General features: G+C 38.3%; 2 protein-coding genes and 1 pseudogene across 2 annotated transcripts; 1 reads left to right on the top strand and 2 right to left on the bottom strand.

The window, feature by feature from the left end:
* Positions 1-35,967: 35,967 nt before the first annotated feature.
* Positions 35,968-42,035, bottom strand: LOC145805679 (uncharacterized). The gene is made up of 7 exons (XM_082900854.1): positions 41,718-42,035; positions 40,998-41,166; positions 37,184-37,422; positions 36,886-37,107; positions 36,706-36,798; positions 36,498-36,605; positions 35,968-36,411 (listed from the first exon to the last, which is right to left on the bottom strand). The coding sequence occupies exons 1-7, from the start codon at positions 42,027-42,029 to the stop codon at positions 35,968-35,970; spliced, it is 1,587 nt and encodes a 528-aa protein (XP_082756980.1). The 5' UTR covers positions 42,030-42,035.
* Positions 42,036-44,426: 2,391 nt separating this feature from the next.
* LOC145805678 (ubiquitin carboxyl-terminal hydrolase 10 pseudogene) lies at positions 44,427-45,800 on the top strand (annotated as a pseudogene).
* A 13,850-nt stretch (positions 45,801-59,650) lies between these two features.
* LOC145805677 (uncharacterized) lies at positions 59,651-61,014 on the bottom strand. The gene is made up of 3 exons (XM_082900853.1): positions 60,787-61,014; positions 59,973-60,678; positions 59,651-59,841 (listed from the first exon to the last, which is right to left on the bottom strand). The coding sequence occupies exons 1-3, from the start codon at positions 61,012-61,014 to the stop codon at positions 59,651-59,653; spliced, it is 1,125 nt and encodes a 374-aa protein (XP_082756979.1).
* Positions 61,015-72,089: the final 11,075 nt, after the last annotated feature.

Genomic DNA, 72,089 nt, shown 5'->3' with positions numbered 1-72,089 from the left:
TTTGGTTCTGCCTAAAAGGCACGTGCAGGACCTCAAGGCCGCACGTGCAAGGCCAACTGCCGCACATGCGGCTCATGCTGAAAAATATTGTTTGCTCCGTTTGCCGTGTAGAATCCTCTAATATTGTCGGAATATGTATTTGAGGCCTTTTGATATTGATACACTCCTTCAAAGTGAAATGAAACAGAAAGTAAAGTGATAAGGAAAATGAACTAATGAGCAAGTTTTGAATGTGTGCAGGACACACCCCGGGAGGAAGTAACACGTCATCTCAACACTGTGAGTAGTAGTACTGTTGTAGTACGCTTTATTTACAGCTAATGGTCACCATGAACACTATGTTAATTGCAGGTTAACTATGTTAACGCACACGAACGATGATGAAATAAATGTGTATGCTTTTGATTAATAGTTAATATTAATATTCTATCCTCCGTAAGTGAACTATGTCGTGCTTAATGAATAAAAGGAACTTAGGTTCATTCTTGAACAACGGTTTCGATGTGAACATTGAAAGATTTTGGCGTACATCGGTACGACTCTGAACCTAACTTGCATTTTGGTTAAGGTCCATGATCATCGTTAATGTATCAACTTGTAAGTTACCTATGATTCCGTATAAGAATTGCATACAAACTCTTAACACTGTGAAGATGGTTGTTCTGACCTATTAATGTAATGGTATCTTTACCTTCAGATCGTCATTAGAATGAACGTTCTCCTAATTACAGGACAAGTATGTCGATTTGCAATGAACCATGAGGAAATCTAAACACATCATTGGGTCATACGTTGTTTACTGTTGATAGTTAATGTTAACATTCTGTTATCTGCGAGTTAGCAGTATTGGTTCATGACAAGAAAATGGAATGTAGGTGCACTATGGTATAATGGTATTCTTAGGAACTGAGAATGACCTGTTTCTATTTATCCGTTCTGTTTCTGCTATGTTATGACATGATATGAGTGATTCGGGAAACAGTGTGAAGTTATGGAAACATCAAAAGAATTTGTGAAGTTACGAATCTATGAGGCTAAAGCCCAACTTGTGGAACTATGAATCTATGTGAATGTGTGAATGTGTGAACCCATCAGGCCAAGAGCCACTCTTTGAATGTGTGAACCTATCGGGTATGGAACAAAGTGTTGTACGGAACTGAGTGCTGCAATGCGAGTCACCTCTAGAATCCGTACGAGCCATCTCTTGAGTCCATACATATGTGAACTAGGCTTAAAGCCGATGTGAAAGTCATGAGGCCTATGGCCGTTCTGTGAAAGTTATGAGGCTTATAGCTGTTCTGTAACATCTATGAGGCCTATGGCCAATTTGTGATATCCGGGCCTATGGCCATTCTGTATGATCCGTTAGTATGAAACAAAGTGCAGCACGGAACTAAGTGCTGCCATGCGAGTCACCTCTAGAATCCGTGCGAGCCACCTCTTGAGTTCATACATACATGATAAGAGCTTTATGCCATTCTGATAAGGGCTTTATGCCACTCTGTTCAAGGGCTTGAAGCCATTCTGTTTAAAGTTTAGGCCTAAGGCCACACTGGAAATAATTGCAGGATAAGTTAACTATATGTTCTCTGCACTTATACATGTCCATTGCCATTCACGTTAAATGTTAAATTGTTTATGTATTACTATTCACTGAGCTTGGCTCACTTTATGTTATGTCTGTTTCTGTAGGCGCTCCACCTGGAGGTCAGTCTTAACCCATGGCGTCCATTCCTCTTTTGTCAACCTCAGAGTGTCCAAGCACCAAAATGAAGGCAGCTCATTTTATGGAGTTTTGTTAAGCTTTTAGTTTTGTACCCTGATGGTCTATTTAAGGTTAAAGTGTATATAATTCTTTTACCCTTCAATGTTTCTGTTATACACCCAATCTTGAGGGCTGGGTCTGTATATGTATGTGTACATAGCTAAATTCTTCGATGCATGTCACTGTATGTCTATTTGCCTTATGTTCTGTTTGTGATCCTGGCATAGTAGTGATAGCTCAATGGATGTTTTGTACGTTATTATATAAGATTAAATGCTTCCGTTCAGGCCCCATTTCTTATGTACATCGAGTTAAGTGTCCGTTTTTGAAGTGGTCATGCCCGAACTTTTAGGGGTGGGTTCGGGGCATGACAGTGACGATGCTGCGGACTTTGAGGCAGAGAGCGGAGGCGATTCTGGCTTGGGTTCAAAGACTAATTTAGACAGCGGCGCTAATGGAGATAGTGCCCTAGAGTCTTCTCCTTTGAGGAAGAGGATGAAGAGGACCTCTCGGGCCTGAGGCGACTGGTGCTGATTTTTTTGTACTTTTGCTTAGTTTCTTTTTTTGGGGTAGCATTAGCACATGTATAGTTTCAGATAGGTTTTATTTGTATTGAAAACTTGTACTTCTCTTTTTTTCAAAACCATGATCGGAATAAAATCTCGCGGTTTTTTTATAAAAAGTGTTGTTATTTTTGCATCATAAGCACCATATTTGCATGAAAATAGACATGGAATTGAATTGGCCAAGAGAACGCTTGATTGAAACAATGTTGTTAATCGAGTAATGAACCAACCAACAACCGAAATGCAAAATACAACATACAACTTGATAAACAACACAACGACTCAAATACAAATAAAGAAACTTGCTAAAACCAAAAAAGACTCAAAACAAGACCTTAAAATACTCAAAGATCAAGACAAAACACATGCTTTCAACACTGCCCAACAGACAGGTGGATAGTAGGCCTAAAAAGAAGGCTGCTGGCCACAAGAGGTAATGTGGCCTGCCAGCCACAAAATGTGAGAATTGCTAGATTGTTGACAGCTGGCTTCCACTCACTGTCGTATCTTCTACAAAAGGTCCAGCTTCGTGAATTCTTCTCCAAGACTTCATTTTAGCTGCAATTTCTTCACAAATAGAGCCATTTTTTACCGTAAAGCTCTCGGATTGGATAGCGACTTTAGACGGCTTGGAAAAGGTAATTTTTTGGGGTTTCGGCATAAATACACTTTTTTCTTTGAGCCGAGCTCCACTTTGTATTCTGTTCCTTCATACTGTAGCACGATGTTGGGACCCAATTACACATGTCTTTAACTTCGAGGGACAAGAAATATGCCCAATAATTGAAGAATTCCAGGCACTAATGGAATCTCGGCACAATGAGGAAATCATACCTCAGCCTCGTTTTGGCAACGCCCAAGCTTTGGGACGGATATGTGGGCTCACTCTGCACGAGGCTCGATCTTTGGCCCACAATGGAGAGTTGAACATACCCAGCTTAATTCATCAATTTTCCAACATCGGTGATAGAGGCAACTTTCTTTGGCAAGGTTTTCAGCAACATGCCCTCTGTTTGTGTATGCTTGCCCATTTCCTTCTTGCCCCTAGTTTTGGTGGGTCCAATATTCGGTTGATCGAAGTGGCCTAAGGTTTGAAAGAAGGCAAGAGTTGCATTGGTTTGGCACTGGCTAAGACTTTCATGGGGTTAGACGCCTTTCATCTGCTAGAGTATACCAGATTCGCAGGGAGCTCACTACTTCTTCAGGTATTGTTTCCCACCATTTTGTATATGTGTTTCTCACATCACTCGGCACTCATGCTCTATTTTTCTCTCAAAGCACTTTTCTCATTTTTTTCTCAATATACATCTCTGTGTTCTTTCATCTCTCTTTTCTTTCATCCCTTCCCAGGTGTGGCTTATTGATAAACTGAAGATAGTGGACTCTTGCCTTGAGTACTCAGCTTGAGGCTATTTCTTCCGCCACCGACTAGTGGATTTCCCGAATGAGGGATAGTGGTGCAACTAGATGTGCAACAGGTCTGCTACTAACATATCTTGGCGTTGCCCTTGGCTTCATCTGATCGAGATAAGTTATAGCATAGCTCGATAGCCTGGCATACAGTTGATCGGTCTTACACACTGTATGTTCTACTTCCCTTTCCGATTCAGACGTCAATTTAGGCATGATCAGATATGCCCAGAATAGGGAGTAACGTACTCGGTTTCATTTCCCATCCGTGGTTCACACTTTGCTAGGTACCTCACTGCTTGGAGAATGAGAGAGCTTCTGGCCCTTGTCCCTAGTTTCAATTGCGTCCTTTCTGGCAAATGCTTGGCTTGGCTCAAGGATGAGGCACAAATCGAGCCCATTTTGGCTTCAAAAGCTTCCACAAGCACGAGCGGAGAACGCAAGAGCACCTGACTCATCCATGCCCCTAGTTTATTTCTTTGACCTTTGTTTTCAAGTTTTCTCGATGTAATGAAAGCAACTTTGATTTGTATCAGAGATTTGGAGAACTTTAATGTTGAAATTAATGAAACTAAAGTTGTAAGCATTGAAAATTTTCCTTTTGGTCCGAAAATGGTCTAAGTTGTAAAAGTAAAATTTGAACAAAATTCTACTTTTATTAAAACTTTTCAAAACCATTTTCAAAAAGGATCACCACTTGACATGCACAGAATCAATTGTCAAGATGTACAACCCAAATCAAAAGATCATAAATTGCCCCTTGATTGAATAGCACTGCTCAGCATTATAACCAGCTCTTCTCTCAGAGTAAAGATCAAAACCGAACCCTCAGGTAAAGAATAGACAAAAATGACTTGATCGGTCACATGGATAGGACAGTTGAGCTGGAGATGATTACGGCCAAACCTCAAGATGAAGTTGCCTACCTATTCCAAAAATGGGAATCAAGCCTTACGTAGTTCGGTTCAAGTTCACTTGAGTATTAACTCTCTCCTTTTGAGTTCTAACTTTTGCCAAAGTTGCCCTTTAGGGTTTTCAACCTTGCGAGCTCAGTTTTTCTTTATTTCTAATTTTTCATGCTCTAACTTTTGCCTAGGTCGACCTTCCAGATTTTTGGCTTAGCGAGCCTCTTAGGGATAGTATTTCTTCAACTTGTCCATGTTTATCGGTTGGGAAAATTCCAGGCCATCCAGGTCCATGTGAATAACAGCTCCACCCAACCGAATAGTTTTGATGATGTAAGGACAAGTCCAATTGGGTCTGAACTTGCCCCTAGGGTCAGGAATGGGAGCTTGGTTGTCTTTCAGCACCATATCTCCCTCATTGAGATTCCAGGACTTAACCTTCTTATTAAAAGCCCTAGTAATTCTGCATTGATAGCCCTGAACATGATACAATGCTTTCAGCCTTCTTTCATCAAATAGCATCATCTCTTTAAATCTGCTCTGTTGCTAGTCCACCTCTGCTATCTGACACACAGCCATAACTCGCTGTGACGGGAGTTCTATTTCAATCGGTAGAACAGCTTCTATCCCGTAGACAAGAGAATAAGGAGTTTCCCCTGTAGACGCCCGGATTGAAGTTCTATAGCCCTAGAGTGTGAATGGCAATTTATCTGGCTAGTCCCTGTAGGTCTCAACCATCTTCTGCAAAATATTCTTAATGTTCTTGTTTGCGGCCTCAACAACTCCATTGGTTTGTGGCCAGTATGTAGACGACTTATGAAAAACCACATTGTATTTCTCTAACAAGTCTATCACCTCTTTCTTGAAGTGAGCCATTATCTGATATGATCTCGTTTAAGACTTCGTATCGACAAATGATGTTGTTTCTGATGAACTTAGCCACATGCGATGCTTTCAACGCTGCATAGGACTGAGCTTCTACCTATTTTGTAAAGTAATCAATTGCCACCAGAATGTATTCATGCCCATTCGACCCTTTTGGTGTGACTACGACGATGACGTCAATTCCCCAGACTGAGAAAGGCCATGGTGAAGTCATGTTGTACAGTTTTGACAACAAGATGTTCATGCGATTAGCATGAATTTGGCATTTGTGGCATTGTCGAACAAAACCAATAAAATCCTCCTTTATAGTGGACCAGTAGTAACCTTGCTTGAGAATCTTCCGGGCTAACATTACTCCATTCATGTGTGATCCGTACTCTCCTCCATGGATGGCCTCCATCGGGCGCTTTGATTCTTTCTCTTCAACACACACCTTGTGCAATCCCAGATGACCCCTTTTGTACAGTTTACCTCCGCATATGATAAATTGGATGGTGATTCACCATATTCCCCTTTTGTCATTGGCATTTTCCCTTGGTAGATAAATCTCCTTTTCCAAGAAGTTCCAAATATCATAGTACCAAGGGTTTTTGTCTTGCGCTTCATCTACCATGGCGATAGTTTCATAGGCCAGCATGTATCTCTGCTCAATGATAATCGAACGCATCTAGACTCCTAGTGGGATATCTACCATGGATGATAGAGTTACTAAAGCATCAACAAACATGTTGTTCTCTCTCAGTAGATGCGTGAAAGTTAATTTTTCAAACCTGGAAATCAGAACGTCCAGGGTCTGGTGATAAACCTTCATATTTTCTTCTTTGACTTTCCAGTCTCCATTTGCTTGAGAAACAACTAGGTTTGAGTCCCTGATAACATCCAATCTTTTTACCTCTAGTTCTAGGGCTACTTTTAAACCAGTGTTACATGCTTCATATTTTGCTTTGTTGTTAGAGACCTTGAACCAAAGTTTGAAGGCTAAAGGTATATGGGAGTCATCGGGTGCTATCAGCAACACACCTATCCCATAACCGTATTGATTGGACGCTCTGTCAAAGTACATCATCCAAGTCTCCTCTTCAACTTGCAGAATGGCTTCATTCGGGAATAGGTATTCCACTGCTTCATCTCTCTCTACTGGATGATCTACCAAGAACTCCACTACAGCTCTTCCCTTGACCGACTTGTGGGTAACATACTTGAGACCAAATTCAGAGAGAAAAAGCAACCAACGTGCTAGCCTACTAGTAAGCGCTGGTTTCTCAAAGAGATATTTGACAGGATCTAATCTCGAAACCAGAATTATGGAGTGAGCTAACAAGTAGTGCCTCAACTTCCAAGTAGCCCATACCAAGGCTAGACAAGCTCTCTCCAATGGAGTGTAGCGGGTCTCGTAATCCAGCATTTTCTTGCTCAAATAGTAGATGGCTTTTTCCACTCTATCGTCAGATTCCTGAGCAAGCATGCATCCCATAGTCATGTCTGTCACTAACAGATACAGAATCAAAGGCTTCCCCGGCTCTGGCAGTGACAATATAGACGGATTCTGAAGGTACTGCTTAATCTGCTCAAAGGCGATTTGACATCGATTATCCCATTGAAATTTCTTTCCTTTTTTCAGAAGACCAAATTGTGGTTCACAAGTCAAGGTCAATTTGAAAACAAACCATCTTATGAATTGCACTTTACCCAGAAAGCCTCGCACCTCATTTTTAGTCCTTGGTGGTGGCATTTCTAGGATGGCCTTAATTTTGGAAAGATCTACTTCGATGCCCCTCTGTGTGATCAAAAAGCCCAGCATTTTCCCTTCTATTATGCCAAAAGTATAGTTCTACGGATTCAACCTGAACCTGTATTCTCTGATCTTTTGAAAGCATTTCTTCAAGGTGGTGTAGTGGCCTCTTCTTTCTTTGGACTTGACAATCATGTCGTCTACGTACACCTTGACCTCTTTGTGGATCATATCATGCAGAATAGTGGTCGCAGCCCTTTGATAGGTAGCCCCGGTATTCTTCAGCCCAAAAGACATAACTCGATAGTAGTAGGTACCCCATGGCGTAGTAAATGCAGTTTTCTCTCTGTCCTCGGGCACCATCAGAATCTGGTTGTACCTAAAAAACCCGTCCATGAAGGATAGCAATGCATGGGCCGCAGTTAAGTCCACTAATTCATCGATGTGTGGCAGAGGAAAGTCGTCCTTTGGACTGGCTCTATTCAAATCTCGGAAGTCCATACACACTTGGATTCTACCATCCTTTTTCAGTACTGGGACGATGTTGGCCAACCAAGTCGGATATTCAGTTACTAACAAGAAACTTGCTTCGATCTGCTTGGTGATCTCTTTTTTGTTCTTCAATGCCCAATCTGGACAGATTCTTTCCAACTTCTGCTTGACGGGTCGGGCCTCGGGGTCAAAAGGGATCTGATGCTGCACAATCTCAGGATCGATTCCAGGCATGTATTCGTAGGACCACGTGAAAAAATCTTTGAAATCTTTTAATAAAGTGACTAAGCACTCGTGCTCCCCCGAAGACAATATGGACCTGATCTAGACCAGACGTGGATCCTTCTCAGTACCCACATTAAAAGCAATGATTTCATTAGCATAGGGTTTTGCAAACCTAGCTTCCTCTCGATTAATCAAGTTTTTCAAAACCAGAGGAATTCCTTCCTCTTTGTTTTCATGAAAATTTTGAAAATCTTCGTCAATGCAATAAACAAGTGGTATAGAGAAATACTCAAAATTAGCAACGTTCTCATTCTTAAGGTCCAGCTCTTCGGTTACAACCGACTCAAAAGCAAAAGAAAAAGAGGACCTAGACAAGACCTTGGCATCCTGGTTATCACCCCTATGAATATCGGACTTGGACACAGAAGAACCGGAATTTGATTCTGACTCCATAGACTCTGTGGAATCAGATTCTAGCTCATTACTCGACTCAGAACTAGACAAGTAGCCCTCCTCCAGCTGCCAGACAAGAGATGATGCTTCAGATTCGTCCAAAATTCTGCTGGATGGGTTCGTACGTGGTTGGTCCCCGATCATGGAGATGGTAAGGTTATCCCCCAAGTTCTCTGAATTAGCTAGAGGGTCTATAATGAGACATGCCAGTGCTGCCCCTACTCTAAGCTTGCTATTGTCCGAGTCGCATTCCATTCTCTTTTCAGCTTCAGCACTCAGTTAATCCTTTTTCTCAGCATCACTATCTTGCAATTGCAGGTCAAAGAAGATTTCAAAGCCAGGAACATGCTGCTTCGTAGAATTCATCCAAGGCTCGGGAAAGCCGCAAAAGGGGAAGTCTTCTCCCTCCCGAACAAAGCAGCCATTCAGCGTTCCCTGGATTGGTTTGTGAATGAGCTCATAGTGTTTCCCAGCCTGCTTGGCTCTAGAGTTACCTGCCATCTCTTCTCTTTTCTTAATCCAATCCTCTTTGGTGGGTACATATCACAAACCAAAGACATGCGAATTATGCGGCACATTGGCTAATGCTGTGACACTTTTCCGACCACTTCTTCCAAGACCCATTCCTAGCATATGCTGCAGTTTGTTCATGAAATAAACAGACTGGGCGCTAACATACATGCCCTCATCTGTTGCCAAAATGGTCTACACTACCCAGGCCTCGTCTAGTGTAAACCCTGAGAGGAATACATCATTCTTGCCATGAACGATCTCCAACACCGGTGTAGTTACCTCTGGCAGGGGATGGATAGAATTCTCGAAAACAATTGTTACTCCCTTTTCGTGAGGGTATTTCAGCATTTGTTCGAGGGTAGAGGAGACTGCTTTCACAAGGTGTAACCAGGGCCTTCCTAGCAGTAAGTTGAAGGTGGCCAGGACATCTAAGACATGGAACTCGACATCCTGCTGAGCTAGACCTACTTCGACTCTAATTTGTATCGTGCCCACAAACTCCCTACTGGTATTATCATGTGCCCGGATTACTTGGGCTGTAGGCACAAAATCTACCAGTCTAAGGCCGATTGCATAAGTTGTGCGGGAAGGACATACATTGATAGCCGAACCGGTGTCGACCAACACCACCGGTACTCATTTTTCTCTACACTCAACAGATATTTATAGGGGTTTGTTATGAGCTGAGCGTTCCGGTGGGAATTCTTTATCATAAAAGGTTAGGGTTGGCACGGCACCACCTAGGAAGACCAGTGTCACAAGCTGTTCAGGGGTGGTGTCAATGGATAATTTAGCTTTGTCCATTGCTGATAATATAGCCTGTCGATGCACTTGAGAGGCCATAAGAAGACCCCAGATTGAGATGTCGACTTGGATTTTCTTTTGTTGCTTCAACACTACTTCTTCTTCCAGCTATTTCTCTTTCTGTTTTTCAATATCTCTATCTTTCCTAGAGGCCTCAGTTTGGTCTAAATGCGGTGGCTTGAAATACCGCCCACTTCTTGTCATGCGGTCAATCTCTTCCGCATACCACGTGTTGTCTGGAAGGCACTCACCATAGTCCTCGTCGGTGTGAGCCAGAAGTAGATCGTCATCCTTCTACCATACACCTTCGGTAGTCGACAAACAGTTGTTTGGCTCCGTTTGTATCATTTTCACCTCACAAGTTTCCCCCACAAGGTGTTGAGCCATTACAGCTTTCTGGTTGTCTTCACTCCTTTCTTGGGCAAACTGTTTCAATGCAGTTTCCTATTCTGTGTCCACAGTACTCACAGTGCCCAGTTCCTACGCTAAATTTTCCATGCCGGTGTTCTCTGGCAGTTTCCCATTTTCATCAACCATTCTGGCCACTATAGCAATTCTTGCTTTCTTTTCCTCTGGTTTTGTTTCAGTTTCTTCCTCCCTATCCGATTCATCACTCAACTATCCAAAGTTGTCCTTTGACCCATTCAAATCAAACCAGTCAATTTGCACGTCCCCTTAATCTTGTTCATGAAAGAACTGTAGGTTGTCTAAGTCCTCCTCAAGTTCTGCCAAATCATCTAAACCTTGGCTCGGGCCATCCTCTCTAACCGCATTGACCTCCAGTGCAATTGGCAATACCACTTCAGGCTTGACTTGATCAATCGGCACAATGTAGCAGCTTGGATCATACTTCTCCTTAGACAAGTCCTTAGAGTACTCTAGTAATGGACTTGTACTCTCCTCCAAGGCGAGCCTTCCTTCTTCTGCCACTGTCACCACCACAGGTTTAGGTTGAAGTGTGGATGTGTCCATCATGCACAAATCTGTGCTTTCAAGAATGAACACCGTCAGTCTGGGTAGGTGGGAAGGGGTAATATATATGTTGGGGTCGTAAGGAAGGGCTAGTTTATGGATTAGGTTTAGATTGTGAGGTGAGGGAACTTGATTGTGGGCTAGGAGGGTTGGTGGTTACATTTGCTTTTTGGGGTGGTACAATCACCTTATTGTCAATGAGGTCTTGAATCTCATGACGCAACTTGAAGCATTGATCGGTATCATGACCGTGCTGCTGGTGAAATGCACAGTACTTGGCTGGATTGTGTTCTGGTAGGAGAGGGTCAAGTGGAGGACGAGGCTCTAATGGGTTGAGGTGCCCCTTTTTGATCAACACCTTTATGGCTTGAGATAAAGGCATGTAGAGTTGGGTAAAGGTCCTCTGGGATCTGGCAGGGTTGTTTGAAGTTTGTGGAGTTGTGTTGGCAAAGGGATTGGTGGTCTTGGTTGTGATGGTGACAAAGCTCACATCCGACAGCCGCGCTGTTGTGCTACCACTAGTTGTTGCATTGGAACTACGCACAAAAGGCCTCTTAGCCTGCTCTTTCTCATCAGTAATCAGCCCTTGTTTCATGGCGTCTTCAATCTGAACCCCCATCTCATGGAACTCGGTGAATGTGAACAGAGGTAGGACGATCATCTTCTGCAACAATTTTCCGTGTAGATTGCGGACTACCATCCTTATCTGGTCTTTCTCATAAGGCCGTGTGGTCATCATTAAAGCTTTGGCCCTCCACCTCGTCACAAATTTTGAAAAGCCCTCCTTTGGCTCCTAGCACGTTGTCTTAAGATCATGAGTTGTGATCTCGATTTGCGTGTTGTATGAGTACTGTGAAACAAAGGCCTCAGCCATTTCTTCCCAACTCTGCTTCACAGAATCCTCCAACTTTGCATACCATATGGCTGCTATTCCCGGTATAGTCCGGCCAAAGAGGAAGAGCTTCTGTAGTTTGGTCAGGCCCATCGGCCACAGCATGTCTGAAAATAGCCAAAGATAAACCATGGGGTCTCCAGAGCCGTCGAATCGATTGATGTGTGGCATTTTGAACCGGCCTGGCAATGTCACTATAGAGTCAGTATACCTATCTTCTATGTCAGGGATAGAATTCACACCATGCGCTCTCTTGAAGAGCTTCTCTAGCTTGTTGACTTGAAGCATGGTCGGGTCAACCTCGAACTCAAATGGAGCCTCGGTTTGATAAATAGGTGCTTTGGAGGCTTGTGGTGGGATTAACTTTACTGGATTGCCCTGATTCTCGACATAGGAAGTGGCTGTGGGTGCTGGGATACCCGTAGAAGGTGGATGAGATACCGAAGCTGCTGTCAACTGTGGTTGTTGTTGTTATAGCCTGTATATTACCTTAGTCTGACGTACTGTGACCTCGGCTTGACGAGAAGTGTCTTGCTGCATGGTTTCAGCTATTTGCTAAAGGTGGTGGATTAGGCTCTCCATGCTGTCTGGGGGATACTGTGCCATCAAAATTGGTGAGTGATCTCGTACTGGACTAGATATAGAAGATTGAGCCTAACAAGATACAGGTGAAGTGAGGGGTGACTGTTGTAGAAATTGATCCAGCGAACTCTGCCTTACTCTCCTCCGTCTAGTAACCGGTGGGAGCGAAGTAAACACGAGTTGTCCCCTAACAAGATCTTTGGCTTTGTAAAGCCTTCTAACACGGGTCCAGAGCGCCTAGGGGATATCCGAACTGTCCGAAGCTATGGTGTTATACTACCTAGCAAAAAGAAATAAAGCAGAAACCACATAGCACCTCAGCTCAGATGTTAACAACACACGGATGTAATCAAAGCTGTAAGACTGCACTCAACACTGAATTCTGCCCCCAAAACTCATACCTAACTAGCAACTAATACACACATTCCTATATAGTTTTACTTTGAAGTGCATACCAATTAAGTGAGAGCCAAAACACCCCCATGAGGGGGTACGGTTACCTTGTCCTAGTTTCGTCAAGAACTAGGGTTCACTACTCAAACAAAGCTGTTTCACGCAATCCTACATTCGGGTAAGCATCATGTCCTAGTTTGGAACAGTCTCTATGGCTTTTCGATATGCAACTAGGATGAATGGTCAAAAGGATGCCTCAACAAAACTATCTAATATACCTCTCACACCTAACACCAAGAAATGAAAGGAGGATCAAATGGTACAGCGACAATCCAGATCCAAGGGTTGTGTTCCCATCATAGCAAAGCCCGTGACCGGTCAGCCTTTTGGCAAGCTCTTAGGCAAGCCTCCGGCAAACCATCCAGGAATAGCAGATGGCAAACACAGTGACTTAAACGTACCAATGCAAATGCAATGCAAAGAAACAATGTAGATAAAATCTCACGTTATGAAGTTCAAGTCAAGTTCTATAATTTCCCCAGTAGAGTCCCCAGAAACTGTAGCTCGACTTTTTCGCTCCCCATTTTGGAAGGCGAAATAAGCCCTACAGTATTAGACTCGTGTGGTTCTGAATCTGATTCCACAAGTGTAATGTGAAATAGATAATCACCAAAGAGACCTAATCTAGCAAATCTTTTGAAAATTGATTTTGAATCAAATTGCCAAAAATGGACTACTTTGCCAGATACAAAGTCATCACCTAAATATTTTGTTTTAGGAAATTTAGGAAACCCATGACTCGTGCCAAAGGCCACGTGTTCGTCATCACCAAGATTGTCTCGACTCGAGAACTTAGGTATGAGAGGGGAAGGTCAAGAATGAATTGAGCACCCCCGCTTGCCCGATCAAAGATCGACCTCTACTAATCATGATATGAATCTTATGTACATTATACGCTCTTGTTCCAGTTTATTAGGCTAGCATTACTATGTGATGTGCGCACACAAGTATTGACTAACTTTGCAAGAATTGGAACATTTCGACTCATGTTTTGTTTGAAAAATTGTTTCAAAATATGTACCACTTGAAAAAGTGATCCTATATAAACATTACTCAAATTATTGCAATTCAAGCAATAAAGCCTTCATCGACAAGCATTCAAGCAGTTATAGCACTTAAGCATTAGCCTCATGGCAAGCATGCTAAACATAGTAACATCAACACTCATGCAATTATGCTAAAGCGAGTAAAGGCTCACCTAGTACTCCAAGCCAAAAGAGCAGTGAGTTAGAAAAATGCATGATTCCTAACTACACAATATGACTAATGCAACGCATGCGATACGCAATCTAAAATAGGCTCGGCTACTTAACATGATATGTGAAGCAATTAAATAGCATGCGGTCTAAGCATGTATTCAAAGAAGCGTTAAACTAACAATGCAAGTTAGAATGATGCACCGAGCCTCAATGCATGCAAGACAAATGGATGCAAACATGAGGTATGCTAAACAAAACGTGATGTCCCTAAACTAACCATCATAAGCTAGTAAATAAAAGGAAGAAAGACGTGGGGTTGGAAGACACACATTATTACATTGCGCTCTCACAAAGGAGAGTCCGAATGAATAAACTAGCTAATTAACTAACTAATTAAAGCTAAACTAATTATTACAAAACAAATAAAATTAGCTAAACTACTTAACTAATTATTACAACAAATGAATGAATTAACTATTCTAGTTAACTAACTAATCACAAAACGAAATCGAATAACTAGTAACTTACAAATTAATTACAATACCTTACAAAATTAACTAGCTACAACTAATTAAGTACAAAGATTTAATCTTAAACATGCTCAGTACGCGAGGAATGCTAATGCACATGCTCGGTTTCCACCCGAAAAGCCACTGTTTTGCTTCTGGAGAGCCTCTGTTGCATAGAGAACACATACACTATTGTTGACTTCCAGAATAACTCTACTTTGCCTCACAAACACACTGCTGAATTTCACATCAGTGGCCGGTCGGCCAGTAATGAGGCCTGCCGGCCACCAATGATAGCCGGCCGGCTATCAAAAGTGGCCTGCTGGCCATGGAATGTGGCTTGCCAGCCATTGCTGCCTAGTTCACCTTGCTGCAATAGAGAACAAACAGAGCATGCATAGGGTATTTTCAAGGGTTTGTTTGCACAACTCATCCCTCCTTTTCATGAACAAATCAAAGGAGTAGCAAGCTTGGTTCATAAACCATCAACTCAAGCAATTTCATTGCGTGATGGCATATGAACCAAAGTATGGAAGTTCAATAAATGCAATGAAATGAGACTCTCAAAACCGCCTCCCTATCATGGAAGATGAAGGGAAGTAGTGACCTTGGAAACTTGAACCATTTCATCACTAATGAGTATGAAATTCCTCAAGTTTCCATGTGTTCAATTAACATTTGGTTGAACATAAACAAATTATTATCTTGCACCTTTTTAGCCTCAATTTTATTACATCATTTTAGATTACCAACCATTCTTTAATGAATTGAGTCCAAAGGGTGAGTTTAAGTCCTCTAATGGAAAGAGGGCTCAAACCAAGAGTTGTCTTAGCCATGAAAGCGACATCATACTATTGGTAATGAACCACCTAAGGGATTAAACTATTAAGCATGACAGCTCAATCTCATGCTTTAAACAAACAAGTTATTTGAACCACTTTCAAAGTGAAACCAAAGCCAAGAAAGGAGGGAGGTTGCAGAGATGATTAAGTGTGATTACAAGTATGAAAAGCCATAAATAAATGCAATCAACTCAAATAAGGTGGTGTCTAAGGCCTAGAACACCAAACTCATGAGGACTATTACACTACAAGCATGCAAAACAAAGCTCAAATGCTACCTACAACCCAAAATAGTGCTAAAATAGGTCTAATATAGTCATAAAACATGCTAGAATTAAGCTAAAAATGGCTAGATTAATATGCTAAAATATAGCACAAGCTAGACTAGTAAGCAAGACACAAGGAAGGGAGGCTAACCCCTACAAATTTCGACTTCAAAACACAATTTTGATCACTGAAAAAGCTCTAAAAATCAGTGTTAAAAAGATCAAAAACATATAGTAAAAGGGTGGGAAACACAAGGGTAAAGACCTTCAAAGTAAGGTACAAAGATGGGTGGAACACCGCTCAACCTTTAATGGCCTTAAAACCCAAGTTTCAGCCCAAAAAATACAAAAGTTTTATAGCCCAAAAACACTTGGAAAATTGCAAGAAAAAGAGTAGACAAATCAAGCAAATAGGCAAAGCCTTATACCTTTGAAGAGGAAAACTAATTCTAAGCAACAAAACCAAGCAAACACACCCTCTAGAGCTTCCACAAGGCTTAAGAATACCTCAGCTCAAGGATGAAGAGGTTTGGTTAAGAGTGTATAAGCAAAGGTTGAAGATTTGTAGGCAAAAGTGTAGGAATTTGCTAGAGAGAGAGAGAGAGAGGAAAAATTTTGCTCTAAAATGTTTCCAAACTTAAAACATGAGAGGGAGGCCACCTATATGTAGAAAATATGAATTCTCCTCAAGAACATCCAGCCCTACACGTGGGGGCAGATGCATGCATCTGTGTAAATAGCTGGCACACCTGTCACAAAATATCTGCAAAAGAAACTGGTGGCCGGCCGGCCATCACCAGTGGTCTGTAGGCCACAATAGTGGTCGACAACCAAAGTGATGGCCGACAGCCTAAAAAGATGATTGGCAGGCCACCAAGGGTTGCAGGCTTGAAGAACCAAGGCTTGGCCCAAGAATGAGGCAACAAGAGTGTAGGGTTTGAAGGGCTGAAAGCGGTGGCATTCTGTTGAGGACTTCGAGCACTTGATGAGCATATAGACTCATCAACAAGTGTTCATGTGATGGTGTCCAAGTCGTAAGGGTTGTAAAAAATGGAGCGTCTACACATAGTAATCTCATGCTCAAAATAACAATACACATAACAACATGTGATTAATAATTTAACACATTTCCCTCAAACACTAGGGAATACTACAACGGTATAGTCTTTCCCCTTAACACTTGCTCTCAGGTATCTAATATTTGAAATGGTCGCTCTTCATAAGAGGCTTCCTCATCTACCTCCAAATCAACCTAATCAAGCACATGAGAGGGTCGGCTTCATATTTCCTAAGCATGGATACATGAAACATGTTGTGAACCCCCAAAAGTTGTGGCGGTAAGGCTAACCGGTATGCCACTTCCCCAATTCGCTCCAATAACTCGAAAGGCCCAATGAACCTTGGGACAATTTACCGCTCTTACCAAATCTCATCAAAGCCCGCCTTGGTGATATTTTAAGGAACATGTGGTCACCAACTTTGAAAGATAAAGGTCATCTCCTCTTATCGGCATAACTCTTCTGTCAGCTTTAAGTCGTAGCTAACCTCTTCCAAATGAGAGCAACTTTCTCGGTTGTCTCTCTAACAATTTATGGACCCAACAATCGTGCATCACCGACATCGGCCCAACAAACTGGTGACCTACAAGGTCAGCCATACAAGGCCTCAAACGGTGCCGTCTCGATGCTAGCTTGATAACTAATGTTATAGGTGAATTAGTTGTCTTTCCCAAGACGCTTTGAAATCAAGGACGCAAGCTCTAAGCATGTCCTCCAAAATCTAAATGGTACACTCCGATTGCTCATCGGTTTGAGGGTGGTAAGTGGTGCTAAAGGTCAACTTAGTTCCCAATGCCTCTTGAAGGCCTTGGCACAACCCAGCGGCAAAACGAGGATCTCTATCGGATACAATGGTTATAGGGACCCCATGAAGTCGAACTATCTCTCTAATGTATAACTCTACCAATTGCTCAACTGAGTCACAGGTGCGCATAGAAATGAAATGTGCAGACTTAGTCAACCTATCAATAATCACCCAAACGGCATCATTGCCTCGTTGTGTTCTAGGAAGTCCAACTACAAAATCAATGGTGACATGCTCCCATTTCCACTCGGTTATCGATAAGGGTTGTAGCAAACCCGCTAGTCTTTGGTGTTCGGCCTTCACTTGTTGACAAGTAAGGCACTTTGATACAAATAAGGTGACATCCCGCTTCATACCCCTCCACCAAAACTGGCGACCAAGATCATGATACATTTTGGTGCCTCCCAGATGTACCGCAAGGTGTGAGTGATGGAACTCTCAAAGTACTTCCTTCCTACAAGATTCTGGTACAAACAAATGGTCTAGATAACATATACTCAGATCCGAGTGGATGTTCAAACCCTTCTCTTCTTTCCCATTGGAAATTCTATCACGGATTAACTCCACCTCACAGTCCCCCTGTTGTGCTTCTATGACCTGACTAATCAAGGTAGGTTGGGCAACTAATGGAAACAAGGTAATGCTCTCGCTGGACTCACCACTACAAGGAAAAGCAGTTTTGGCGACTAAAAACCAAATTTTCGTCGCTGAAAGTAGCACAATTGGCAACTAAAATGGAATTAGTAGCCAAAAGTGAAGACTTTTGGCGACTAAAAGAGTTTAGTAGCCAAATGTATAGTTATTGGCGACTAAAAATAGATTTAGTCGCCAAATGTATGGGTTTTAGCGATGAAAGGTTTTTTAGTAGCCAAAAGTGACGATTTTTGGCAACTAAAATAATTTAGTAGCCAAAAGTATAGGTTTTGGCGACTAAAAAACAGTTTGGTCGCCGATTCTACGTGTTTTGGCGACTAAAAACAGTTTGGTCGCTGAAAGTGAAGCCTTTTGGCTACTTAAAAAAATTTAGTAGCTAAAAACAGGCAATTGGCAACTAAAGTTCAGTTTAGTAGCCAAAAGGGGACGTTTTTGGCGACTAAAAACAGATTTAGTCACCAAAAATGCTACTTTCAGCCAGAACTTATTTTTTTAGCAACTAAAAAATATTTTAGTAGCCCAAAATTACATTATTGGCGACTAAATAATATATTTAGCGACTAAAAAGTGGCTTCAATTTTTTTTTAGTAAATAATTTATTTTTTACATAAATTATATTGCATAGAAATAATTATATTTATATATATAGTTTTATATTAATACGGGTCAATATAGTATATAAATAATATATATTGCATATATATTCATGTGATGTTGTAGTGGTATAGTGGAAGGAGTGTGTTGCTAAAGGTTTAGAAGGTAGAAGGTTGGTGGTTTGAATCTTAGAAAAAACAGAAAAGTTAGCTTTTTTTTTTTTTTTTTTCCACCGAACAACCTTTGGCGACTAAACTATTGGTCGCCAAAAGTATTTGTTTTGGCGACTAAACAGTTTGGTCGGCATTCCATCAGCTATTGGCGACTAAAAGATTAGTCGCCAAATTTATAATTTTAAACAGTGGAATTGAGTATTGGCGACCAAAAGTTTGGTCGCTAAAGACCTGTCTTTTTGCCGACTAAAAGCTTTTTAGTTGCCAAAACCTTCTGCGACTGTTTATTCGCGACAAAACTGGCGACTAAAAAATTTAGTCGGGAAAGGTGAAAAGGCGACTTTTGGCGACTAAAAATGGACCTTTGGCGACTAAAAATTTAGTCGTCAAAGGTGATTTTTCTTGTAGTGCACCCAACTGTAAATCAAACATGCCGATATCGCCTAACATATCCCATTCCCGAATGGCCACACTTGCCAAACTACTCACAGATTTTCGACTCAAGGCATCGGCCACTACATTGGCCTTCCTTGAATGAAAGTGTAATTCAAAGTCCTAATCCTCTATAAATTCCATCCACCTCCGTTGGCTTAAAATCAAGTCTTTTGGGGAAAACAAATACTTTAGGCTCTTATGATCGGAGAAAACCTCAAACTTCTCACCATAAAAGTAGTGTCTCCAAATTTTCAAGGCAAAAATTACTGCCGCTAATTCTAAATCATGGGTGGGGTAGTTTTTCTCACGAGTTTTCAATTGTCGTGAACCATAGGCCACAACCTTTCCCTCTTGCATTAAGACACAACCAAGCCCATTCTGGGATGCATCATTATAGACGGTGTAACCCAAACCTCTTTCTGGAATTATCAATCTAGTCAATCTAGTCTTAAGCTCTTGGAATGACTTTTCACAAGCTTCACTCCACACAAATTTGGCACCCTTCCTTGTCAACCTAGTCAAAGGTGTGGCTAGTCGAGAGAAGTCCTTCACAAAACGACGATAATACCCGGCCAATCCCAAGAAATTCAAATCTCGAAAACATTTTTAGGTTGTTCCCAATCTTGCACAGCGTCTATCTTAGAAGAGTCTACAGTTACTCCTTCTCTCGACACTACATGCCCCAAAAACTTCACCTTGGTTAACCAAAACTCGCATTTCTAAAATTTGGCATACAATTGGTTCTCCCTAAGAAAATCAAGCACTACCCGCAAGTGGTTCTCGTGTTCCTCCTCGGAGGCAGAATAAATCAAGATATCGTCCACAAAGACGACCATGAAGCGGTTTAAGAATTCTCAAAAAATCCTGTTCATCAAATCCATAAAGGAAGCGGGTGCAAATCTATACGGTGCCATGGAAATCGCTACCGTGCCAGGCACTAAGTTAATGGAGACCTCAATCTCCTAGTGGGGTGGCAAACTAGTAAGATCTTCAGGAAAGACATCTGCGTATTCACAAACTACCCTTGGCAATTCGACACGGGCCTCGTCACCCTCACTATCCAAGAGAGCCACAAGAAGACCACTAAGCTTGCTCTTACTACGAGGGTCAAAAACTAGTGATAAGACCCTATCAACTCAGTCTCCCAGAAAATAAAAAAAATCACCACTTGAGGTGACGGTAACAATCAATCACAGCTCGGTACAAAGATAACGAATCCATGCCTAAAATCACATCAAAACTTGACATGTTTTGCAACACAAATGCAAATGGAAGTTGACGCCTGTCAACCTTTATCTCACAACCGTGACATCCCCAATCTAAATCAACCGTACCCCCAACTGGTGACTCTACCTAAGTGGAGATGCTAACCGTGCCACCTATGACCCCAATGCACAAGCAAATGTAGTGGATATAAATGAATGAGACCACCTGTATCTATTAACACATTAGCCAAAGAATTACACACAACAAAAATACCTCTCACAACTGAGGATCCTAGTAACTACTCTGGCGTGGTAACAGCATACACGTGCCCCTGTGGCCTCTGATCAACCTGCTCATCTCTCGAAGCATAGGCCTACTGCACTGATTGAGCCAAAGTGGCTCCCTAATTAGCTCGTGAAGTCTGAGTTGAATGAGCCTGCTGGTGACTCTGAGGCTGCCTCGATCTTGATGCGCCAAATGCGCCTCCCAACTATGAGCAAGCACTTTTCATATGCCCTGACTGACCACACTAAAAACAAGTAAGTCCTTGCCCTCTGTTCTGGGACTAACTCTAAGATCGGTTAGGTGGTGGTGGTAACATCTGATGCCCTCCTCCTTTTTGCGGGCAGGGAAAGGCCTTGTGACCCGGTTGGCCACACTTGAAACACGAAAAACTACTCGGTGCACTCTTTCCCGAGCCCACACTAGGCAAGGGAAAAGTAAATCTAGACTATTGTAGTTGGGATTGGGATGAAAAAGTGCCCCTGTTCTTCTTGCTAGGTCTATAATCACCGTGAGACTCTTGGCCCCTTGTAGACACCCCATTTTTGACCATCCTCAAGACTTGGATGTCACCGCTTGAACACTCGGTGATCATCCAAGTTCGTGTTTGTTTTGAGTTCCCGGAGGTCTTGGCTACGCGCCTTGCCTCAGGATCTCTCGACTTACTTATTCTGTGCTTGGTTTTACCCCAAGGACTTGTTTGTTTTTCGCACCTGAGGGTAGAGAGTAGCTTGCTAGCTACCCCTGATACCCACCGGCTGTGTTTTGAGGCTACCGGCCATTGGTGAAATAGTCCATTGGCCGGTCGGCACTTTGTGTGGCCGGCCGACCGCCTGTTTGGCCGATGGCCTCCTTTTCTGGCCGGTACCACCTTTTTCCTTTTCCAGGCATGGTGCATGCCAGCTGTGCCAGCTGGAATACACAAACCCTGCCCCCGTGCACATCTGTGGCTGTTTTGCCCCTTTTGCACCTTTTTGGTCTAGCTTCTTAAGGAAGCTTGGACACCTGTCCCAGCTTCCTAAGGAAGCCTTGGCCCCTTTGCCTTGGCTTCTTTAGGAAGACTTGACCCTTTTTGAATAGCTTCCCTTGGAAGCTTAGTCTTTGCTTTGTCTATATAAGAGCCCCAACCCTCTCCTTTGTTAGGTTCATCAAAAACTAGAGAAAAATACATATATATATATATATATCTGATATACACTTTCTCTCTCTATATCTCCCTCTCTCTCTTCATTTGTGTGGGTTCGAGAGCCTAAAGGTGTGTTTTCTTCTTAGTTTTGCACTAAGACACACACCATTACACCATACTTCGACTTGGGAGGTCTTGAGGGTTTATTCTTGAGGTTTTGAGCTGGTTTTGATCAGAAGAAGGTGGCTGGACTTGCTGTTCTTGGGGTGTTCTTCAAGGGTAACACTTTTGCTTTAGATTCCCCAATCTTGCATTAGCTTTTGACCTATCTTGCTTACTGATTTAGACTTTGTGTGTAACTAAAAAAAGTCTTGTATTTGCATTCTTAAGATACTTCATTAAGGTTGTTTTGTTGTTTGGGGTCGACCTCCCCCTCTTAGGCCTTGTTTGGCTCTTTTTTGTGCTCTCTTTGTTAAGCTTTGAATACTATTGTGCTTTGGCCTTCTCACCACTGAAATCCAGTGGATTTTCAGTGGTGATGAATAGGGTTTGAGGTCTTGCATAGGGGAGGGACACCCCTCTCCCTTTGTCTCTCTTTTGTTTGTATTTTTGGCTCATAAGGGTAGCATGTATGCCTAGCTTTGTTTGGCTTCATTTCAGAGGTTATTTGGTGTTTATTTAGCATGTTTTACCTCTGTCCCTTGTCAGTTTGTTGACCTCTTGCAAGCATAATACACTTGCCTTGTATTCCTCCATTTTGCCTAGAAATACATCTTGACTTTGGACCATCATGTTTGCATGCTTTGGCTTAGCTTTGTGAAGTTTTTGGTCATGTTCTAACATGCTTAAGGTTTGTCTTGAGTCTTTAGAGCCATGCTTGCCATGCTTTATATAACCTCTTTGTATTCTAACTTGTTGGCTTCGGGTGTGTGAGTTGTTAGCATGCCTAATTTGGTCTATTTTAGTGATTTGAAATCATTTTTCATGCCATTTCAGTCCATGTTTTATGCCTACATGCTTGCATTTGTTACCCTTTTAATGCCTTGAAGAGTTGTGGTCTTATGCTCTATGTTTGGGCTTGTGTGCATGCCTCTTTGTTTAAGTCATTTGGGCTGCCATATCAGTGGGTTTTGGGGCATATTTTGATACATAAAAACTTTGTTTTGGGTTGCTTAGCTCATACCATGTTTGCATGGGGTAGGTGTTGAGCAATGCTCTCTTTTGTGGCCTTGAATACCTTCTATTTTGCATCCATTCCCTAGCATATCTTGGTGTCATCTTTTGCATACTTCTCAGAGTTTAACATGAGTGTTTAATGTCCAAACATATTGCCCTTAAGTATGCTTAGAGTTATCCCCTTTCACGCTTAGGTGATAGGCCTTGGTGTGTGTATGCTTGCATGCATAAGTTGTGCCTTTTTTTTTTACTCTTTTGGCCACTGTTTTAGGGTGGGCTGAGGCCTTCTCATTTCAGTATGAGCCCATCCTTGCACACTTTGCATGTTTGACATGTTGCATTGCATTGGTTGCATGCTTACATTGCATCATGTTCGCATGTTTGCACGTTACTTAGCTAAATTGCATTATATAGTCTTGTTGTATGCTTGACATGTTCATATTGTATTAGTGCAGCCTTGCATGAGTCGCATCAATTTGCATTATATATGGCATACATGCATTGCATCGCTTAGTTTGGGGTGTCAAACCAGGCATGAGGGGAGAGGTGTGTTCGTACCCGAAGTGACAAAACACGTCTCAACCCTCGGTCGCCAATACCCTTGATCTCAACATGATAGGGTGTTAGCACTCATTTGTTTTTTGCACGCATCTACATTAAGTTGCTAACTTGGCTTCTTAGGCCATCATGCCTCGAATTGCGTAGTTGATGGCCCGAGGGCCAAGGGCCATGCTCCCTTGAGTCCATTGCATGATAGGGAGTGTGGCCATGCTCACATTTTCTTGAAAATTCCATGCCATACACTGCTTGCCCTCTGCTGCTGTCAACTGCAGGATTCTACAGGAAGCAATGGCCGGCTGGCCACCTACAGTGCCGACCGACCATCAGTGGCTGGCCGATGGAACAAAAGTTGGCCGATAATCCCATTACCATGGCCGGTGAACTTTAATTCTGGCCGGTGGCATCCCAGAGCACTCAGAGGATGATCCAAAAGGGGTCTAGAGACTTTCAGAATTTTCAGAGGAGAAAGGCAGTGAAAACAGAGGCAGCAGTGCTATGGCAGCGAGTTTCCGGGCGAGACGAGTCAAGCATGCATCATTCACACATTCCGAGGCAGGGCTGCGACCACCTTTCTTCTGCATTTAATTTGTTAATTAGTTAGGAATTCTGTAATAATTAATTTAGCGGCATTCATTTGGTTGTGTAATATTTATTCAGACCCTTCGAGTGAGGGCAATTGTGTAATAAGTGTGCGTGAGTGTGTGTATGTCTCCCAACCCCACGTCTTTCTTCCCTTTTATTTACTAGCTTTTGTTGGTTAGTCTAGGGCATGTTTCAATTAGCATATAGTATGATAGCATGTTTGCATCCATTCATTCGTTTTGCATACACCAGGCTCGGCCCATCATTCTAACTGCATTTGTATTTCAAATCCGAATTGAATACGTGCTAATTGTAGCATTTCACATGTCATTGTATATTAGCCGAGCCTATCTTAGTTGCATTTCGCATGTGTTGCATTAGCCATCTTAACATGAACTAGGATCATGCATGTGATTACTAACTAGTTTCCGTTTTGGCTTGGAGTACTCGGTGAGTTCTTATGCTTTACCATCTTTGCATGCGTGTGAGTGTTGCCATGACAGCATGCTTACCATGAGGCTATTTGCTTATGTAATATAACTACTTGCATGCCTGTGGATGGAGGTTAAATTACCTAAATTGGAATAATGCATTAAAACTATGAGTTTTAAGCCCACTAGATGGTGGCAAAACCATGTTTTCTAAGCCCACCCGAGGGTGGCAAAACCTGCATTTTAGCCTACTTACGAGTAGCAAACCATTTTCAAAACAAGCATGCAATGTTTTGTTCCAAATTAGGCGATTTGGTCTATACTTGTTTGCTGTGCGCATAACATAGTAATTCTAGGCTAATAACCGGAATAGGAACACATAATGCTTTCAAAACAAGATATCACGGTTAGTAGAGGCCGATCTTTGATCGGGCGAGAGGGGGTGCTCATAGCTAACCTTCCCCAATCGTACCCAAGTTCCCGAGCCGAGGCAACTTTGGCGATGACGGATACGTGGCCTTTGGCACCGCGTCAGGGTTTCCTAAATTTCCCAAAATAAAATATTTAGGTGGCAACTCTGTATCTGGCAAAGCAGTCCATGTTTGGCACTTCTTTTCTAAAAATCTGTTTTCCAAAACGATTTGCCGGATTAGGACTCTTTGGTTCAGATTAAGAACTGTGACAATTTGAGAGTCCTGAACTGTAGTGAACCCAATATGAACAGAACGGGACTCATCCTCCCGGGGCGTTCGGGGACGTCCACACCCCTAGACCTAGAACTCCGAAGTCTCTTCTCCTCGGCCTGCATAGTAATCTCTACATATGCCGCGGCCTCCACAATACGGTCATAGTTTTGAATCATATTTCTAGCAACTTTGAACAAAATTTTAGTCTACAACCTCTTCTAAAATTCTATGCAACGGTGCTCTTCGGTTGCCACCAACTCTGGTGCAAACCGGGATAGACTAGTGAAGGCCACCTCAAACTCGGCCATAGATTGGTTAAGTTGTTTGATGTCTTGAAACTCTTGCCTTAATCTCTCCCTAGCAGTGGGAGGTAGATACTTGTCTTGGAAAGCAACCACAAAGGTTTCCCATGTTGGCTCTACTCTACCCTTGGCGTACTTCCACCATTGACCTGCGTCCCCCTTCAGGTAGTACTCGCTAGAGTCACCCTTAGCTCACTATCTTCAATGTGAAGCATCTCAAATGTCTTCACCATTTGCTCAAGCCACTCATCTGCTCTCTTGGGCTCGAGGCCACCATGGAACTCATCCGGTTTGGCCCGCAAAAAATCTCTAGTAAGGAAACTTGCTTTTGTCTCTACGGTATTCTCTCGGGCCTGGTTCTTCGTCCTCAACAAATTCATTGATTCTGTCAAAGCCCCTGCCATTTCTCGGGCTAAGGCCCCAATTGTGGCTTGATCTGCTTGCCCCAGAATCCCCGCTTGTCCCACTTGCTCGACCACATTAGCTTGGCCCGCTTACTCGGTCGCATCAGCTTGACCGAACCCTTCCTCTTGCACCGGAACCTCATGGACCGGTACTTCATGTACACCTCAGTGAGGTCTACCGTGCTTTCACCTCCACCACCACAGGCTTAACCCCTTCTTGACATCCTAATTAAGGAATAAAGTGAACAATTTAGCACATAACCTCAAATGTGCCCACAACTTGCCTCACACATTTGACCACAACAATCCTATATAGCTCTCTACCATATAAACAAGTTAGTTTCACTCCACATAAGCACTTAGTCACATAAACAAATACGGATTATGCTTTTACGATGAAATTCGTCCCACGAAATACAAAGAATTCTTAGTAGAATGAGTATTGATCAAGTACCTTCTAGTAAGACCTCAAGTAATGTAATAGGCGAGAACCACATCCCAAACGTCCAACCCCATACCCATCTAGTCATAGGAGCATGTTATCACATAGCCACAAAATATATAACATCTCCTAATCATGCGAAATCAACCCATTGTGGAAAGACAACCACTTCCCACAAGCCCAAGTATTCAAACCCGGTAGCTCTGATACCAAGTTGCAACGCCAAAAAAAAAAATACACAATAAAAGTACACCAACCATCGCTACTCATGATAAACCAAATTAAATCTCCAACACTTGCATTACATGAATCAAAGAGATTTTTACAAAATAGTCCCACATGCGAATATACATGTAATGATTTTTAGTACATGAATCTATAGCATGTAGAACATCCAATCAAAAGTGAATAAATGCCCTAAAGGCTACAAAGTCCAAGGCTTGCTCGAACCCATACAATTATAGCCCTTCGCTTGCAAAAATATGATCACAACAAAATAAGAGCTCTGTGCTCTCAACATATACATCCACGCTCTAGTTTGGCAGAATCACCACATCCTTTCCTGCACCAAAATCCTATGGGTGAGCATAAAGCCCAGTAGGAAATTCTTAACAAAGTATATACATTTTTCACAAGTCTCATGAATTGAAATGCATATGCCATGTTATGCCCTTTAAAAAAAATATCACGTTACCATCTTTTTGAAAACTGTCATGCTCAATGAAGACTTGGAAATTTAACAATTCAATAATTTTACATCAAGCTCAAGGGGCAATAAATACGACTCAGGTAATCCCTAGGTTGGTGTCTACAAGTAGGCATAACTAGAACTACCAAACCCCCACTTTACCGGTAGCTAACCGGAAGGCACGTGGTACCTCCTCCACGTGTGTTTTGGTCTTTCAACCTGAACACTCAGGCCAACTTAATCCATTTCATCTACACCCCCTATCCCGACTTACAAACATATTTACCCCATAACATTTCAATGAGAACTTGTTTCACAACAATTCTTTCTCAATGCAAAAGTTTCAAATCTCAATTCAATATTTGTAACAATCAAAAGTATTGAAATGCCAATGCAACAATTATCAATGCCATTAAACCCCCTTCCATTTTCAATTATTCCACATAGTATTCCCATAATAATCACAATATCCATTTCCCTTTTCAATGTCATTTGACATGATAGCCATATATTCATTTAAATCCTTCAATGAGTAGCAACAATCTCACACTTCATGCATTCTCAACAATTTAGTCATTTCATGGCTATATCAACATTTTGAACAACTTCCAAAATCAAAAATTCTCATATTCCATGAAATTTGTCATTTATTATATAAAAAAATGAGAAGTTTTCCAATCATCCATTCATTTTGGCACATAATGAGTAACAAAAATCCATAGATTCTCCACCTCTTTCAAAAACCTCAAAGTTCTTGGTTTTTCACCAAAAATAGACACCTCCTCATCTTTTGAAAGCATCTCACCCGAGACATGTTCCTTCATACAATATAGTTCAAACACTCTAGAAATTGTTTAGAAGAGACAAGGGGTAAACCCCTCCTTTTTAAGGCCCACTATAACCAAAGACCAATTTTTCAAGACCATCAAGGAGATTCCAAAATCAACACAGTTTAGCAAAATATATATATATATATATAACTCTAAGAAGACCCATACATCAAGTTCTTGGAAGAAAAGAGATGAAACCCCAAATCCAACAGTGTCGAAACCCGATCTCCACCGCACATAACGAAGCCCTCGCTTAGCTCTCCAAACTTAGTGAAGGATGTTGGACCAAAACTCCAATGGATGACAAGAAATCAAGAGTTTATGGAGTTTGGTGGAGGTTTTTAGAGAAAATGGAGAGGAAATGATATTTGTAGAGAGAGAGTAGTGTAAAAAGTGAGATACACTTAGCCCAAAAAGAGAGAAAATGACAGATTTTCGGACACATCGGACTTCTATACATGCAACACCCTTATCTGCTCGTGCAGCTCTCGCCTCCGCACGTGCGACACTCTTTTCCTGCACCTCCTTCCTCTCGTGCATATAGAGCAGAATGCATCCCTACCAACCCCCTCCTCTCAGCACGCACGGCCGTTCCTCCCGCATATGCAGCCCAAACCCCCAGACGTGTGGTTTAGCCGTCCAGCCAAAAAAACTTCACAGCTCGACTCGTGACACCCTGAATCCAACCTCGCACTTACTGCAACAAGTGAAACTTGGAATTAAAATAAATAAGAGGAGAATTTTGTGAAAAAGTTTTTAAAAACAATGAACCCAATAGTTAGCAGGACCTTACATTAAAACCCAACACTCGAACAAAAGTAAACCCAACATAACTCAAAGAGGACGAGGCGAATTACGTATCCGATCATCACAAAGAGTGTGTAGATCTAGGGTTTTTGAAATGTTTAGAGAGAGAGATGAAAAAGTGACTCAAAAGTGACTTTTTACAAACTGATATATGCACAGTTCGCTTGAGCGCAAGAAGTCTCGCTCGAGTGACCAGACACAAATAAGTTTTCTCGCTCGAGCGTAAGAAGCTTCGCTCAAGTGACCACACAAAAAAATAAGTTTTATTGCACGAGTGTAAAAATCTTCGCTCGAGTGACCACACAAAAAAATAAGTTTTATTGCACGAGTGTAAAAATCTTCGCTCAAGCGAAGAATACCAAGTCCTTGGAGTTTCATAGATAGAAGACCATTGCTCGAGTGCAAGAAAGGTCGCTCCAGCCAACACCGCTCAAACGCAAAAGATGTCACTCGATCAAAGAATGTTAACTTCCAGTATCTCTGTAGACCTGCCCAAAGTACTAAGAGTTTGCAATTTACGCTCGAGAGCAAGAAGCCAAAATCTGGGCAACAACAATTTGGAAAAATAAGCCACCAACCTATTCCAAACGTGACTAACACATCCTAATAGCCAAACTCAAAGAGGAATAAAGAGAAGTAGTCATGAATGAATATATAAAACCATGAAACCCAAATCCAAAACAACAAATAGGTCGGGTCTAAACCAGAATCGCTATAGCACAAATCTCTGTTTTAAAAATGCATGTACTTTCCTCTAACTAGATTCGAACGAATGCATACAACTTTAAGATTCAACCAAAATTATTCACAGTGATTTGATCCATGATGGACAATTGCAAATATTATGTATATCAATATAGAAGCAGACCCAGAAAATAAAATAGAATAATTATTTTTTGTTCTTCAATCATCATTAATGTAAAAAATAAGGAGACAATTTTTTTTTTTTTTTTTGATAAGAAGGGAGACGGTTTGGTTAAATTTACATAGGATTCTTTTAAGCAGATATATCGTTTTTTAGTGTTCATGACTTTAGAAAATATAGTAGATTTGAGAGGGTAAAATTGAGATTTAAAAAAAATAAAAAACATGGCAAGCTCTTCATATTTTGTGATAGTAGTATATTAGTATTTTTTTTGAATCCTCTCAATTCAAGTTGACTATAAAATTCTTTTAAAAAAAACAGTAAAATGTTTACTATCGAAATTAACATAAACAGTAAAATTATGCTTTGGTTTACAGTAAAATTTTACTTTATTTTATAGTAAAATTTATTATAACTCTTTAATTTTTAAATAATAAAACATCAGCATCATCACTAAACACTATGCTTACTATAATTAAAAATAAACAGTTACAAAAATACTATTTTAACAGAGAAAATTTTACTATTAATTTAAAGTAGGGTATCAACAAATAAATGACAGATTACATATTACTATAGAAAATCAGAGTAAAATTTTAGTATCACTTTTAAATAGAGGATTAGCAAAATAAAACACTTCACACATATTATCAGAGCAAGTTAAAATAAAATTAATTTAATAAATGACAGTTCAATCATCATTTGATTGTGGATTACATGAAATTGAGGTTTGATTTTGAAAGTGAGAGGTTCCAAATTATACAGCCATTTTCAGACTGCAAACTACCCAAAGCCGCACGTGCGGTGAGTCTTCCCGCACGTGCGGCAGTCCAGTCCCAAAACCAAGTTTGATTCTGCTAAAAAGTCACGTAGTCCCGCAAGTGCAGCCCTATTTCCCGCACGTGCGGGGACAGCTCTGTTCAGCCAACTTTGAATAGGCATATCTTTTGCATCCGGACTCCGTTTTGAGTGATTCTTAAGTCTAAAATCAAGCCCCGGAAGTCTAGTTTCCAATGGTAGTGGTCTTACTCCCAAATTCTAAATACAGAATTAGATATACCTAAATTAGTGAGAGTTGCTCACTTTCTGTCTACCGGTTTTGTACCATTTCTTCGTCTGACCCATTTTCCTATCAATTCCTCCTATCTTCTGAGACATGGATTATGACTTATTGAAGACTAATGAGTTTAGAACTGATATGACTAATTGGTTAAAAAGTAAAGTAAGGAATCGGGTATATTCTTATAATGCTATGTGCATTGTGTTTGTAGGTCCAAACGAGGACATCGTCCCATTACTGTCAGAAGCTTATCACTGTGAGTAATAGTAGTGTAACGATATGCTATACTTACTTCTGGTGCTTATGATTTATACATGGTTGTTGAGAATGACATATACTATTGACATTGTGCTCTAATTGAATTAACGGACATAATTGAACAATGGCACTGTTATGGACCTAAGGTCGTTCTGTCTCTGTTAATAAAAGTGGGCTTGAGGCCGTTATGATGTAAATTGATTATGATTCATGGGCAGAGGCCAAGGGAGGTAGTGTACATGTCGATGTTCTACCTACCCTACAATGTGTGGACAACTGTCGTTATGTGGGACTAAGGCCGTTCTGTATTATCTATGGGCCTAAGGCCATTCTGTATCTTATATGGGCCCGAGGCCGTTCTATATTATTTGTGGGCCTAAGGTCATTTTGTATCTTATATGGGGCCGAGTCCGTTCTGTATTATCTGTGGGCCTAAGGCCATTCTGTATCTTATATGGGCCCGACGCCGTTATGTATTATCTATAGGTCTAAGGCCATTCTGTATCCTATATGGGCCCGAGGCCGTTCTGTATCACATGTGGGCCGGAGGCCCGTTTCGAGATATGGTTATGAATAAGGTCTGTGTATGATTTGATATGCTTATTTGGACTCTTTAAGACTATTGCTATTATTCACTGAGCTTTGCTCACTCCGTTTATATATATATTTATGTATGTGAGCCATCGGGAATCGACATTAGAATTGTATTGAGGTCCGTTTGTTTGCCAAGCTACCTGGGGTACGCCTCCGTATTGAGGCCTTAATTTTGATTACTGGGAGTTATGTAATTTATGGAGTCATATGTAAGTTTGTGTGAGATCTATATAAATTCAATGATTGTATATTTATATTTGAAAGTGTATTTAAATGCTTAAATCTAATTAAGCCATCATGTATGCACAAGCTCAATGGATGTTGTCTTTTATTGATATTTGCTTCCACTAAGGCCCCATATTTGGTTAAGTATTATTTTAAAATTTCGTTTTGAGGCTTATGTTCAGGCCGGTCATGGACCAAACTTTTAGGGGGCGGGTTTGGGTCGTGGCAGGTGGTATCAAAGCACGAGTTAAGATCTCACACACGTGTCCATTGAGCATTAGAGTGTCTAGAATGCATTTAAGTTGTATGTATCTAGTAACGAAATGAGATGATGTGCGTTTTGAAAGAAGTATGTGAGCTTTTACAATCAGTTAAGTAGTGAGCCAGGGAATCTAATCTTTTATGGACTTTGGGGTAATAAAAGAAGATTCATATGTTTTGTTTCATGGACTGAGTTTTGTGACTAAGGAGAATTGGATAATTGTTATAAAATGAGAATGGGTTACATAAGGCTAAAGTTTTGAAAGATGTGGAATATCGGTGTTCTTAAGATATTCAAATTGATAAGTATAAGCCTGTTTGTGGAAACATAATGTGAAAAGAGATTAAACTTAGCTTCTATCAATGTTATATGTGAAATTAAGCCATGAGGAATTTTGGGAAACTGAGGTTGTTGTGAATCAATGAAGTTTACGGCAATTGAGAAATACAATGATTAATAATGAGTATGGAACTTGAGAATGGTTTGATATAAGAAGTGGAAATAAAGGAATTGCCCCACTCATATCCTTGTTTGCTTGTGTGTTATGACTAAGTATGCGAAACTATGTGTTATGGAGTAATTAATGAATGATACTCGATGTGTTAACAGTCTGCATCTTCTAAGTCTAGGAGTAGGGATGAAATAGAAGTCAAGTTTTGTTGAGGCAACTGGATAAGGTAGTAAGAATATTTCCAAATATGATGAGGGTTATGTGAACATGTCATGAGAAATAAGATCAAGGAAGGAATTAATTGTGAACTCGACGAAGAATCAAAGAATATGGTAAGAAGTCTTTCGTATAAATGACTATTGGAAAGCGAAGAATCTTTTTAAGTGGGTGAATGGAACTTGAACTAAACATTACGATAAGTAGAGACACTTTGATTGGTGTTCTATGTGTTGAGTTATTTGTGGATAAAATGTTAGTTGGAACCCTTTCGTCTATCTGAATCATGTAGCTATAGAATGAGTGGATTAGCAGGCTATAGCATGTGTCAAGAGTTTCTGCATCACTTAAAGAATCTATTTTATTGGAAATGTTATGCGAATTTGATTTGGTGCTTTGATGTAAAATGTTATGCAGATTTAATTTAGTAAGATAAGAAAACATTAGTAGCAAACCTACATAAGTGATTTGTGACATCCGACCTTCGAACCCACCTAATTAATTATCGATGAGGTATATACGTTGTGTGGGAATTACTATGTGGGCTAATGCAGTTAAGAAATTTGTGGATTAAGGTTTGCATTTGATGTTAAGGTTATGTTAAACATATAATGTTCTCTGAAATTATGGGAAAACAAAAGAGCTTTGAGGTGGAGCTATGATTATCGGGAATTATGTGAATTGAAATTATTGTGATTGAGATATTTGGTGATCAACAATAAGTATGGAACCAATATATGAATCAGATACGATGCTCAGCCTACTTTGAAGTCATTAGAGCCAGAATAGAGTAGCTTTATGGTTAATGTGTTTTATGCTTGATGTCATGATGTTGACTTTAAGATCCTCCAAGCAAACATGGATTTTAAATGATTATTACCTTACTGTAATTTGGGAATTGTGACAATTAAGGTTTGATCGGTATTTGATTTTACTAATAATTTATTTTCGAATTTGGGTTACTATTTGAAGTCTGCTAGAAATCTGATTCGAATTGATAAGTTTAATTCTGATTATTTGAGCCTTCATTGAAGCTGAGGATTTGAATCTACATTTGGTTATTCGAAAACTTAGACGTCATTTATCCCATCTGCTATGAAAGTAATCGCTTGGAGATACTTTAAATTACCAAAACCATTGTTCTGAATATTTAACTTATTAGTGAGCAAGAGCCATAAGGTCACTGATTTAGAACTTATTTGTTTATCCTGGGTTTAATTGTTGTAGTATGTTTGTGCCATTTGAAACCCGATTGAGTAGTGAATGTTTCCTTAACCTTTGAGGAATTATGATAATTGGGGTTGTTTGTGAAACTAAAGAGTTTGAATTATGTTTGATAGCTTATGAGTCGCATGCAATCGAATACTTGAAGTGAGTTCATTTCTAAATACCCTTAAGTTGTTCTATTATTTGGGAGATATGACTTGTGGATCAATAAATTGAAATGTACAAGGGTTATGAATAATGAGATGATTTTTTGATGTTGTTGAGTGTTATCACTACAACAAGTTGGGCCTTGAGTGACGAAATTTTTTTGTCATCAAAGAGCTAATTTCGTCACTATAGATATTTGTGAGGAAATATTTTCGTCACCGGTTTCGTCATTGAATGTTTGTCACTAAAAACCAACGTGACGAAAAATAATTTCGTCACCAATGAAATTACTTCAGCGACGAAATTTTTTGTCACCAATAAAACAACATTTTGTCGCCAAAAATTCTCATTTTCGTCACCAAATAGTTTTTCAATACCATATTTATAACTTTAGTTGACGAATAAATTTGTCACGCATGTTGATCATTGATGAGGAAATAATTTCGTTACAATAAGATGTAAAGATGACGAAATTTTTCGTCTTCAAAAGTCATAATTTTGTCACCAATAAAACAATATTTTGTCGCAAAAAATTCTCATTTTCGTCACCAAATAATTATTCAGTACCATATTTATAACTTTAGTTGACGAATAAATTTGTCACGCATGTTGATCATTGATGAGGAAATAATTTCGTCACAATAAGATGTAAAGGTGACGAAATTTTTCGTCTTCAAAAGTCATACATGGGTGACGAAATATATTTCGTCACAAATATATATATACGTGACGAAATTTTTAGTCACCAAACAACAAAATAAATAAAAACTTTCATATATAAACTGCAGTAAATTTTGTCACAAAAAAAATTTATTGGTGACGAATAATCACTTTGTCATAATAACAAGTACAAATGACGAAACAAATTCATCACTAAACTTGTTCCATATTTTATATCAATTTAAATTATTATTTCACAAATATCCCTGCTCATATCCCAATAGCTTTTTAATTGTACTAAGAAATCAGTAGCTATTATACAGCACTCCACAAAAAAATTCACTAAATAATTTATTTTATAAATCAAAATATATCCATCAAACAACCTTAATAATAATCCATTAAGTATCACAAAAAAACCATCAAAGTAAATCCCAAAATAAACTAACGTGGAGTCCACCAAAAAAAATCAACACTCAATCTTAATTTGCAACTACAACTAAGCATCAGTTTAGGAAAAAAATTCAACAGTTGATCTTCATTTGCAAATATGCTTCCGAACGTCATCAAAACCAACCTACAAAAAAAATAAACAAGGCAAACATTAGCATAGAATGTATATATATAAAGTTTATTATAATAGCAAAGTTTTATTATAAACTTAAAGCCAAATATCAGAAACTTAACAAATATACAGAACTGTTCTCAAGATCACAAGCTTGAAGTTATTTGAATAGAAATTAACAGTGATTAACTAAAAAGATGAATACCATGCTCATTCCCACCCATGGGCTTTGCAATGATCACCTTAACATGGCAATTCACTGTATCCCTAGAATTATGCTCGGATCAAAAACTGGCTGTGACCCACGGACAGCAGCCAAACTAGTTATAACACTACAACATCTCATACAGCATAGAGATACAACCAGCAAAGCAGAATGATACCAACAGCAGAGCATACAGATACCAATAGCAGAGCATACAGATACTTGTGACTTAGGCTATACAGATACCAACATCTACAGATAGAAACACACCTAACAGCAGGCTATTATCTGACTTAGTTTTGTCTCTACTTTGGTTCGTGTGTATTTTAACTAGAGTCATGCTAAGTAAGAATTTTGATAATGAATCTATTTTCATTAAATACATCTTCAAACTTGTTAAATCTTAGTTAATAAGTAGTCAAACTATTGTACTTTAACTAGTATATACTAACCAACATGAGAAACATAAAATGATAAAGCGAGCGAGACTTACCAAAAAGGCAATGTACGAGTGCATGGGATACCTCATCCTCTAAATTGTCCTTTGAAACCTTGCTTCTTAAGAAACTCCATGATGCTTGATGTGATCTCAAAATGCTCGTCAATCGACCCATTCATCTTCCCTATCTCTTTATTTTGTGCTTGAATTTCCTCTCTTTGTACTTGAATTTCATGTTTCTGTGCTGTAATTTCCTCTTTATGTGACTGAATTTCCTCTTTTTGTGACTGAATTTCCTCTTTTTGTGACTGAATTTGCTCCTTTTGCTCTTGTATTTCCATCTCTAGACGCCTCACATAGCCACTGTCAGTCGAAGCACTGGTAGTCCTGACAGAGAAGGAACGCCTCAACCCGAGTCCTTTAACATATCCCGACCTTGGCTTTAGCACCTTCACAGATAGCTCCTCCGGAGTAATTGGAACCACACCAGGTCTGGAGCAATGTTCAGCTTGGATCTTTATCATATTATCCTGTCATTTAAAAAAAAATTAGAAAAATGAATAAAGATACAATTCAAATTGCAATCATCCTAATACAAAAAGGTAAATATACATACATAATTCTCTTCGCACTCCGAAGAAATCCACTGCTTTGTGACATCATTAAAGTGTGTAGATTTGTAAACACGTGGCAACTCTGGTAGTTGGCCCCCATTTGCAATTGTCTGATTTTTTTTGTTCAACTAGTAAGTTAAATAAGAATGATGGTAGTAGAATCATCTTTTAAAAAACAAAAAACCGAACAAAAAATTAAAGAAGACCCACCGCCTCGTGTACCCTAACTGGGAGAGATTTTGACCCACACCTATGCTTCGTCTTCAATTGATTTCTATTGTCAATGTTAGCATTTGATTGCTTCTACAAGGAGGAAGTTCCAATAGAAAAATATATATATTAGGAAGACAAGGTAATTGTCAACAATAAATAAACATAAGAAAAGTTTACCAGCCAATTGGCATCATTCCACTTCTTGTCAATCAAGTTTTTCCATTTCTCGAGGTCACATTCAGGCGGTGGGTGGTTTCTAGCATACTCCTCTCCCTTAGCACTTTTAAGGTTCAGGTATTTTTTTCGTAGTCTGTAGGTGTAGCTGCTCAAGCTCCGTCCACACTTTGTTGCCACCGCTTTGCTAACATTTGTGGAGTCACCTTCCATGTCAAATTGATCCTAGCAACAGCCACAAATCTTGTAAGTCATAATTAATTATATTACATTCATTCAATCAATTATGTAAAACTTTTACCGTTAGACGCTGAAACATAGGTGCCGTAACTTCTTCGTTGACATGTTTCCACCTGCGAATGCTAAAGTCTGGCAAGTGTGTTCGGACCTCAACACCAATTTTGGAGACTAATTGAGAGGCATGATCCCCCACTGGTGCACGATACTCCTGTGGTATAGGAACTTTGAGCTTTCCATCTTTTTGAACCATTGCTTGAACCTTCAACCCGCGTGTCAAGCCACGAGGGTGTCTAGTAGGCACTGTTTTAAAGACATAACATTGACTAGTTAGCAATTAATTAAAGCGAAATCATAAAAGCAATATAAGTAACTTTTTTTACACATTGAACGGTTCTACACAAATACAAGAAAAAGATTGCTAAGTTTGCATTAAAGATAATGTGCTTCTTAGGTACGTAGTTTACCTTTTGCTCATCTCTTAAAATTTCCATTTATGCAGATGGAAAATACATAAAACGAAGAAATATTATGTTCAAGACACAGTAGTTGTAAATAAACTAAGTATGACAATAATGATTTAGTACAACAAAAAGAAAATACACCTTAAAAACACAATTAGTACTTCTCATCAAACCTCTCCACATAAAAAAAGAGGCTCATGGTTAAGTAGGTGTATTCTCATTCGCTACAAAAGCAAAAATAGCTACTAGTTTGGCATCCTGTAAACAAGCTTCACAGAACCTCAAGCCTTGACAGGATATCTACAACTATCATTAACTGTAGGGTGCATTCATGTTTCATAGGCATATGGCTCATCTGAATTTCAAACCTTATACAATGCATAAGCCATAAGTCAATAGTTCTACTTCCAGCCTGAAAAGGAATAATAAAAGATAGCCATCAAGACAAACCCAAGTAGTTGAGATAAAACTCTGTCAAGTTCACTTGAGCCAATCAAGACGACAATAATATCAAACTGTCCAAGAGTCCAGATATTGCTAATGCTAGATACAATAAGAATCAAGATAATTGCAGTAACAGTTTGATTTCTTTCACATACATAAACATGATTAAAATTCACCAGATGCACCCCAAAAAAAAAAAACTCAGAAACATGTGGGTCCCAAAGGGTGGAAAAAGTGACATTTGGGGTTCAAGCAACTCTTCTAATTTGCATGGTTATTGTTGTGTGTTAGTTTTGTGGTTTTGAATTTGAAAATATGTATATATGCATGTGTGTCTATATATATATATATATACTGAGAAATGATTTAATTGTAGACTCAAAGTTCAACACAGTTGTCAAGTCATCTCTGATGCATTGGAATGATCAATCTTCATGTTCTAGCTTGATTTAATGCTTGCTTTTATCATTTTTTACTTGAATTGCGATACTTTTTTCTCACAATTTTAGTTTGTTTTGGTTTAATTCTTCTCAATTGTGGTCTATATTTGTTCTTCTTTATACTAAAATTATTTTACTCATTTCTCATGAATTTCCAAACACTGCTACAGACATGACCATAGACCATGTGAACACTCAAAATTCTTTGCTTAGATGATCGAGAATTTGAATAAGAAAAAAGGAAAAAGAAAAATGAGGCTTTGTTTTTGTCCTTTGAATAGCAATCTAGGAAGCACGAACACAACAACAAAGTAATTAAAAAATAAGGTTCTATTAAGGTGAAGTGCTTGCCCACATGGCTTTAATGTGATACAATAAGTTTTTGTTTAATTGTAGTGATAGACTTTTTCATGCCATTGTAAGTCACAATATATCTGCTTAGTGAACTCATAAAACATGATTATAGTAAAGATTTTAAAGGGAACATGATTTGTTTAATTGAACTATTTTATTTTCTTAAATTCTAGAGCTTTGTTTTTCTCAATAAGGAATTCAATGACAGCCATGACTACTTAATCATTGTTTCTCAAACTAACTTAACAAAGAGGGTCTTAAAAATGCTTTCTTCTGCAGTCCTGATTTAGGTAGGCAGTTTTTGTTTTTATTGCAGTTATGAAATTAGCTCAAAGGTTGAAATTTTAGCTTTGGATTTTTTAGGAAATCACATTATCATGTTGTTTTTCAAGCAAGACAGTTTTTCATGTGTCTTAATGGGAACATGGCCACCCGGCTAGTTTCTTTAAGAGTTCCTAGCAGGTTTTGGGTAAAAATATTGTTGAGGCTATTAAATCTTTTTTTTATTTCTGGTGAACTTCTTAAGGAGGCTAATAGGACCTTGATTGCTTTGGTCCTTAAGGTTGATGCAAGTAGGAAGAAAGAGAGAGGAAATCTTTGAAAGATATTTCTTTATTATTAGTTGCACACCACATCAACATTACACGAGTTCATTTATATACACAGATATATGATTTTCTCTAACTAACTAACTAAGATTAACTAACTAAGTTTGTTACAGATCAGTTACAGAATCTATTGAGAATCAGTTGGAATCTGTTGAGAATCAGTTGTAGATTTGTTATATACAAATGATCTCATGTACACAGACTAGATGCTTGTATTGGTCTCTCATCATGAACACCAATAGTTGACTTGCAACTAGCATACACACCAGAGTGAGCAGATCTCCTATATGCACCTGCAGTAGCTGAAGATATAGCAGAGGCATCAGATTGATAATGTGATTTTTTTTTCTAATGTTTGTTATACAAATTGGCAAGCTGATACATATTATGAGGAAATTTTTTGTTTGGTGGGTTGAGATGAATGTGAGCATATATTTTCTTGAGTGTTTTATGTGTGATTTGAGAGTGTGGATTGAGTGGCTAAGGACTATACTGTGTGTTTGTTCTCAACGTATTTCGTTCTTTCCTTTTGGTCCTAACTGATGGTTGTTATACTACTTAAAATGGGTCTCTCATGTGTTTAACACCCCCATAGCTCTCGTTATGTGGTGGTTGAACATATGTAATCCTATGTTTGAGTTGGTGTATCTGCTGCTTGGGTTTGCTGAAACTGGGCAGTGGTTGGTTCTAGTATACCTACTGCTATTATTGGGGTTCTATGCACCTTTAGTTGAGCTATACTGTAGGGCATGATGCAACTGTGCTATGGTCTAAAATCTGGGACTATTATAGTGAGCTATTTGTTACTGCTGTACATATTGCTACTGTTTGATTGGTTGGATCTGCAAATCCTGATGGAGCCATGTAGTTGGTTGATGCTGCCGTAGTTGGTGTATCTGGTTGCTATTGGCTACTACTGTTACTATTGGTATTACTGCCTTTTCTATTGGAAAATTTTGCTACAGCTAGAATGTTGTTTATTTTTGTCTTGTACAGTTGGTTATTTGTTGGAGTTTTCGGATGCTCCTCCTAAATTGTTTGTTTTTATTTTTGTTTGCTGTCTATATTTCCTTATTTTATGGCCCCTCTTTGTCTGTATGGGGTTTGATTTGGTCATGTTCTAGGGTTTAGGCTTTTTATTTTTTTTAGCAGCGTTTTAGTCTTGGTCCTGTTGTTATTAGGGCCTGAGGTATACCCCTTGTATATGTTATATATTTCATTGTCTTAATTTATGACTTATTCACCTAAAAAAGACAGTTTTTCTTGAAATTAGCTCAATGGTTGTACTTCTAAATTTCCTATGTAGGCAAATGATTACCAAGTTCCCAAATAATTTCTCATTCTTCAATGTTTTTGTTCAAAGAACTAGGAATGCTTGAAAACTAAGAGCATCTCCAATAGAGATGTTAACTTTGTGTGTTATATGACAAAAAATTACAAGTGAGACCAAAACTAAAATAAAAAATAAAAAATCAATCCCTATGAAACAAATTGCATGAAATTTTTTGCACCATAGAATTATATTCAAACAGAGAATTTGTTTAGCTTAGTAAAATTCAGTATCTTACCGACACTAGATTGGGGGGCTGCCTCCCTCGGTGCCTCCATATCGACATCAAGTGGCTGTGAGTGTTGGGTATCCACATTGTCATGTAAATCCCCATTTGGAACAACAATTGCCTCGTGCAAAGGTTGAAGAGATGACTGCGCCAATCGTTTTGGTGGCATTGGTAAGCCCTAAAAAACATAATACAAAAGCATAAACAATAAATACATAAAAATGGATAAGTAAAGATATGTATATGGAAACCCATCAAGGCCACTGTTGATATTTGTAATCTGATCTAGTCCACTCCTTTTCTTCCCAAGACTGGTCCTGACAAGTGGTTGCTTTGAATATTTTTAAAATGGTCAGGTAAAAGGTGTTGTCACTCAAAAACCTGTAGGCAAGTTGAGTGGTTGAGTGGTTGTGAGCTACCAGTAGTTCTAATATCTTTAATTGGTTTTTCCTAATTGTGTGCTTTGCAAGTTGTCAATCTGGTGTTTCCAACATGGTCAAATTATGTCTTATTTCGTTATACATTTGTGTTCCAGCTAACTTACTCCTACAGTTTGTTTTGGTATGCATATTGTTGTATGTAGGATGTATATTTTCTAGTTTTATTTTATGACTTATTCATCCAATAAAGTATACGGAAATATAAAGATAGTATTAACAAAGCATCGTTAACAAATATATAGCTATCGGTGACATAATAAAAAAAAATGAATGGCCATACATATAGTACCTCATCGTCAACACTTTCAAAGGACTCAGCATCAGTGTCATCCTCATGATCTGACGGTATGTAGTCATCATCATCTACCCTAATTTTCTTTCCCTTTTGATGAACACGATTGGGCTGAGTAGAACCCATCAAAGAAGTTGTTATACGCTTCAATTGTAGAGCATCCATTTTCTTATTATTCTTCTTGATTGTCTTATATCTTTCCATTTCGTACTCTGTTCGCTTCTGTTTCGCTAGAAAACCTGGTTTGATCCATTGTTTCTCCCCTTTGGCCATTTGGTTAACTAAAAAGCATAAATTGATATCAAACATGAAATATAAAGCATAATTTTACTTGAAGAGACGCAACAAAATATATCAAAACATAATTACCAAATAAAGTATGTAGCGTAACTTTAAACTTAATCTCACCTATTTTTCTCAGCAAAAATTAAGATTTATTGATGTAATAGAAAAGGTTATAAAAGTACACCGCAAATACAAAATGAAACTTAAAGCTGTTTTGGGAATAAATTAAAAAATATTACAAAAATAGTCAACTCTTTTCTTTCCGTTTTTATATGTTTTCTTATAAAAAAAAAAAATCAAAAATCAACTTTTCAAAACAACCCTTAATATGATTAACATTCACAATTCATTTAATTTTTGAATAAATTTTTCAAGCTTTGTAATGTTGCTATAAATGAGAATTAGTATATAGAATTAGATACAAACATGGGGTCATTTTAGGGCAACTTAGAGCTGACTCTCTTATACGTTTCATATGGGATTTTAGGAAACAAAGATTGTAAACTAATCAACTCAACATTTATATGTTGAGAAAGTAAAGCCTAATGAGTAAATGTGGAGACCTGATTAGCATTATTACCTTTATTCTTAAACATAAACAACCCCACAGAATAAGAATTTCGACATGCACATTAATTAATAAATGGAGATCATTTCAATTTAAATACTCCTTGTTTTGTTGAAAATGATTCAATGATAATTTTAGATAAATAAATGGAGATCATGTAAATTCAATAAAAAATGATTCAATGATAGTTGCAACAAACTCTCTAATGATATATAACAAGAGCTAACATTCTGCTTCCAATGAAGAATTCTGCTACGATTAAAGCTAGAATCCCAAGTCTACAACCAACTCTGTAATGATATATAAAAGAGCTCTAACTCTGTTAACATTCTATCAAGCCTATATATTATAGATCTAAGAATTCTAGTGAAATTAAAACTAGTTTTGAAGTTTCAAATGAACATGAATAAAAGTATTTTGGTGGGGATTAACCTTTCACAGACAAGATTGCAGAGGTTAGCTGGGATATCAGGTTGTTCATAAACTAATTTTGTTGGCTTGTTCCTGTTTGGAGTTTGAAGTGAACAAGGAGGCACATAGACACCAACCTTGTCACAATTTGACAAAGCTCAACCATGTCTTCAATTCCTATCTCCTATCTCTTATCCTCACGTACAAAATAATGGGTTTGTTCTGTTCTAATAACTAAATTAATTGAAATGGGAAGGAAACTGGTATGCTTGATTGAAATGTTTGATCCATTTCAATCAAACACTTCACCAACCAGACTCCAAACAGGAACACACCAACAAAAACTAAGAACAACAACCAACACACAGCATCAGTAACATACAGGGACAACAGACACACACAGATCAGAAACAGATCAGCCAAGAATCTGCAACAGAGCAGACAAAAAACCACGACCAGACCAGACAAAAACCAGCAACATAGCAGACAAAAACCAGCGACAGAGCACCCAAAAACTAACAACAGATCAGTAACACACAGGAACAGATTGAAATGTTTGATCCATTTCAATCAAACACTTCACCAACCAGACTCCAAACAGGAACACACCAACAAAAACTAAGAACAACAACCAACACACAGCATCAGTAACATACAGGGACAACAGACACACATAGATCAGAAACAGATCAGCCAAGAATCTGCAACAGAGCAGACAAAAAACCACGACCAGACCAGACAAAAACCAGCAACATAGCAGACAAAAACCAGCGACAGAGCACCCAAAAACTAACAACAGATCAGTAACACACAGGAACAGATCAGCAACTTATTTGATGCATATTCCAATATACAAAGATTCATGATTAGGAAGATCTAACTCCCAAACAAGCATTGACACTAGATAATGTTTATGATGATGTTTACGGAGCTGATATGGGATCACCTTCAAGCCAAGGCCCCAAGCTAGACCTCTTGTCCAAAAAACATTTAGAAAAAAAATTGGGATTGTGTTCTTTCTGGATAGGTGATTCTACTCTTCAATGTTCTTAAAGATTGAAGAGTTGCTGCCTTGAGTCAATGCTTAAGGCTCCAACCAGGTCAAAACTATGGGTACTCTGCTCTCACATATGGAGAAAGGCATATGTATGAATTAGAATATGACAGACTTCCACATTTCATTCTATCAGACCAACTCTGTGGAGATCCTAGCCACTAGGAGGAATTCCACCAGAAGTACAACATAAGATTATCTAGGGGGTAATACTTAAGGTGAATTGGTATACCCTTGGAGGAATTCCACCAAAAGCATCTGAAGTTTACAAAATACCCAGGGCCAATAAAAATCAACATTGGTTTGCCCAATTTGCAACAAAATTTCAATAACATTTGACCCCTTCATGTACTTAACTTTGCCGCTACCTTCTACTACCACTCGGACAATGACAGTAACTGTATTTTATGGTGATGGGAGTGGTCTTCCAACGCAATACACTGTTACTCTCCTAAAACATGGCTGCTGTAAAGATCTCAGTCAGGCTCTGAGTACTACATGCTGCTTAAGGAGCGATGAAAGCCTGTTGCTTGCAGAGGTAATTTATATCTTCTTGACTTCTATTATATATTTACTAATCTGTTGCTAATTCTTTATGTATTAGTCTTCTGAAGCCCTGGATTTTTAATATGCAGGTTTACGAACATCGAACATATCGATATTTAGAGAACCCTTCGGAACCATTACCTTCTATAAAAGATGATGAACATATTGTAGCCTACGGGCTTCCAAAGCGGGCAGAATTAACAAGACTAGAGATATGTCATCGATACTTGGAAAAGTGAGTTATCATTCTTGAATCCTTAGTTGTTACGTTTCCACTTGGCTAAGATTCAAAAATCTTGAATCCTACCATGCCTTGTGTGTTTGGTCTTTATTGGGTAGAGTTGACATGTCTGAATGAGTCTATGGTTTTTATTTCCTTGTTAGGGATGCCAAATTGCCTAGTTGCATAGATGCTCTGATTGATCTTTTTAGTTTTTTGGTCTGAAGGCAATGAACTACATTATAGGAATAACCCTTGAACAAAAAGCCAAAAATGAAGGAAAAGTAATAAAAAAAGTGAATGAAGGTGGGATGTAACCCAGGTCTGAAGTCCGGTTGCTGTGTACTAGGATAGATGACACCTTTGTTTTAAGTAAACATTTATTAGGTTTAAGACTTTTTCCTTGTAACTAAAGCATCATTGCTTTCCAGATGTTTGTCAGATAATTTCAAGGGCAGTGAGAGGAAACTTTTGTTGACACCACTGGTTACTTATCTGGAGGACACACAAACTGGAGCTGACATCGATCTTGCTATTAGTAGAGTGTTGTCCCCATTGAGAAAGAAAACTTTTTTTAGTTCAACTATTGTTCGTAGTGGCAAGGAAAATGGCTCTGCTGTCGAAGCTATTGATGAATCAGCAAACATCTACGCTACCCATTCTGGACCTGGAAACCAGTCAATGGACAGCTTAGAACTGGAAGAAATGTCCTACAGGGAGTTGAGCTTTCAGCTCTGCATAACAGATAACAGAGGTTTGAACTGCAGGCCTATTTCAAAGGATTCACTCATAAAAACTGGTCAACTGGTTAAAGTTATGTTGGATTGGACTGATAAAGAACACAAATTATATGATTCCAGCTACTTAAAGGATGTTCCTGAGGTTCACAAGACCAAGCTTACTGTGAAGAAAACTCGACAAGAAGCTATCTCTTTATTTTCATGCTTGGATGCATTTTTAAATGAGGAACCTTTAGGGCCTGATGACATGTGGTAGAACACTTTTAATGCTTTTGACCAGCTGAATTGCATATTTTCAGAGCAATTCACCTCAAGTATTACTGCCTCATTTTTTGTTGTTTCAAAATTTCAATGTAGGTACTGCCCTCGTAAAATTTGTGGGTAGGGAGGATGCATCAACATTTTAAACTAGAAAAATACAGCCTTCCCATTGGAAACATATTCTGTCTATACAAAAACCACACGCTACAGAAACAAATTACAATAGGAAAATTTCCTACATTTATGCTAATTATAACCATGCTTATAAGTTATATCAATATAAACGTGACAAAGCTGCTTCTGAAATGGGTATTGAATCCCGTATAGATTATCAATTTCTTGAACATCATTACATTTCAAGTTCTAAACAGTGGAAATAAGTTGGAGAGGAAGCGATAGAGAGATTGAGGATGTTAATGATCAAAGGCTATGGTATATAAAGATTCAAGATAAACATTTGTCACATCTTTATGTAGACAGCTGGGGAAAAAAAACGGCAATTTTAATGTAAGAAGTAAACAAAATAAGCCTATCAAGTACATGGCAGCAATGTTTTATTGATCATGAAGTATTTGGAGTATTTGGAAATGCCAACAATAACTTGAGGCTTCTGATCTCATTTACAACAATTGAAAAAATAAGATTGTCAACACAGCAACCGACTGCCTTCCACTGGTTCTATCATACAACCACCTCAAACAAGACTCTTCGTAACCAATAAAATAAACCATAGTGCAAATTAAGTATGATTAATATTGCAATAAAATTAGTACAAAAGCTAACAACATTCGAACTTACTCATATCCAGGATAAGATAAAAGCAATATTAAGAGGGTGAAATAGTATAGAAAAGATATCTGTAAAGACACAAAATTAAATAGTAATTGAACAACCAAACATAGCAGGCTTGTGAAAATCAAACATGTGAATTTTAAAAACAAAAGTTCAACAAAAGTAATTTTCTCAGGGGAAAAAATTAACACAATCAACCATAAAAATACTAATTTTAAGTAACAGAATCATTGTTAAGCTTTAAGAGAATCAAAACGTGTTACAATTTAAAGATCACGTACATGCGGACAGGCCTCTAAGGACTATGATCAAGATAAAGACAAAATAACTAAACCAACTTGATATTTTGGCATCATCACCATAAAGAAAAGCTTTCGAATTTTTCAGTTGCAACTAGTATTTGGGACACTACTTGATTCAAATGGTTCTTACAAAGACCGAATATATCTAATTAAATTTCAAATTCGACAGTCCATCTTTCAAAATTAAGGAAAAATAATTATTGCACAAATTTCAGTCCCTAGACCTCCCATTCTAGAAAATAGATCTGTTTTAATCTTTTCTCTGTTCATCCTCACATACAGCTTTCCAATTAAGCTCCATTCCAGAAAACGTAATATGTAATGGGTATAGAACTATATCAGCAATTTGAAGAAAAAAAAATACACAATCTGAAGAAAATAAAAAAAATAAAGAGAAGATGCCCACAGCCAACTAAAACAAAGGCAACAAATAATTGCAGTAGCAGAGCATCAGGCATGTACAAGGATCCTCAAATAGCCATGTACAAGGATCCTCAAATAGCCATGTACAAGGATCCTCAAATAGCCAGGCATGGTATCCAAGAAGAATCAGGAGGATGATCACAGAAGCAAAGGAATCGATCGATATCAGTAAGTAATCAATTTTATTTTTTTATGAATAACCTAAGTAGAAAAACCTATAAAATAAACAGATATTAAACAAACATTCAAATATAGAGAGGAGTTGAACCCTAATTTTATTAAAAATACAGACAAACAATCCAAATCATATGAAATATTCACATTTAGTCAAGGGCTTTTACTAAATTCAAACTCTTAATTATAATCAATAGGACATTCATTCTCAAGTTTATAGCAGAAAACTTGCTGGAAAGAATAAAATACAGCATTAATTCTGAAAATTAATTTCGAAAATTGGGGAAAACAGAGATAGAGAAATAGAGAAATTGAGTGAGAGAGAGAGGAGGAGAGAGAAAGAGGACCCATACCTGATGGAAGAGAACACGCAGCAGTAAAGGAGATACGACGTCTGTGTGTGGCGACACTGAAGGAGGAAAACAGCGACGGCGCTGGAGAAGAATACACTGAAGGGGCGGTGGAGAAGAACACACAGCACTTGTGTTTTGAGAGGGAGAGGGAGAGGGAGAGGGAGAGGGGGAGAGACAGAGATTGATAGGAAAACTATTCGTCAATTTGTTTTGAGAGGGAGAGACAGAGATAGAGGCCCATGCGAAGACTGATAAAAAAATAAAATAAAAAAAGGAGGGAAAAATAAAACTGATAAAAAAAAAAAAAAGAGGGAAAAAAAAATCTAGGCAAAAAAAAAGAAAAAATAATATTTTTTTTTTATTACCGCTTAATATGTCAAAATTCTTCTTTCAAAATTGGTGGCAAAATAATTCTCACTAAAAGGCCTAAAAATATTAAAAATTATTAGTGACGAAAATATATTTCTCACCAAATGTTCTTAAAATATTCAAAATCAATTTTTTCAAAAACAAAAAAAAAATTAGATTATTGGTGACACAAATATATTCCTCATTCATAATATTTTAATTATTGAAAAAAAAAATTCTCACCAAAACTTTCAAAATTTTGGCACCATAAAAAAAAATTAGTGGGAAAAATTTAGGTGACGAAACTTATTTTTTTCTCACCTAAAAGTAAATATTTATTGACAAAAATAAATTTCGTCACCTATTATTTTTCTTTTTTTATTATACGTGACAAAATTTATAATTCCTCATGGCTTATTCTTATTTAGTGACGAAATTTGTTTTCTTCACTAATTTTTGTCACCACACCAAAACAAAGAATAAGAGAAAAAGACACCAGAAAAAGAGCAAACAGAAATCATGTACCAAATCATCAAGCAAAGAAGATGTGGCGGTTACCGGCAAGGCTGCTATTGGCGGTGACGATCGACAAGACTAATAGAGGCGACGATGGCGATCGGCATGGTGGAAGAGCAAGAGGTAACACAAATTAATACGTTATTTTGAGAGAGAGAGATGATAAACAGAAAAAAGAATAAAAAAAATTAATACCTTTTTTTTTTTATTGTCGCTCAATATATCAAAAATTTTCCATCAAAATTGGTGACAATATTATTTCCTCATCAAAAGATATCAGAAGTATTAAAACGTTTTGGTGACGAAAATATATTCATCACAAATAATTTTATAATTAGTGACAAATTTTTTTGTCACCAAAAGTCCCAAAATTTTGGCGCCACCCAAAAAAAATAACGGGAAAATTTTAAGTGACGAAACTTAAGTTTTCCTCACTTAAAATGAAGTATTTATTGACGAAAATATATTTTGTCACTTATAATTTTTTTTTTTTTATTATATGTGACAAAATTTATAAATTCCTCACGAATTATTTTCATTTAGTGACGAATTTTATTTTCTTCACTAGTTTTCGTCACCATAGGTTACTTTTGTTGTAGTGTATCATCAATTGGATTACCAATTAGCCAGTAAAGATGAATTACTTGTGATTCTTGGAGCAAACTCCATTGAAATTGACTGTATAGGATTGGGAATTGTTAAATAATTGAGAAGTGTTGTATACCCAAGACGAAACTGGACTTGTGGCTGGGTGAATCAAGTTTTGAGGACCAAACTTCTTAAGGTGGGGAGAATGTAACGACCCCAAAATCCGTATTCGAAAACACTTTTATGCCTTTGTGGGTTAATGCAATTTAATTTAATGATATATGTTTGAATTGAAGCATTATCTGTTAAGTTACGACTTTAAAGTTGAATTGCCGACCTTTATGGGTTCAGAAATCGGAATTGAGTGCATGGATATGTTAATGGGAATTTTTAGAGCTATTTGGGAAAATTAATTGTAAATTTAATTCATCTGATTCGTTAATGCATGTTTGGGTGGTTAACTTTGTACTGCAAATTGAAGGCCTTAGAGACTTCAGAAACCAGAACAGAGGACATATTTATGATCAGCGTAATTTTTAGAGTCATCTGGGAAGTTTAACTGAAATTTGATTTTATGCGATTCGTGAGGGCGTGTTTGGCCCTTCCTATTTGTAGAAAGCTTATATATATATATGCTATATGAGTTGTTCAACTCAACCTTTGAGCCAAGAAAATATCTAAGGAAAGAAAAATCTGGAGAGAGAGCAAGAGAGAAGCAAGAGAAGAAGAGAAAACTTGAGAATGATGAAGAAATCAAGGATTTGGCTTGAATTCATCATGGTTATACAAGAATAAGTGATGGTAAAGGCTTAAGGTAAGATTCTCCCTCTTAATCCTTAAAGATCATAAACTAAAGAGTGAGTTTCTTGGGTTATCTATGATTGTATGCGTGGGTCTTGTTTCTTCAAGTAAGAAAATGTTGAATCTTTGAATATGGCATGAATAATGTTACAACTTAGTTTCTTGTAGGAATTTTATGGTTCTTAAAGAGTCTAAAGAGGATTCCACCATATAAGTGAGCTTTGAACCCCAAACCATGGCTACTTTATGCTCTTGTGTTTTAAATCTTAATCTTGTCCTTGTGCTTGGGAATTTGAGTAGTATTTTGGGGTTATGATCTTTGATGGAAGCTAATAATGTGAAATTTATCATGTATTAAAGAGTTTTAGGCTTTGATTTACATGAAATTGAGGTTTGATTTTGAAAATGAGAGGTTCCAAATTATACAGCCATTTTCGGACTGCAAACTGCCAAGAGCCGCACGTACGGCGGGTCTTCCTGCACGTGCAGCTATCCAGTCCCAAAACCAAGTTTGATTCTGCGAAAAAGGCATGTAGTCCCGCACGTACGGCCCCATTCCCGCACGTGCGGCCTTGTTTCCCGCACGTGCGGGAACAGCTCTGTTCAGCCAACTTTGAATAGGCATCTCTTTTGCATCCGTACTCCGTTTTGAGTGATTCTAGAGCCTAAAATCAAGCCACGGCAGTCTAGTTTCCAATGGTAGTGGTCTCACTCCCAAATTATAAATACCGAATTAGATATGCCCAAATTAGTGAGAGTTGCTGACTTTCTGTCTACCGATTTTGTACAATTTCTTCGTCTGACCCATTTTCCTATCAATTCCTCCTATATTCTGAGACATGGATTATGCCTTATTGAAGACTAATGAGTTCAGAACTGATATGACTAATTGATTAAAAAGTAAAGTAAGGAATCAGGTATATTCTTATAATGTTATGTGCATTGTGTTTGTAGGTCCAGACGAGGACATCGTCTCACTGCTGTTAGAAACTTATCACTGTGAGTAATAGTAGTGTAACGATATTTTATACTTACTTCTAGTGCTTATGATTTATATATGGTTGTTGAGAATGACATATACTATTGACATTGTGCTCTGATTGAATTAACAGACATAATTGAACAATGGCACTGTTATGGACCTAAGGTCGTTCTGTCTCTGTTAATAAAAGTGGGCCTGAGGCCGTTATGATGTAAATTGATTATGATTCATGGGCAGAGGCCAAGGGAGGTAGTGTACATGTCGATGTTCTACCTACCCTACAATGTGTGGACAGCTGTCGTTATGTGGGCCTAAGGTCGTTCTGTATTATCTGTGGGCCTAAGGCTATTCTATATCTTATATAGGCCCGATGCCGTTCTGTATTATCTGTGGGCCTAAGGCCATTCTATATCTTATATGGGGCCAAGGCCGTTCTGTATTATCTGTGGGCCTAAGGCTATTCTGTATCTTATATGGGCCCGTGGCCGTTCCGTATTATCTGTGGGCCTAAGGCCATTCTGTATCCTATATGGGCCGGAGGCCGTTTTGAGATATAATTATGAATAAGGTCTATGTATGATTTGATATGCTTATTTACACTCTTTAAGACTATGCTCAATGAATTAACCTCCTTACATTACTATTATTCACTGAATTTTGTTCACTCCGTTTATATATATATATATATATTTATGTATGTGAGCCATCGGGGATCGACATTAGAATTGTATTAAGGTCCGTCTGTTTGCCAAGCTACCTGGGGTACGCCTCCGTATTGAGGCCTTAATTTTGAGTATTGGAAGTTATGTAATTTATGGAGTCATATGTAAGTATGTGTGAGATCGATATAAATTCTATGATTGTATATGTATATTTGAAAGTGTATTTAAATGCTTAAATCTAATTAAGCCATCATATATGCATAAGCTCAATAGATGTTGTCTTTTATTGATATTTGCAGTGTGTTCTAATAAAAACCAAACATTTAGGGGCGGGTTTGGGTCTTGACAATTTGACTATTCCACATCTAAATCAATCTATGAAGACAAGAATTCACTAGTAGAGAAAGTTTTCAATTTTTATTATAACAGTTGAAAATTGATTTGATGACTTGTATGGCTAGAATATATCAGAATTGTTAAGATGAAAAATGAATATAATGTTCATGTTTATTATTTTTTGGCCTATCAAGTTAAGAGAAGTAATGAGAGATTTTTCAAGAGTTTAGGTAAAAGGTAGGTAAAATCGCCCATAAAAATATTCCTTGTCAAAATATGGGCTTCTTGAGCCAAAAACATCAATGGTTATTGAATTAAACATTGAAGACATAGACTTTTAGAACAAAGCTGTTAACGTGTGGGGGGGGTTTAAGGCTAATTTTCTTAATTTTAATTTACATAACATTTCACTCTTTTTCATTATTAATTTATCAGCAAAATTAGTAAGTGATTCATGCGATGCAAGAGAATTTATTTTTAAAATTGAAGTAGTGGCCCAAGTCAGGAATCGACCCGTTTTCTTCTTTTAGTCAGGGCGCGGGGTTGTCTCACTTGTTTTTGAATTTACTGTAGTTGTTTGGACCATGGTTGGGCATCAGGTGGGCTGTGGAGTAGTAGCCAAAGCTTTTTGGCAATGCCTAGTCGTGCCCATGATGCTGGAGTTGAGGTGGCAAGTCCGTGCCCACAAAGGTTTTGACCGCAGCCACGATGAGTCGTGTATATAAGTCCGTCAATGCGCTGAAAAGTCATTTTTCTGGTTCTCTCTTCCTCTTTTCTCTCTTCTTCTGCCATTTTTTGGGTTTCTTCAACCTAAAAGCTTGGGTTTCATCTAGTTACACTAGGGGTGCTCCCAGATCAGTTTTATGTAGTTTGCAGTTTAGTTTTGACCCACCCGCATCTATGCGATTTGGGGAAAAGTCAAACCGCAACCACCTGCAGTGCGGTTTGCGGTTTGTGAGGATATAGTTTGCGGATGTGCGGGCGGTTTGCGGTGTGGATTTTTTCCTTTAAAAATTAATTTTTGAGTTTCTTTTTCCCGTTTTATAAATATTTATTTTGGGTCATTTTCTTCCAATTTTCTAAAATGCTCCAACATTAATATTTAATGAATTAAAACTTATAAAATTAAAAACACAAAAAAATCAATTCATAACACAAGTATACTACCCAACAATACAATTAAAGTAAAATCATTCAAAATCCTAAGCTAAATCATCAATCTCATTCTCCAACTACTTTCGCAACATTCTCCATCTACTACTACCCAATAATACAAAATTAAAGTAAAATCATTCAAAATCGTAAGCTTACCTAAAAACAATTCTTCATTAACTATTACATTCATCCAAAATGCAATAATAAAATGAAAAAAAAATAAAATAAAATTGTTGTCAAACAAACTTTATTAACTATTACATTCATCCAAAATGAAAATGCTATAAAAAATAGAATAAAATTGTTGTGAAATAAAATAAAAACATTTGAAACACAATATCTCAAACTCCATCATTATGAATCACATCCAAGCTCCAAAATTTTCAATTCCATGCATTTGGTTAATGAACCCTGCACAAAAACAAACTGAAAAATAAAAAATTTAATCTTTAATCTTCATAATTCCTTTGACAAAAAAAGTGTAAAAGAATAAAGTAAAGAAAAGATAAACAAATGTCTATTTATTGCATCTCAATATAGTAAGAAAATGTGTTGAGTATATGAAAAATTTACCAATGAGCAAATGGATTAGAGTTCAATTATAGTATTAGCATCAACATTATAGGTTGAAGTTGAAGATGAGCTTGACTCCAAAGTACTTAATTAGGAGTCAACAAGAGAAGATCAATAAAACTTACATTAGAAAATAAATTATACAAATAAAAATGAAGATAAATAAATTCTCATACTACTCAAGTCATATTGCTCAAATTCTTCCACATCATCCATCGCCTTTCGAAAAGAAATTGGAAGGTTGCTTCGAAACCAATTTTGAGTACATAGAAGAGCTTCAACCATAGAAGGCAAGAGTGAACTACGAAATGGGTCAAGAACACGGGCCCCCATACTAAAAGTTGATTCCGACACAACGGTAGAAATAGGCATGGCCAACACATCCCTTGCAAGTTGAGATAGCACTCTATAATTGGTTGCATTCACTATCCGATAATCCAAAATCTCAAATGTTTGATTCTTTACAAAATGTTCAACCTTGGACAAATATTGTTCCAATTCTGACTTAGATCCACTAGTCTATCTGTCACGACCCAAACCTACCCCCATTGGTTTAGCGTCGCAACCGGCCAGTAATCTTTGGATTACCAAAAGCCTCTGGATAGAATATCATATAAATAGGGGCTGAGGAAGCAAATATACAAAGTACAACATCCATTGAGCTGTGCAGACATACATGAGACAAAATAATTTTTAAACTCATAAACATATATGTCACGTCACACAGATACAGTAATTTTACGTCACCCCAAGTACAGATAACCAAAAACTTGTTCAAGATAAAAAAAAGAAAACAAAGTTTTAAATGTTCATGAAACAAGGCCACAAGGCTTGACTTGATCTAGAACCTCCTTGGGAAGCGCAAAGGGTGGCTAACAAAACGGAGTCTTAGGCTATCAACTCTGGGCCTGGTCACGTCCCTGATCACCTACATACATAATATAAATAGTGAGTAGGATTCCAATGAATAATAACAGAGTAAAGGGGTCAAATGAATGTTGTCCATAACCGTTACAGAATACAAATTCAGTAGTTATTCAAAATGGATTCATAATCATGTTCAGAAATCATAGTTCATAACAGATACAGATTCAGAATCATACTCATAATCAGAATTTGTAGTTGATCATACGTGGTACATTCATTAGCACTAGCAGAAACAGTTGACCCATAAAGGGAAGGCCATAAAGGCATACAGTTGACTCACGTGCACGGAGACTGTACAGTTAACTCATGAGATGTATAGTTGGTCCATAAATGGGACATATACATAAGGATCCATAACAGTTGGCTCATGAAATGTACAATTGGCCCATAAATTGGGACGTAACAGAACAGATAACCGATGTCATCTGAAGCTAAGAATGCCTCGAGTACATTTCAGAAATATTGGACAACCATTCATTCATACAGAAAACAATATTTCAAAAAAGAGTTCATCTTATATCATTCAAAAAATACTTATAATTGAACATAGCTTTACAAAGTTATTACTCACGAATGGCTCCCAAGTGGATAGGCAAAATAGACAACCGGATAGCCTATGGCGCGTGACCTACACAAACACATAATAGATACACATTTGAAACACACGTTTAGAATATTTTTAGCTTATTATGTTTCGTTCTTAGTGTGTTTCTATGTTTTACCCTCACTATTATGTTATAATCATGGCCTAGGAATGCCTAGGATACAATCAGGGTGCTAAAATACATTTGAAAACACTTAACAAAACTTGCTGAAAATAGGGTCGTCGGTCGAGCGTAACTTCTTTCGCTCGAGCGGACATGCAAAATGTGACTGATTGCTCAAGCGATCTGCAAACTTTTGTAAAAGTGCTGGTTGCTTGATTTTTTCACTCGATGCTCACTCGAGTGCAACTTTTGTCGCTTGAACGATCTACAAAACACGCCAACTTCTGGGAGCATGCATTTTACACTTGAGCCACCTTTTGGTCGCTCGAGCAGAAGTGTGGAAATGAAGGTGGTCGCTTGAGCGGAGAATCCGTCACTCGAGCGGGGAGGTCGAATTCTGGAATTTCTAGATTCACCTCCAAGCTTCCAAACTCAATTCAAACACTACAAAACTCATCCTTTTGGGCCAAAAACTTGAGAAATCATATGTAAACTTGGGAAACATTGAGAATTCTAAATCATTTCGCAAAATCAATGCCCAAAAATTTACCAATTAAACAAAACAAAACCCAATTCTTTGAAAACATAACATGGATGTATTGCTTTGACTTGAAGACTTCCAAAACATGATCTAGTGACTCGAAATGAAATGAAACTTGATGAATTCCCAAAACTAAAGTGATTTAGTAACATGGATATGGAATTTCTTGGGAAATAACTTCAAAATACTATGAATTATGTATGCATGTATGATACACTCCCATAGTCAACCACCTAAGTTCAATTCTTGCACTACACAACCCAATTCTTTGAATTCATGTACTAAGTGACTTAATCTCAAAGCTAAAGGGTTGAATTCTCACCTTCAATGGCCAATTACACTCTCAATGGTCAATGTTTGAAGTCTCATGCCAACCCTTCCAAATTCTTTTACAATCCTCCTAAGATGAGCTCAATCTTCTCTCTCTCTCTCTCTCTCTCTCTCTCTCTCTCTCTCTCTCTCTCTCTCTCTCTCTCACGTTTTGTCTCTTGAAGGCTCAAAGATTATGAGAAAAGGTGGCTCAAGTGATGTGTACAAGCCTTATATAGGCTTGGATTAAGAACTTGTTTAATCAGGCTTAATTCAGTATTTAATTATTCTAATTAAGTCGTTCCGAATCGAATTTCAATTGAACTTACCATGATGTTCTAAAAATTCCAAATAACATGTATACCAAGTCAATTTCTGAATCGAATGCCGATAAGGCCTTCAATTCGCAAATCGAGATAGAAACAAGAACAGACCTTTCTACGATAAACAGACATAAGCACAATAATGCAACATACACATGCAAATTAATTCAGAATTTCTCTTAATTTTTGATTAGGTTTATTTAACCATGAATTAACGTAAATCAAAGGTCGTGGTTGTTACAGCCTTCCCCCCTTAAAGAGTTTGATCCTCCAAAGTCGAATTACCTTCATTCTGGAAGAATACCAGATTCAAAGGAAATAACTCAGGGTATCTTCTTATCATGTCTTCTTCGGTCTCCCATGTTGCATAGGTTCCTCCGTGATTCTGCTAATCAACCTTCACTAATGGGATTTCCTTGTTTCTTAATCTTTTGATTCGGCGATTTACAATTTGCATTGGTCTCTCCTCGTACGTATATTCATCTTTTAGAAGCACATGAGTCGATTCAATCACATGTAGTGGATCTCTCAAATAATCCCGAAGCATAGAGACATGAAAAATATTGTGCATATGTTTCATGACTAGTGGTAAAGCTACCCCAATACGTCACTGAATTAATCTTCGCAAGGATTTCATAGGGTCCAACATATCTTGGTTCTAATTTGCCTTTCACACCAAAACGTGCCTAGCATTTCATTGGAGTCACTTTGATACATACGTGATCCTCGACTTCATATTCTCTGTCTCTTCTTCAGACATTAGCATAACTCTTCTGGCCGCTTTGTGCAGTTTTTAGTCTTTGTTGGATCAATTTCACGTTTTCAGTTGTCTCTTGCACAAGTTCCGGTCCCAACAAGGGTTAATCACCTACTTCGGCCCAACAAATTGGTGAACGGCACTTCCTTCCATACAAGGCTTCATATGGAGCCATACCAATACTCGAATGATGGCTATTGTTATACACAAACTCAGCCAGTGGTAAATAAGTCTCCCAATTGCCTTGGAAATCTAGGGCACACATTCTGAGCATAACCTTCAAAGTTTGTATCACTCTTTTTGATTGGCCGTATGTCTGTGGGTGATAAGCACTGCTCAATCTGAACTCAGTTCCCAAGGCTTGTTGTAAACTTTGCTAGAATCTTGAAGTAAACTTGGGGTCTCTGTCAGATACTATGGAAACTAGAACTTCATGCAATTTCACAATCTCATTGATATATACATTAGCCAATCTAACCACATTATTTATAGATTTGATGGGCAAAAAGCGGACAGATTTAGTTAAAGGGTCAACAATGACCCAAATAGAATCTACACCTCGGAAAGAGCGAGGCAATCCCATAATGAAGTCCATGGTAATGTGCTCCCATTTCCATTCCGATAATGAAAGCGGCTGTAACAAACCAGCGGGTCGTTGATATTCATCTTTAACTTGTTGGTAGTATAAACATCGAGCCACAAAATTTGCAATACACTTTTTTATTCCTAGCCACCAGAAATTCAGTTTTGAATTGTGATACATCTTCGTATTTCTCGAACGCATAGAAAATTTTGAGTTGTGAGCTTCAGTCATGATGCATTTCCTCAAGTCAAAACAGTCTGGCACACAAAGACAATTTTGAAATTTTAACACATCATTGTCAAGCGCAAATCCCGATTTTGGTTTTGAATCAATCTCATTAACATTTTTCCTTAAAAACTCATCTTCGCATTGTTTCACTTTAATCTCTTCAATAATTGCAAGCTGAGTGGAAATGGCAGCTAAAATCCTGCCCTGTTCATGTAACACAACTTCAATCTCATCCTTCTCCAAGTCACATAATAACTCTCTGACTGGTGAGCAAACATGATAAATTAGCAATAGATTTTTGGCTCAATGCATCTGTAATAGTATTTGCCTTCCCTGGATATACAAAATTTGCAAGTTATAGTCCTTGATCAATTCTAGCCATCCCCTCCGTCTCATGGTCAATTCTGTTTGGGTGAAGAAATATTTGAGGCTTTTATGGTCTGTGTAGACTTCATAAGTCACACACCATACAAATAATGTTGCCAAATCTTCAAAGCAAAAACCACTACAGAGAGTTCAAGGTCATGGGTTGGATAATTTCTTTCATGAGGACGGAGTTGCCGAAAGGCATAAGCAATTACCTTTCCATTTTGCATTAAGACACACCCCAAGCCTTTGTAGGAAGCATCATTGTAAATCTGAAACCCATCAATACCATTAGACTAAGTCAAAATTGACGCAGTCACTAATCTAGTCTTCAACTCTTAGAAGGCAGACTCTCTTTGGTCGTTCCAGTCAAATGCAACATTTTTTTGGGTTAACCGGGTGAATGGCATAGCAAGTTTTGTGAAATCTTCCACAAATCTTCTGTAGTAACCTACAAGTCCCAGAAAACTTCTAGATTCTGACACGTTGGTTGGTCTTGGCCAGTCGACAATGGCTTCAATTTTCTGTGGGTCTACTGATACACGATCCTTTTTGATCACATGTCCCAGAAACACTACACTGTCAAGCCAAAATTCACATTTGGGCAATTTGGCATATAATTTCTTCTCTCTGGAAATCTGTAAAACAGTTCTCAAATGACTCTCATGTTCTTCCCTACTTTTGGAGTAAATTAGAATGTCATCAATAAACACAACTATAAACTCATCTAGAAATTGTTTAAAAACCCTATTCATCAGGTCCATAAAGGCTGCGGGTGCATTTATTGCCCCAAATGGCATGACTAAAAATTCATAGTGCCCATATTGAGTTCTGAATGTTGTTTTTTCTACATCTTCTGCCTTGACCCTTAACTGGTGATACCCGGATCTAAGATTTATCTTAGAGAACACTTGGGCTCCCTGGAGTTGGTCGAACAGGTCATCTATTCGGGGTAAGGGGTATTTGTTTTTCACAGTTACTTATTTAACTCACGATAATCTATACATAACCTCAAAGACCAATCCTTCTTTTTCACAAATAGAACTAGAGCACCCCAAGGTGACGTGCTCGGACGGATGAATTTCTTGTCAAAAAGTTCTTAGAGTTGAACTTTCAATTCTTTCAGTTCAGTAGTGGACATTCTGTATAGGGTTTTAAAAATCGGTTGTGTCCCAGGTATAACATCAATAGTAAACTCGATTTCTCTATCAATTAACTCCCCAGGTAAGTCATTAGGAAATACATCAGGAAATTCACTGACTACAGGAATTGTTTCCACACTAGCATTATCTGAAGACTCAGTCATCACACAAAACAAATAACCCCGACACCTTTTTCTTAACAATTTCTGGCTTTCATAAATGAAATCAAGTACAGTGGAGAAACTACCCCAGTTCTAATAAAAACAAACTCAGGTTTACCAGGTGGTCTAAACACAGTAGATTTATTCACACAATCAATGGTGGCGTAGTATTTGGTCAATAAATCCACACTCAGAATAAAATCGAAATGATCAATGCTCAGGGGTAACAAATCAGCATATAATGTCATATTACCAATCATAATATCACAAGCCGGATAGACATAAGCACGTATCATAGAACCCCCAGATGGTGTAGACACAGATGATAAACAATTCATAGGTTCTAATGGTCTAGTTAATTTCTGTGAAAACGCATGCGGTACAAATGAATATGTGAAACCAGAATCTATCAACACATGGGCATTCTGAGCACAGATAGAAATTATACCTGACACCACGGATTCGGTATTTTGTACATCGCCAGGCATAAGTGCAAAAACTCTACCCTGTCTTAAGGGTTCTTTTCCCGTATTAGTTCTAGCATTTGTTCTTGATCCAGAAGTAGATCCTGCTGAACTTGTAACAAGACGGTTGGCATTTTCTAACCCAATTGGATAATCTCTTATCATGTGGCTCGTCTTGCCACACCAGAAACAAGCCACAGATACCCGATGGAAAACTCCTCTATGTCTCCTCCCACATTGAGTACAAACAGGCGTAGATCCACCGCTTTGACTTGAGCTGCTAGAAGATCCCGTATTTTGTTTCTTATTCACAGCAAATGACCAGTCCTTTTTGAAACTGTTTCCAGATCTTTTTCCTTTCTAATCAGTTGTTGGGACAAGAGCTTGTTTCTTTGCTGCCAAAATGGCTTCCGCCATCAATGCCCTATCAAGAACATTCACATACGTAGGTAGGTTGAGGACTCCTACCTGATCTAATATATCTAAATCTAATCCACCCTCAAATTTTCGAGCCTTCTTGTAGTCTGTGTCTACCATATAAGGCATAAATTGAGCTTGTTTAGTGAATTTGGCCTCATACTCGGCCATGGACATGTTGTCTTGCTTGAGTTCCTGAAATTCTAAAACCTTTTGGTTCCGGAAGCACTGCAGAAAGTACTTTTCATAGAAGATCGTATTAAATTGAGTCCATGTCATATTCCTATTACTATTTCGGTCCAATAACCACCATCTCTAGGCTTCATCTTTTATAGGGCGTAAGTGGCCAAAAGAACTTTCTGAATCTCAGAACAGGGGAATACTTCAAACAATTTCTCAATTTCTCAATTTCCAATAACCATGTTTCAGCTTTTAACAGTTCAATACCTCCCAGGAAAGTTGGCGGTTTCATTTTCATGAACTTCTAAGTTAGGTTGATTATATCACTGTTATCTGGCTCATATTGTGCTGGTGGAGGCGAGGGAGGCAAGGTTGCCGCCTCAGTTGTTGTGTCAGTGTTTCAGTCAGAGCTGCAAGCATTTGTTTCATACGGCTCATGCGAGCCTCTGAGGATTCACTTGTATCATTACTTCTTGCATTTTTGATGATACTATAAAGAGAAAAGGTAAGAATAAACATAGAAATAATCTTGTCTGTTTCTTTCAATTTCATTTGTTTAGGTTGAAATTCAGTTTCCACAGTTATAAAGATTAGCACAAATTCACACATGCAGATGAAATGTCCCTAATTCTTTTCTAAGACATCCGACAGCTCACATGGACTTGTGTGTGTGGTATAACTCGTGCTCTGATACCACTCTGTCACGACCCAAACCTGCCCCCATAGGTATAGCATCGCAACCGGCCAGTAATCTTTGGATTACCAAAGGCCTCTGGACAGAATATTATATGAATAGGGGTTGTGGAAGCAAATATACAAAGTACAACGTCCATTGAGCTGTACAGACATATATGAGACAAAATAATTTTTATACTCATAAACATATATGTGACGTCACACAGATACAGTAATTTTATGTCACCCCATGTACAGATAACCAAAAACTTGTTCAAAATAAAAAATAAATAAAATAAAATAAAAAGAAAACAAAGTTTTAAATGTTCGTGAAACAAGGCCACTGTAGCTCGCCTTTTTTCACGCCCCCTTGTAGAAGGTTCAAAAGAAAGCCCTACAGTTCAGACTTCTATGGTTCTGAATCTAACCTCACAAGTGCAATGTGAAATTGATAAACACAAAAGAGTCCAAATCCGGCAAATCGTTGGAAAATTGATTTTGAATCAAAAAGTGCCACAATTGGACAGCTTTGCCAGATATAGAGTCGCCACCTAAATATTTTTTGTTATGGGGAAATTTAGGAAACCCTGAATCGTGCCAAAGGCCACGTGTCCATCATCACCAAAGTTGCCTCAGCTCAGGAACTTAGGTATGAAGAGGGAAGGTCATGAATTGAGCACCCCTACTCACCCAATCAAAGATCAGCCTCTACTAATCATGATATGAGTTTTTATAAACATTATGTGCTCTTATTCCAGTTATTAGGCTAGCATTACTATGTGATGTGCACAAGCAAGTGTAGATTAGTTTGCTCAAGTTGGAACAATTCAACTCATGTTTGTTTTGCGAAAATGGTTTGAATTTTCTACCTCAAGTGGGCTTAAAGTTTGTGGATTTGCCACCAAACATAGTGGGCTTAAAACATGATTTTCCACTCAGCAAAGTGGGCTTAAAACTTACATTTGTTGAATCATTCCAATTCAAACAACAAGCCTTCATCCACAGGCATTCAAGCAGTTTAGCATTTAAGCATTTAGCCTTATCGTAAGCATGCTAGTCATGGCAACATTCACACTCATGCAAGTATGCTAAAGCATAAAAACTCACCTAGTACTCCGAGCTAAGATAAAGCAAAAGAGTTAGGAAAAATGCATGATTCCTAACTGTGTTAAATGTCTAATGCAACACATGCAATATGCAATTAATAGGGTCGGCTACTAATATGGCATATCAAGCAATATTATAACATGCGGTTAAACACATATTCAAAGATTTATTGAAAAGACAATGCAGTTTGAATGATGTGCCAAGCATCGGTGCATGCAATACGAATGAATGGATGTAAGCATAAAGCATAAGGTATGCTAATTGAAACATGTCCCTAATCTAACCATCAAAAGTGATTAAATAAAAGGGAGAAAGACGTGGGGTTGGAAGAGATACACACACGCACGCACACTTATTACAACATTACGCCCTCGTGAAGGAGGGTCCGAATAAATAAAAGCTAACTAGCTAGCTAAACTGAGCTAACTAATTCTTACAAAACTTGAATTAATTAACTATTCTAGTTAACAAATTACAAAACGAAATTGAATAACTAGTTAAACTAACTAATTACTTACAACAATTAATTAGCTACAACTAATTAATTATAACACATATTTGATCTATTGCTAATTAAACTCATTAGCTAATCCTGGAAAGCGAGGGAGGCCCATGCATGCTTGGTTTCCACCCAAAAAGCCACTGCCTTGCTGCTGAATGCCTTTGTTCACATATTGAACACCAACAATTCTACTAACTTTCAGAACACCTCTGCTTTACCTTACCAACACACTGTGCAAATTTCATTGATGACCGACAGGGGGCCGGTCGACTACCAATGTGTAGACACCCCATTTTTGACCATCCTAAAGACTTGGAAGTTCTCGCAGGTACATCTGATGGCGAGTATGATTGCTCACCGAATGCTTGAAGTCTGCGACAGAATGCCATAGGCTTGAGTTTTCCAAACCCTACACCTTTTTTGTCTCATCTTTGGACCATGTCTAGGTATTTTCAGCATGATGTTGTTGATGACCTGCCGGCCATCCTTGAGGGCTACTGGCCATGGCTCTTGGCCTGCTAGCCATTGATGTGCCCTGCCAGCCATCACTGATGGCCGGCCGGCCACCAATGTATCGGCAAATATTTTGTGATATTTTGTGCCAGCTGTTTGCACAGATTGAAGCATTTTCCAACACGTGTGTGGCTAGATCTTTATGAGGGGATTTTGTATTTTCTATATATAGAAGCCCTCTCTTTCTTGTGCAAGGGTTAGAAAATTTTGAAGAGAAAAAAATTCTCTCTCTCTCTCTAGATATTTTGTGCCTTATAGCCTAAATTCTCTACACTTTTGTATATGAACCCTTGATCAAACTTGATCACCATTGAGTTGAGGCTACTTGAGGCCCTCTTTGAGATTTAAAAGAGAATTTTGGCTTGGTTTAGCTTGGTTTTGGTGCCTAAATTGCATCTTGTCTTCAAGAGGTAAAACACTTGTATTTTAAGCTTTATTTAAATACTTGTTTTGCCATCTTTACATACTATTTTAAGGCTGGTTTTGACCTCTAAAAAACTCTATTTTTATGGTTTAAAAGTGGTGGTTTGAGGTTCCTTTTGAGTTAGGGGTGGTTCACCCTTTTGTTCCTTGGTTTGTTAAGCTTTTGTGCTATCTTCCAACACTTTCAAATCAAATTTTTTTGGCCCTTTTAACCACTGAATTTCAGAGGATTTTCAGTGGTAAAAACCATGTTTTGAAGTCCAAAATATGAGGGATTAGCCTCCCCTCCTTGTGTCTTGTTTGCATGCCCAGATAGCTTTGTGTGTTAGCATGTTTTTCTAGCTTAACTTAGCTTTTGTCCAACATGTTTTTGCCACTGTTTTGACCTGCTTTGGTTCTATTTTGGACTGGTTGATTTATTTGAGGCTTGTATTGCATAGTTGTAGGGTTAATTCCTTCACTAGCTTGGTGTTTTAAAGCTTTCAACATCATTATTTTGAGTTAAAAGCATGTTGTAGTGTCATTTTGCATATAATTTTAGCATATATTGCTCTGTCATATTCTCATTTGCTTCACTCTTTCAATTGCTTTTGAGAGTTGTTTCAAGTTTGGGATCTTTTAAGCTTGAGATAGAGTTTGTGCTTAATGGTTTTAATCCACTTTTGAGGGTTTCTACTAACGAAAGGCATGATCTCTCTCATGCCTTAAATCATCCCTTGGTTGACACCTCTTCCATTAGAGGACACTCACCTTGGACTTAATCAATTAAAGAATGAGTTGGTAACTTAAAATGAGTAAACAAAAGTGATAAGTAAAACTTGAGCAAGATAAGCATATTGTGTTGCATTGCATGTGTTCAATCGGACGTTATATTGAACACAAGGAAGATTGGAGCATTTCATACTCAAAGTGATGAAATGAGCCAATCTCCTTAGTCTCCATTGCCCTTGATCACACATGATAGGGTGGTGGTCTTGAGTCTTGTTTTTGCATACAATGACATTGTACTCCTTGGTCCCTAGACCATCATGCATTGAAAATGCTTGGTTGGTGGTTTTGGATCCAAGTGAGTCACTCCTTTGAGGTTTTGAGATGATAAGGAGAGGCACAGTACAAATAAACCCTTGGAAAAACCTTCATTTTGCTCTGTTTGTGCTTTGTTGCAGTGTGGTGACTCAGGGCATCAGTGGCCGACAGTGCCTCATTCTTGGCCGACAAGGCACACTTTTGGCCGGCAGAGGGCCGATAACAACCTTCCATGGCTGGCAGGCCACTGTTGCCATCCTCATCAAGTATTTGGTAAGGTGGAGTAGAAAGATTCTGGAGTATGGTCAACCCTACAAACAGAGCCTCTCAAGAGCAAAATGGTGACTTTTCAAGGCAAAAACCAAGTGCATGCATCCTCTACTTCCCGAAGCAGAGCTGAGGCAGTGTAGTTTAAATATTTTGCATGATTAGTTAGTGTGCATGTGTTTTATTTAATTAGTTGCTAATTAGTTAACGTGTTGTAACAATTAGTAATTAGTTCGCTAGTTATTCGTTTGATTTGTAATAATTAGTCTAATTAGTTTAATTAGATTAATTAGATTAGCTTAGCTTAGATTAGCTTAGCTCTTATTCATTCAGATCTTCTTTCGCGATGGCGTAATGTTGTAATAAGTGTGCATGCGTGTGTGTATGTCTTCCAACTCCACGTCTTTCTCCCTTTTACTTAACCGCTTTCGATGGTTAGTTTAAGAGCATCATATTTCAATTAGCATATTGCATGCTTACATCCATTCATCTTGTATTGCATGCACCGAGGCTCGGCGCATCATTCAAATTGCATTGCAATCTCAATATCTTATTTGAATACGTGTTTAATCGCATGTTGTTCAAATTGAATCATATGTGATATTAGTAGCTGAGCCTATTAATTTCACATTGCATGTGTTACATTAGGAATCTTGTATAGTTAGGAATCATGCATTATTTTCTAACTCATATCTTCATATCTTGAAGTACTAGGTGAGTTTTTACGCTTTAGCATACTTGCATAAGTGTGAATGTTGCCATGATTAGCATGCTTTCCATGAGGCTATGTGTTTAAATGCTAAATTACATGAATGCCTGTGGATAAAGGCTTATTGTTTGAATTGGAATGATTCAACAAATGTGCATTTTAAACCTACTTTGTGAAGTGGCAAATCATCTTTTAAGCCCACTTGAGGGTGGCAAATTCAAACCATTTTCGCAAACAAACACGAGTTGAATTGGTCTAATTTTTACAAATTTTAGTCTATACTTGCTTCTGTGCATCACATAGTAATGTCAGCTAATAATCAGAATACGAACACATAAGGTTTATAAAATAACATATCATGATTAGTAGAGGCCAATCCTTTGATCGGGCAAGCGGAGGTGCTCCATTCATGACCTTCCCCCCTTGTACCCAAGTTTCCGAGCGAGGCAACTTTGGTGATGATGGACACGCGACCTTTGGCATGAGTCAGGGTCTCCTAAATTTCCCAAAAACAAAAATAATTAGGTGGCGACTCTGTAATCTGGAAAAGCAGTCCAATTTTCGCATTATTTGATTTAAAATCGATTTTCCAAAAAGGTTTGCCACATTGGACTCTTTACTATTTATCAGTTTCACATTGCACTTGTGAAACTAGATTTAGAACCGGAGGAGTCCGAACTGTGAGGCCTTCCTCTTCAAACCCTTTCTAAAAGGCAAGGGCGCGGAAAAAGGCGAGTCCACATAATGGTGGCCGGTCGGCTACTGGTGGTGGCTGTCAGCCACTGATAACCTGGACTTCCTTGCTGCAACAGAGAGCTAATAGAGCAAAACAGTGTATGTCTCAAGGGTTGTTTGCACACTTTGCCTCTTATTTTCATAGAGAAATCAAAGGAGGGACAAAATTTGGTTCATAAACCATCAATCAAGCAATTTCATTATATGATGGCTTGTGAAACCAATTGTGCAAGTTCAATAAATGCAAAATGAGACTCTAACCCCCTCTCTTTCATGAAGGATCAAGGGAAGGTGGTTGACCTTTGGAGGCTTGAATCATTTCATCACTAGCAAGTATGAAATGGTTCAAGTTCCATGTGTTCAATTAACATCCGATTAAACATACCAAATTCTTATCTTGTTCACTTTTAATCCCATGTTTTAGTTACTCCCTTTTAAATTACCTTTCCATGCTTTAATCCGTCAAGTCCAAATGGTGAATTAAGTCCTCTAAATGGAAAGAAGGCTCAAACCAAAGATTGTTTTAGGTATGAAAGAGACCGTTGGTAATGAACCTCCAAAGGGATTAAACCATTAAGCACAAACACCTCAATTTCATGCTTTAAACAAGCAAATGGTTTGAACCACTTTCAAAGCAAAAATAAAACCAAGAAAGGAGGGAGGTTGCAGAGATGATTAAATGCTAAAAATAAGTGATAAAAGCATAAACAAATGCTATCAACTCAAACAAGAAAGTGTCTAAGGCATAGAACACCAACCTTGTGAGGACACTTACACTACAACCATGCAATACAAGACTCAAATGACTTAACCAACCAAAAACAGAGTTATAACAGTCCAAAAAAAGAGCCTAAATCATGCTGGAATTAAGCTACAAATTGCTAAAAAAATAGGCTAACACATAGAGCTATCTAGGCTAGTAAACAAGACACAAGGATATGAGGCTAACCCCTCCTATTTGAACTTCGAAACATGATTTTTACCACTGAAAATACTCTGAATTTCGGGGTTAAAAGGCCCAAAAAAGTTGATGAAGAGATGGGAAACACAAGTGGAAAGGCTTAGAGAACAAGATTCAAAGAAGGGTGATTAACCCCTCTACCTTTAAGAGCCTTAAATCACAAACTTTAGCCCATAAAAATAGGTTTTAAAGAGCTTAAAATCAGCAAGAAAAGATGGAAAACAAGTGGTGTAAAGATGGTAGAAAGGCAAGAGAAAGTATACCTCTTGGAGAGGAGTGAACCCTTAAGCCATAAACCACCAATTTCCACACTCTCAAGTGCTCCAAGAACTCAAATTCAAGCCCAAATCACCTCAGCAAGAAACGCTCTAGGTTTGGTTTGGTGTGTTTAGGAATAGGCTATGCAAGTTGCAAAAGAGAGAGAGAATTGTAGAGAGAGAGAGGATTGTAGAGAGAGGATTTTTCAAAAATAATTTCTCACTCCAAATGTTTTCTAACCATGAAAGATGAGAGGGAGGTCCTCTATATATAGAAATATATGAGCTTTGGTCGAAAATATTTAAAAATGGACAGCTGGAACAATGTGGAACAGTAGGAAGGAAAACATATGGTTTTTAAACTGATGGCCGGTGGGCAAAAAATGGTGGTTTGCTGGCCACAAATGGTCGCTTCTGGCCATCTACCGGCCATGCTTCCAGGCCCGACTTCAAATGGACATATCTCTCTCATCCGGACTCAGTTTTAGGTCATTCTTGAGTCTAAATTGAAGCCCCGGAAGTCTAGTTTCTAATGGTAGAAGCCTCACATCTAGATTCTAAGTGTACAAAGAAATATGTCTATCTTAGTGAAGGTTGCTCTGTTTTAGCTTAATCGGATTGATGCCTAACTTCAAATAGCCATATCTCCCTCATCTGGACTCAGCTTTAGGAGATTCTTGGGTCTAAAATGAAGCCCCGAAAGTCCAATTTCCAATGGTGGTGGCCTCACAACTAAAGTCTAAGTGTACAAAAGGATAGGCCTGATTTAGCGAGGCTGCCCAATTTTTCCTTAACGGTTTCAAGCTCAACTACTTCCCCTACTAGTTTTCTTCCCTCCACTCATATTTTCTTCAACTCCAAACCTCTAAATAACATGTTTAAAAGATTTTTTCAAAGAGTTCACCTCTCTTCCATTTATTTCCACTTTGCCCTTGCTCGGTTTACTAAAAAGTGCAACATTTTAAACGAAATGCGAGTCTCAGAACATCGTAGAAATATTTTCAAAAATATTTTGAAAGAGAGGGTTTTAAGGTCTAAAATAGTTTTGGTCAAAATAGTTTCCGTCTAAAATGGGATGTAAGGTTGGGATTTAGAGCTCCCCTTGCTGAAGAAATCGAACATTTGCATAACACAACTTTCATCATCGAGTGATTAACCTGTGGCGCCCAAGTCTTAAGAGCAGTCAAAAATGGGGTGTCTATAGCCATGGGGCTTGACTTGATCTGGAACCTCCTCGGGAGGTACAAAGGGTGGCTGACAAAATGGAATCTTAGGCCTTCAACTCTGGGCCTAGTCACGTGCATACATACTTAATATAAATAGTGAGCTAGAGCCCAGTGAATAATAATAGAGTAAAGAGGTCAAATGAAAATTGTCTATAACAGTTACAGAATTCAGAATTCAGTAGTTATTCGAAATGGATTCATAATCACGTTCAGAAATCATAGTTCATAACAGATACAGATTCAGAATCATACTCATAATCAAAATTTGCAATTAATCATACGTGGTACATAGATTAGCACAAGCAAAAATAGTTGACCCATAAAGGGATGGTCATAAAGGCATACAGTTGACCCATAAAGGGATGGCCATAAAGGCATACAGTTGACTCACGTGCACGGAGACGATATAGTTGACTTATGAGATGTACAGTTTGCCCATAAATAAGACATATACATAAGAATCCATAACAGTTGGCTCATGAGACGTACAGTTGGCCCATAATTGGGACGTAACAGAACAGAAAACAGATGTCATCTGAAGCTAAGAATGCCACGAGTACATTTATGAATAATTGGACAACCATTCATTCATACAGAAAATAATATTTCAGAAAACAATTCATCTTATATCATTCAGAAAATACTTATAATTGAACATAGCTTTACAAAGTTATTACACATGAATGGCTCCCAAGCAGATAGGCAGAACAGACAACCGGATAGCCTATGGCGCGTGACCTACACAAACACATAACAAACACACGTTTAGAATATTCTTAGCTTATTACATTTTGTTCTTAGTGTGTTTCTATGTTTTACCCTCACTATTATGTCATAATCATGGCCTAGGAATGCTAGGATGCAATGAGGGTGCTAAAATGCACTTGAAAACACTTTACAAAACTTGCTGAAAACAGGGTGCTCGCTCGAGCAGGCATGCAAAATTTTACTGATCGCTTGAGCCCAACTTCTGTTGCTCGAGCTGTCTATAAACTTTTGTAAAAGTGCTGGTTGCTTGATTTTTCTGCTCGATGCTCGCTTGAGCGTGAAACTCCTACCTTCGCTTGAGCGCAACTTTTGTCGCTCGAGCGGTCTGCAAAATACGCAAACTTCTAGGAGCGTGCATTTTACACTCGAGCCAACTTTTGGTCGCTCGAGCAGAAGTGTCGAAATAAAGGTGGTCACTCGAGTGGGGAGGTCGAATTCCTGAATTTCCAGATTCACCTCCAAGCTTCCAAACTCAATTCAAACACTACAAAACTCACCTTTTTGCGCAAAAAAAACTTGAGAAATCATATGTAAACTTGGGAAACATTGAGAATTCTAAATCATTTCGCAAAATCAGTGCCCAAAAACTTGCTAATTAAACAAAACAAAACCCAATTCTTAGAAAACATAACATGGATGTATTGCTTTGACTTAAAGACTTCCAAAACATGATCTAGTGACTCAAAATGACATGAAACTTGATGAATTCCCAAAACTAAAGTGATTTAGTAACATGCATGAGGAATTTCTTGGGAAATAACTTCAAAATGCAATGAAGTATGCATACATGTATGATACACTCCCATAGTCAACCATCCAAGTTCAATTCTTGCACTACACAACCCAATTCTTTAAATTCATGTACTAAGTGACTTAATCTCAAAGCTAAAGGGTTAAATTCTCACCTTCAATGGCCAATTACACTCTCAATGGTCAATGTTTGAAGTCTCAAGCCAACCCTTCCAAATTCTTTTACAATCCTCCTAAGATGAGCTCAATCTTCTCTTCTTTCTCTCACGTTTTGTGTCTTTAAAGCTCAAAGATGATGAGGAAAGGTGGCTCAAGTGATGTGTACAAGCCTTATATAGGCTTGGATTAAGAACTCGTTTAATCAGGCTTAATTCAGCATTTAATTAATCTAATTAAGTTGTTCCGAATCAAATTTCAATTGAACCTACCATGACGTTCTAAAAATTCCAAATAACATGTATACTAAGTCAATTTCTGAATCGGATGCCGATAAGGCCTTTAATTCGCAAACCGAGACAGAAACATGAACAGTTGTTTCAACGATAAACAGATATAAGCACAATAATGCAACATACACATGCAATTTAATTCAAAATTTCTCTTAATTTCTAATTAGGTTTATTTAACCATGAATTAACATAAATCAGAGGTTGGAGTTATTACAACATCGCCCCTCCAAATAGGAATTAAATTGGGAGTCAACCAAAGAATACGAATCATCATCATCATCATCTTCTTTCACCATATTCACAATTTCACTCACACTTGGAATCATTTGAGGGATAAAGTGTGACATAATGGCTATACAAGCGACTCAAACAACTCTTAACCTTGTCTACCATATCTTCCACTATCTTATTATCTCCAAGAAATAAATTTGAAAAGCAAAACTCCAAGTATGCCATTTTTTTGGTAGGATCAAGAACAACCGCAACATATAATAACAAATTGATCTTACTTCCATCCCCCCAATACTTGCTAAACTTTTGTTTCATAGTCTTTTCCATTGTGCTCAAAGCATCATCCTCTTATAAAATTAATTGGTTAATTTTGCTTTCCGTAACAAACATTGGAAGTAACAAAAGAGACCTCGAAAACTTCTTAGTTGCAAGATAAAATAATTTTAGAAACCTCAAAAATAATCTACATTTTTTTAATCCAACTCATTCGGACTTCTCCTTATGCCACCATTAACATCCTTGAAATAAGGTTCAAAATTGGAATCCACAAACTTTAAGCGGTTAAAAGCTTTCTC

Source organism: Camellia sinensis, chromosome 13 (assembly GCF_055761805.1).
Source record: "Camellia sinensis isolate YWXY chromosome 13, ASM5576180v1, whole genome shotgun sequence".
Classification (NCBI taxonomy): domain Eukaryota; kingdom Viridiplantae; phylum Streptophyta; class Magnoliopsida; order Ericales; family Theaceae; genus Camellia; species Camellia sinensis.
This window is presented reverse-complemented; position numbering and strand designations above follow the sequence as displayed.

Excerpts from the sequence above, each read along its gene's own strand:
- LOC145805679 (XM_082900854.1), bottom strand. The coding sequence starts at position 42,029 with ATGTTTGATATCAATTTATGCTTTTTAGTTAACCAAATGGCCAAAGGG. Across the intron at positions 41,167-41,717 it reads TTGAAAGTGTTGACGATGAG|GGCTTACCAATGCCACCAAA; the intron begins GTACTATATGTA and ends TATGTTTTTTAG. Across the intron at positions 37,423-40,997 it reads AGCCCCCCAATCTAGTGTCG|TGCCTACTAGACACCCTCGT; the intron begins GTAAGATACTGA and ends TCTTTAAAACAG.
- LOC145805677 (XM_082900853.1), bottom strand. The coding sequence starts at position 61,014 with ATGACATGGACTCAATTTAATACGATCTTCTATGAAAAGTACTTTCTG. Across the intron at positions 60,679-60,786 it reads ATTTAGATATATTAGATCAG|AAAGGAAAAAGATCTGGAAA; the intron begins GTAGGAGTCCTC and ends ACAACTGATTAG. Across the intron at positions 59,842-59,972 it reads TACTGTGTTTAGACCACCTG|ATAATGCTAGTGTGGAAACA; the intron begins GTAAACCTGAGT and ends CTGAGTCTTCAG.